Below are 60,948 nucleotides of genomic sequence, written 5' to 3' on the forward strand. Positions count from 1 at the left end.
TTGGAAATAATTCAGTCATCCTTATAATGTCAAAGCGAGAATTTCGTACGATTTTCTTTTACGAGTTTAAACTCGGCCGAAGCGGAGCCCAAACGGCTAGAAACATTAACCAAGTCTGGGGCGAGGGTTGTGTTAATGAGTGCACTGTGCAAAGGTGGTTTAAAAAATTTCGGGAGGGAGATTTCAGCCTTGAAGATGAAGAAGGTCGTGGAAGGCCTTCCTCTCTTAATGATGATGTTCTGCGATCAGTGGTGGAAGAAAACCCCAAAACAACTGTTCGAGAACTTGCAGAGCAACTCAAAGTCAGTAAAACGACCGTCGCTGACCACCTCAAGGCGATTGGAAAAGTGAAAAAACTCGAAAATTGGGTTCCACACTCATTAAACGATCGCCAAAAAAATCAGCGCTTTGATGTTTGTGCATCACTTCTTTGTCGAAACAAAAATGACCCATTTCTGGCCAGAATTGTTACATGTGACGAAAAGTGGATTCTCTACGATAACACTAGACGTTCTGGACAGTGGCTCGACAAAGGAGAAGCTCCAATACATTTTCCAAAGCCCCCAACTCATCAAAAAAAGGTAATGGTTACGGTATGGTGGGCTTCATTTGGTTTAATACACTACAGCTTCTTAAATCCTGGCGAAACCATCAATGCTGAATCATACTGTAACCAAATTAATACCATGCATCAGAAATTGGCAGTAATGAAGCCCTCTTTGGTCAATCGGAAAGGGCCCATTTTGTTGCATGACAACGCTCGACCACATGTGTCACGTGTAACGTCACAAAAATTATTGGAGCTTGGCTATGAAACTTTGCCTCACCCACCCTACTCTCCGGACCTCTCGCCTACTGACTACCATTTTTTTAGACACCTGGACCACTACTTACAACACATAATATTCAAAAATCAAACGGAACTGGAAAATGCATTTATTGACTTTATCAATTCTAAAAATTCTGAATTCTACTCAGACGGAATTAATAAGTTACCAACACGTTGGGAGAAATGTATTGAGAGTATGGGAAATTATTTTGATTAAAGAACATTGCTTTAAAGTAACTAGTTTCTTTTTTTTTGTTTAATACCAAAATCCTGCATTATTTTCCGGACAACCCAATAGAAAGAAACATAGTTAAGACCGCCACAGTATAGATGGCCACTTTCCAGACCTACCCCTTCCACAAAAATACCACCTGTTACAAAATTTTTATTCTAAAATCTATTTTTAAAGTACTATAATTACCGAATTTTATATTTAATAAAACAAAGATTCACTCTCTCTCTTTCACTCACTCTCTCTCTCTCTCTCTCTCTTGCGCGCTATCTATGTCTCCTATTTCTAGAGTACACATCCACTCTCTCACACAAAATATGTTCATTATAAATTTAAATTTAGAAATTTAATTCGATGCTTATTTTAATAATTAATTTTAACTTTAAACGGTGACGCTCCTGTTAATCAATTAATTTATGAAATCAAAATTTTATTATCTATCTATATGATTTAATTGTTGTTATTATTATATATTACATCAATATAAACCTATTTTACAAATGCTGTAAATAATGTTTTGTGCTCGAGCTTCGAATGTTTCTGCCATTACATTTTTTTTCTATTCGGATGTTAGAACGATTCATTTCTTGGGAGAGCTTTTATTAACAGAAATGAGAATGTGCATTTAGAAAATATTATATTTAAACAAACTCATATTTCAAATTTATTTGAACCATTTTTTTAATTTGAACTTAAAAATTTGATTAATCTAATAGAAATAAGTAGGGAAATATAGCCAAGCTCAATTTCAACAGGTTTTGCATAATAATTTATGAGATTATTTAGAATGGTTCTTGCATGATATTTTATATTATCTCAACCGATACTTTACGTTAAGAATAATTAAATGAAAAAAGTAATTCGGTCAATCAGACTACGAACTCTAATGGATTGTATATTATATTAGGACGTTTAGAACAACGATTCCATTGCTTTTAATTTCTTGTGAGAGCCTTCAATAATAAAAATGTGTATGTGCATTTAGAAAATAATATCTTTTAACAAACATTTTAAATTGATTTGAACCTTTTTTATTTTAACGTAAAAGCTTGATGAATATAAGGAAACAAAGTAGGAAAAATATCCCGACTCAATTTCCAGCATCTTTCATATTTTATGATATGCTATTGAATGTTTCGTGGGACGTTTAGATCAAGGATTACAATACTCATTATTTCTTGTGAGAGCTTTTACTAATAAAAATGTGTATATACATTTAAAAAATCTTTTAACAAAGTTGTCTTAAATTGATTTGAACCGTTAAAAAAAAACTTAAAAACCTGATCAATAAAAAAAGCAAGGAAAAATATCAAAACTCAACTTTTACATGCCCAAAACACCATGTTGTTTAATTTCCTATTAAGGTTTTAAAGCCCTGAAGATGACAGTATAAAACTGTCGAAAGCTCGGCGAAAACCGTAAGGAAGTTTTCTCTGTTTTGACCTCTTCCGAAGATCCTCTGAAAAGACTTCTTGTATCCAGCAGGTCGATAATCTAGTTCATCGTTATAAAATACTGTGAAAAAATGTAAAAGTTGAGTTTGGCTATGTTTTCCTAATTGATTTTTTATTGATCAAGTTTTTAAGTTCCAAATATTTTTAAAAGGTTCAAATTAATTTAAGACTTAAGACTTAAAATTTGATCAATAAAAAAATCAACTAGGAAAAAATATCCTAACTCAATTTTAACATTTTTTCATAGTATTTTATGATATTTTTTGACCATTTCTTCCATGGCATTTTATATTATATTGGGACGTATAGAACAACGATTCCATTACTCATCATTTCTTGTGAGATCTTTCACTAATAAAAATGAGTATGTGCATTGAAAAAATATTTCCTTTTAACAAACTTAAGTCTTAAATTGATTTGAATCTTTTTAAAAAGACATTAATAAAAGAAGCAATCAGGAAAAAATATCCAAACTCAACTTCTACATTTTTTCATAGTATTTTATGATATTTTTTGAAAATTTCTTGCATGACGTTTTATATTATATTGGGACGTATAGATCAAAGATTCCATTACTCATCATTTCTTGTGAGATCTTTCACTAATACAAATGTGTATATACATTTAAAAAATCTTTTAACAAAGTTAAGTCTTAAATTGATTTGAACCGTTAAAAAAAACTTAAAAACCTGATCAATAAAAAAAGCAAGGAAAAATATCAAAACTCAACTTTTACATTTTTTCATAGTATTTTCTGATATTTTTTTGAATATCTATTCCATGGCATTTTATATTATATTGGGACCTATAGATGGATTCCTTTCGTTTTACATTTTTGTGAGGGTTTAAACCAGTTTTATGTTTCTCATGCTTTCAGCTCGCGATTCTTCCCCAGCGGATGGAATGCAGAATGGCTTTACCGTTGACACCATATAGGAGTTTGAATCGAAGAGAACGAGACAAGGAGGAAAACCCGTTAAAACCCGATTCGAAAGAGTCAACTCCGCTACAACCGCAATAGAAAGCCTCGGAACGAATCCATTCGGAATTTCTTTTCATAGACGGCGGCCGACACCCAGTCGAAATATTTAGACCAAGGGGCAATTGACGATACCAAAAGGATTGGACGGCCTTGGGCAGAAAAACAAGTTATTATTATATTTAATGTATGCATCATAGCCCGGCGCCATGGGAGCCGGTTATTCTAAAAAAAGCTTTCCACCCCCAATTATCTCTATATTGATGGACTAATACGACCAGTATGAGAACTTAAGTAATCTCAAGAGGTTGATACTCTCATCGCATAATAAAACCCACTGTTTACAACAATATGAAATTGTGCCGTTTTATTGGTTGTTTATCACTGGCTCGTTCAACTTTTCGTCTTTTCTGTTCATACTGGTGCGCCTTTTTGCTTCGCTAGTCGTTTACGTATCTGCGGCATATATTTTTACTGTAAAACTGATTAGACGCATCAAAACAGTTAAATCAAAATTAAGAGAACCGTTGTCTTGTAAATTTAATAAATGCTAATTAGCATGTTTTATTATGCTAATTTTAATATCTTAGCTAACTTTGTACTTCCTCTATTATTCCACATTTATACCATTTATATGTATACTATTTTTACATTTTTATATTTATTGCCTAATTTTTTAACAAATAATTTTATTTGTTTATTAACACTGTTTATGCTGTTTCCATTAACATATTTGTTAAAGAACGATTCACAAATATAAGCATATTAATAAACAAATACATACATGCATGCTAAGTTATCTAACTGTTTTAACATTTATTTCAGTATATATATTTGATATATTTTCATTTACTGTAAGTTTTTTTACAATGTGATAGCTTGCAGGAGGTGTTAAACTTGTAATATTTTAGCATCGGACTTCCAATCTCTCGTTTAAACTTATGTTACCATAACAAAGTAATATCATACATACAAATTATATAATATAATAACATAATAAAATGTAATATACTATATACAATTTTTAGTGATGAATGGAACAAAAAAAAGCCAACAGCACGCGGTATTCCCAGGCGGTCACACAATTTTTTTTAAATAGAGCTACGTATTTTTCAATAATCATTTTACACAAGTAGAAATAGAATTAAAATAATTTTCATGCTATAGGAAAAGTAAAGGTTGACATATCGAAATAATTATTCGGAAATCGTGAGATATTGCTGTTTTATGTTTATATGTTTTCCACACCCTACATGTATTTGTTAAATTTAAACAATGTTTGTAAATCCCAGGCCCTGAAGATGATTTCAATAAAGATCGAAACGTTGGCCCGATAAAGAAAATGTTTTTCTGAAACCTACATCACACCAGACCGCATCTCACGATTTCTAAATAAATATCGATTAACGGTCACTAATCACCACACATTAATTATTATGTCTCATAACCATATCAGACATATTTACAGAAACACCTTTTACATTCCCAGAGTAAATTTGGAGTTATTAATGAGGAATTTCTATCATAAAGCATTTTATTCCCACTTCAATAATAATGTAAGCAAGCATCCTTTATTATCATAAATTACACATGTATAAAGAGCTAACAATACCAATCATAAAAAATTAAATTTTTACTGATAATAATAATAATAATAATTAATACTTAGTATTACGTATTTTAAATTACAAATAGATATTGTGCGAGCCAGAATCTCGGTGGATCTTCACGTTGTCCTTTTATTCAAAATATACGCTGAATTGGAGCTTTTTGGAAAATCGGTAGTAGTTATCTGGGTACCTGGACACGCAGGCTGGAAGCAAAAGAAACTACGCAGACGGTGCGGCGATATGTTTTTGTTGGCGTGAATGTGTGGTGTTAGTGGGCTGATGGGACTATCGAGTACTCCACCACCTAATTAAGTGCAATTTATGTAAATAGGAAAGGATGTTTTTAAGAATGAGTGAGGGAGTGAATGGGTCTCGATCTAGGAACTTTATGCGTCGGGTGCTGAAATGGCCTAGCTGTTGATAGCACCCGGAGTCCAAACTCGTTGGCTGGATGGCGAAGTCTGACCTCGGACTGCCATCACTCGAGGTTGGTGATCCTCGAGACTTCCCGTTAATTTACTGTTTTTAGTTTCGTTTATTAGTTTTAATTTTATTGTTTTCTGTACTGAACATTTTACACAATTAACAAATATGAAATGGCAATGTGGAAAATGTGAAAGATCTGGCAGGAACCTGTCAGACCATGGGGATTGTATTGGGAGAGAGGAGCCATTGCCCCAATTCTCAGTGTACAGGATTGCTAGTTAAAATTCAGGGTTGGATTAGGAGGCTACGGTCTTTTTTGGCGGCGTGGAGGTTTTTAGGATGGGTCGGTGAAGGGAGAGCTTGAGCTTATGGATTGGTGTGGGAGGAGAGCTTAGAGTGGACGTTGCGGAATCGTGTTTGAATCATGTGCGACACGAATGGTTGTTCAGGTCTTCGTGGATAGTTTGGATAGTGACACGGAAGGGAGCGACTTTTGATTGAAAGGACTGGATTCATTGGATGTTGCATGACTTGGCTTAGGCCCACATCTTGACTTCGTAACTTTAAAAAGTGTCTTGTATACGGTTAGGTTGTTGGATATACTCATTGTGGATTTAGGTCCAAGAAGTCGCTTGAGATGTCCGTATCTTAGGTTCAGTTTTATCTTTTTTTCTTTTTCTTTCTTGTTCCGTGTAAGTCTCCAGTCCAAGGAGAAACATATATAGCGGATTTAGTTAGATGGGGGATTGCGTGCACTGTCCGGCCCTTCTATGAGTGAATGTCACGTGCGGGCTTTTTTGTTCATTTACCTTGATGCGCCATTTCCGAATAATCATCGACTAACGGTCACTAATCACCACATATTATTCATAGAAATAATTATTTTTTAGTTTTTGAAAAAAAAAAAAAAAAAGCAAATTTGTAAGTATTTCGGAGGGTACCCGGGATCCTTACCTTTTACACCCTAAGAGGGAGTGTAAAAGAAAAAAAAATGTCGTTGATCGTAATATTTTATTTTCGTATTTAAAAAAATTATAAACACGCGCGCGCGTATGTATACATAAAGTATGTAAGCTCTTTACGAAGTACAAAGGCAATAGAAAACAGACACTGTGTGAGTACAAATACTTTGATTAAACCTAAAACTTCTACATTTTGTCCATCATTGTATAAACTCATTTTCACATCTTACAGTTATTTCCATAATTTAAAAATGTTTATAAATCCCAGGCCCTGAAGATTATCTCGATAAAGATCGAAACGTTGGCACGATAAAGGAAATGTTTAAAGAAATAAAGAAAAACCTACATCATACAGACTGCATCTCACGATTTCCGAATAATCATCGACGAACGGTCACTAATCACCACACATCGAAATAATGTTGTATGTATATGCTATAAAAAAGCACAAGAAGAAGCTATGTATACGTGGATTAGAAGTAAACCAATCATTGGGTATGCTTGACACCTTGACTAAACGCTTCACTAAATAAATTATTGCAGGAATTACCGTAAAATGTCCGATAAACTGTAGATTTCTTCACTATAAAATGAAACTTCATTCAACCATGTCTTTTGTTATTTTATTTCGTTAATTTATTTTGGTATAATTATATCTTTTATTATTTGGAGATCGTGCGATGCGGCCTGGTGTGACGTAGGTTTACCTCACGATCTCTAAATAATCATAAATTAACGGTCACTAAACACCACACATTTCTATCTTATATTTAATAACCTTTTGAAATTGATTAATCACCTAATTCTTAATGTATTCACATACATACTAATATAAAGAATTTCAGGTTTTAGTAACGATAGTGTTTGGTAACTTAATTAATTTGCAATTGGAACGCATAAAAAATAAATAAATTACACACTAATAAATAATTGTGTGAGTGTGATTTTCATGCCATGGAGAGACAATAAAACATAATAATCCTAATGAGAAGAGATTATTACATAGAGTGCAAAAACTAGTTTCCATTTTCCCTTATATATAAGCGTTTTGTACTTAGATGTGTTTTTTCATATTTTCAACAAGTTTTCTACCTTCAAAAAGCCTGAAACTTGGTTAAACTTACACTACAACTACAACGGAAAATTTGGTTAAAATTAAATTTTTTTTGAGTATGTAACAAACTAAATCCATTATATTTCGTAGTCCGATTGACCAAATAACTTCTTTCAATTAATTAATCTTTACGTAAAGTATTGGTTGAGATGAAAAAGTACTACACTAGTTTTCATGGTCCGCTTGACCAATTAATATCTATCAATTAATTAAGGTTTTTAGTTGAGATAAAAAAGTCAGTGTCACGAGCGGATTCGAACCGCTAGATACGCCGCTGCTCTACCACTTGAGCTATCGTGACTTCAAACCACTCGTACAACAACTTCACATCTCAACCCCACCTTTTGAATTTTCCAAATTTTTCAAAGCCAACAAATTGTCCGAGTGGATCGAGGTCACGATAGCTCAAGTAGTAGAGCAGTGGTGTATCCGAAGATCGTGGGTTCGAATCACGGTAGTGACAATGACTTTTTTATCTCAGCTAAAAACCTTAAGTAATTTGTAGATTTTAAGCCAATTTATCCTCTAAGAGAGTTCTGGTTTTCCAAATATTCTGTCCAACTTTGGAAAATAATCGTTCAGAGGGAACAGATGTGCTACTAAGGCAACAAATTGAACAACTTCTAACAGGTTCTGATAGGTGACTTTCATATCAGAAGAATATGGATCAATTGCTATTCACAAAAGTTGAAATGAGGAAAAAACTGAAAAAGCTTATCAAACATTGACAGCCCATCATCGATGATCAAAAAACATCGAGACAGTAACATGGATGTTGAGAACATCGAAGCTCGTTCGCCTGCCACCATCGATGTTTTCTAAACATCGACCATCGATGCTCATTCCTAGATCAGTGCCATTTTATCACGGTCACAATATTTAAGTGGCTTACTGCGTTAAAACATTTTAGCTAGAGAATAGCAATAAAAATATTTGATTAAAGATTAAGATGGTTTTCAACTTTATAAATGTTTTACGAAACCTTACTTCCTAGATAATGAAACAATGAAAATGCACAGTGAAAAAGTCGAGTTTCATAATAGTGCTTTTTGTACTGTTTTCTCTTGATGCTGGGTCAGCCGCAACAGTAAAAAAAATCTGATAGGCATTTTTCTCAAAACAAAACGAACATGAAAGACAGTCTTGAGAATTTGTTTAGCCGAGTGTTGCGATAAGGACGTGATAAATTGGCGACTGAGAGTTCATTGAATCCTCCTCGGGCGGGGGGCAATGACGTAAAAAGTGTAAAGAACTTTTGAGTTCGACGTTCTTGAATCGGGTACAACAAAAAGGACCGGACGAAACAATCGGAGTCGAGAGTACGTTGCATGCTGTCCGTCCGAAAAAGCCTATCTCTCGCAAGCGGCCCGTATTGTTTGCAAAACGCAACTGTGAACTTACAGCGAGCGGCGAAATAGCATCGGGGTCGGACCGGCATGGAAATGAAATGCTTCCGAAAGGTACGAAAGGTGGCGAAGGATGGTTCTGCGGGAATGTGAGATCGCTGCCCCGGTTTCGTCATGTCCCGCTATGCCAAAGGTCAAGAACTGCGGCTACAAATTCCCACCAGGCTCGCACTTTTGCTATTTTCCCCTCAGGCACGACGCATTTCTCTCGGCATGATAAATTCAAATTGATTCATCATCAGGTCGTAAAATTCATTCATTATTACAGATATCAGTTTTTAAGTCGATATTATGATGGTATCATTATTACAATACAGGGGATCAGGCTACTCGCGTCAAAAACTTTGCCAGTGAATTTCACACCTCCAGAGTGAAAAAAAGTTCGTGTGATCCATGGTCCGATTCTCATCTATCATTTATCTATCTACCCATTGCCTCATAGTAGCTCTTGAACTATTCAGTTTTGGGTAGTTAAAAAAAATGTACTGAAAACAGCATTAAATTACCTTTAGGAAGACAATCTTCTAACACTTCTTCCATTTAACTTTTGGTAAAACCAAACACTAAATCTTTCAAAAACTACTAAATCTAAAATTTGTAAAGAAACTAAATTTGTAATCTCGTTGTAAATTCACGATAGAGCCTCGCAAATTTCTTAACAGTTGTGGTTAGTAAGCTTTAGCGTATAGATACTATATTTTTTAATTACATTGAACCGAAATGGAAAAATTTTATGCTAAATGGGAAGACAGTGGTGACGATCTAGAAAGGGAAATGGGGTTAATCTTTTTGTCCTGGGCGACATTTATTTTCCAACTTTAACTTTATAAAAAAAAGACAAAATGAAAGAAAAAATTACACAAAACACATAAAACAGAGACAATAAATATAGCAAACAGCCAAAGCAGAAAAATTGAACAAAATATTACACTAAACACAGACAAAAAAGAATCTCTACCTTAATAATAAAGCCCAAAAAGAAAGAAAAATTAAACAAATCATATAAAAAAGGGACAATAAAATAACAACAAACAAAACAGAAAAATAGGACAAACTATCTACACTAAACCCAGACAAAAGAGAAAAAGAACAATACAGAACTTTTAAAACCCAACTCAAACTTAATACAAAAGCCAAAAAAATTCAACGTAATATGGTTGTTTACTATGTTTATTGTCACTATTTTTTTTGTTTTGTTTGATTTTTACGAATTTTCTTTTTTGTATGCTTTTTTATTAAATTAATTTTAGGAAATAGATTTTGTCTAAGCCAAATGAATAACTGGAGTAACCCATTTCCCATGTTCACACCGTCCCCACTTTTTCACATTTAGCACAAAATTTCTGCATTTTGCTCAATATAATTAAAAAAACGAATATACCGCTGGAAAGTTTATTAAACGAAGAAGTTTTTATGAAATTTACCAAATTCTACTGTGAATTTTTCGAACGAGATTGCACATTTAGTTTTCATTTATTTTAAATTTTGTTTTTGAAAAATGTAATGTTTGTTTTTTTGACAAAAAATTAAATTAAAGACGAAGTTCTAAAAGAGTGTCTTCTTAAGAGGAATTTTATACTGTTTACAGTGATTTTTTTTTTGTATTTACCCACAAATGAATAGAATAATAACAAAGTAATCTTAATATAAAATTATTTTGTAATAAAGATTTTTTCTTATTTTCAATTTTTAAATCAGAAAATTTAATTTTTATTTATTGAACGAAGAAAAAGTTATGATATTTTACAAATCTTTAAATTGTTTTAAGTTTAGGCAACAAACAGTAAATTATTTTCATAAATGGAAAGAACAAAAGGTATTTTAATGGTAAACTGCTAAGAAATGAATTTTGTAGAATTTGCTTTCCCTAGTTTTCGTTTTATTTTGAATTCCGTTAATATTTATTAGAAATTATTTTTGTTTTTTACTGAAGGAAAATTTAATAATGGATTTTCAAAAACAACAAAATAAAAGGATTTAATTCATAATTTTGTTTATTATTTTTTAAATTAAATAATTTTATAAATAATTTTTTTAAACAATTTAGTTCAATATAATTAAAAAACGCGTATACAGCTAGAAAGTTTATTAAACAAAAAAGTTGTTATGAAATTTTCCAAGTTCTACTGTGAAGTTTTTGAACGAGATTGCAAATTTAGTTTTCACAAATTTTAAATTTGGTAGTTTTTGGAAGATGTATCTGTTTTTTGACCAAAAATTGATTTAAAGAAGAAGTTCTAAAAGAGTGTCTTCTTAAGGGAAATTTTATGCTGCTTTCAATGATTATTTTTGGATTTACCCAAAAATGAATAATTCAAGAGCAACGTATAATTTATGTCGAAAACGGTAGATAGTTGAAAAACATAAAATGCTGAATATCTGCGAAAGGGTTGAGAATCGGACTATGGTTCCTATGAACTTTTTTGCCGCTCTGGAGTTGTGAAATTCACTCGCAAAGTTGGTAACGCGAGTAGCCTGTCGCCCTGTTACAAAAATATCTTAATTAGAGGCTAGACCAGGATATTGTAAATGGAGTTTTCCAATTGCCCACATTTTTCACTAAAAGGAAGTGACATACCCTTGGCTAAGGTCATCAACTCTTCCGACCCTGGTCCTTTTATACAGACTCAGCAGGACTCCCACGAATTTGACCGGACTGGTAAATCCGGCAACAAGATAGCGTGGGTGCAACAGCTCCACCCGTTTTCAGACTACTCCGGAACGATAAATCGGCCCGATTACGACTTACACCTCTATGCAAATCGTGGCGATAAGTCTGTCTCCTGTTGTCAGACCTGTTAGTTTTTGAATTCTCAATTTTAAGGGCGCCTGGTTTTTTTATGGCAGCCGAGATCGTTTTGGATTATTGTTACGGGGCGTTATAAGAAGTGATGAATCATAAATTGAAATCTGTTGTGGTAGCGGAATGTTTCTAGAACACGATCTTGTAAATCGCCTTTCTAAAATTCTCCAAGGATGATGTGATGATACATAAAGCAATTATTTTTCTTGTTACATCTTTTCTTCTTCATCTTGATTTGTTCATTCAATTTTTCAGCTTTTCGCCTAATTCACTACCACTGCTATTTTTTCAAATATTATATATATATATATATATATATATGTACATATATGTTATTATTATTTCAAATATCAATTTATTCCTAAAATTCATGTACTATAGTTATGCATGCACAGAGTGGTTTAATTGAAGATGTATAACCAATTGGCGATTTTATACCACAAAAGGAGTACACTGCCGTAAAAACAGGTTTTCTAACTCACCCAGGGTGAAGAAATTTTACTTTTTTTTTTAAGAAGAATTTTTCAATTTTTTCTTAAGATAAAACGGTAGGTCAGACAAAAACTCTCCTCTTTATTATATCCATTTTTATCATAACTGAACTGTCAAATCACACGGCAAAAAAAAAGTTTAAATCCATTTATATTTGGTGGTCTAATTGACCAAATTACTTATTTCAATTAATTTATTTATTTATTTTATTGAATTAACTTATTAACTTATTGAAAATTAACTAAATTAACTAATTAACTAAACTAAAAAAAAACTAAATTAACTAATTATTAACTTATTGAAAATTATTTCAATTAATTTTTTTATGTAAGGTCTTGGTTAAGATGAAAAAGTCAGTGTCACAAGCGGGATTCGAACCCTCGACCTTCGGCTTTAGCAGACTTTAGAAAGAAGTACCACTAAAACGTAAATGAATTAATAGTTAAAGTTTAAGTTTTCACTTTAGCCTGTTTTATTCAGTTTTTACGATAAAATAATTATAACATGAATTATTGCCTGCGTTTTTTATTTATATGTTCTAAGAAGGATGTTCTACTTGTGCAACATAAACAAAAAATTACAATAAGTAATATATATCATAAGTTTATTACTACTGGTTGCCAGAAGCCGTACATAAAAGGAATAATTAGTTTAAAATCTACGTTAAATTGTCTAAAGAATGAGTCATCTTCTGAACCATTTCAGTCCAATTGATAGCAATTTCACTGGCACAAACCTGTAAAATTTAAACTTTGAAAGATCTTTGAAGAATTTTAATAATTTAAGTGTTCTGACGAAACCATCTAGAGTCACAAAAACTGTTTCATTTAATAATCTTCTAAACGATATGCTTAGTAGGTTCAGTACATTGTTTTAAAGAAGTCCTTTGAGGTAGATCAAAACAAAGAAGAATTGAATCATGGAAAAACCAAGGTTTTAGGAATGGGGAAAATTAATTTTTTTATCACACGAAATACGGAACACTACAGATTAAAATTCAAAATAAAGATTGAATTAAAAAAAAAATCCACTAAAGTTGATATGCTGACCTTATGAATCTCGGCACTATTGTAGGAAGTGCTTGAAGTGCATTTTCTATTTCATTCTCACATCGAAGTTTAATAATTCTCACAGTTTTGGGGGTAGCATACATATTGAACATTATACTTTTTTGTTTTATTATGTTGCAAAAAAATTCAACTTTTTCCAATAGAAAAGCAGGTTATTTTCAAAAACCTTACGCTTTTTTCATCTGTTTAAGTCTTAACCTTAAAGTTTAACTTTTCATTTTATTCAGTATTCACGCTAACAAAATTAGTAATAACACGAATTATTGCCCTTTTTTTTATATGTTCTAGGAACAACGTTCCAATAGAACACCATAAATAAAAAAATTACAATAAGTAATACACGTCATACAAGTTCATTACTACTGCATAAGTGGACTGGACTCAACAAGTAAGATAGGACAAATTTAAAGCAAAAGTAGAGAGTTTTAAGTTTTGCATTTTCTCAAGAAATAAAACTTGGTGAAAGCTTTAGAGAAGTTAAACATAACAGGAACAATAAGGTTAGTCTTATCTCTGTTTTTTCTTGAGTGCTTATTGAGTTCCAAGAGAGGGTACTGAAACTATTCCAAAATCCTGATTTGCGGAGGTGTTAGACGATTATTTTGATTTAAAAAGTTAATCATTTCGTCATGCACCATCCTTTCAAGGGGTTTTGACAAAAACAGAGCTTAGAAATTGGCCTTGAAATTTTGAGGAGTGTTAAAATTAAATCTTCCCTCTCCCTTAAAATTTTTCTTATGATACAGGATTTGTGGTTATGATAATTCACCAAATTATCAGATTATTTATATTATTTATAACGGAAGTCCTTTAAAAGGCTTTCAAAGGGCAGGTTCGTTGAAACCGATATTAACAAACTTCGAATTGGAAAAACTTAAAAATGCTTTCATATTCGTCGCCGAACAATCGACATAGCAAAGTTACTAACTAGCTCTAGTTTTTATAATGTACAAACGCCGTTCGAAAAAATAAAAAAAGAATGAGCGCACTAGGCCGACCAAGGACGATAAAACGGCTTACAACTGATTAACAAATCGCAAATTCTCTAAAACAACTTTTACAAAATGATGTTTAAAAAATCTTACGTTCATATTATTCAGTATAATATGAATATGCGTATATATATTTTTTTTATGCACGTAGTAAAGTGATTTCATTTGCAAACAGTAGGTACTGATGTGCATTTTATACAAATTCTTTGGATCCATTTGTATCATGGATTTGATAAGGTCCTCGATGGACTGTCCAATCGACGGCAATGAAATAGATCAGGCCGCCAAACAGACTGTTTCGGCTGGTTTCTCGGTTACCACGGTGCTACCTGATGATGTGGCAACCATCATAAGTAGGACAATATGGGTATCTTGGCAGAAAAAATGAGAAAACACAATAAAAACGAACCAAAAAAGGTAAAAGTAGTGTTACACCCTAGCGATCATCAATTAGAAAATCCGTATTAGAGGAAAATGTGTTATCAAGGTTAAGAATAGGTCATTCACGTGTCGCCCATGGTTTTCTCATGGCAAGAGACCCACCACCACTGTGCCAACAGTGTGAAGAATTATTGATCATCAAATACATTTTAAATGACTTTCCCATCTACGATGCAGTCAGAAGAGAATGTCCCACACTCAGTCGACCAGCTTTTAAGCAATCGTACAGAGAAAATAAGTAGACTTTTTGAATTTTTACGATCTGATCACCTAATCAATTAAATGTAAAACAGTTGTTGGACCATGGGAGGAGTTGCGAGCGTTGGAGGACGGACGGGATTGCTGGTGGTTTGAGGGTTTGAGGCTGGGGGCAGCCGGGTACTCACGAAACCCCGGGTGATCCTGGGTGTGTGGACGAAGCAGATGTGCTGGTGCCCTGGCTGCTGGCCTGTCAGGCGGACGCGTCCTGGCGTGTTTTGCTGATCCCCGACGGCCCTAAAGCTTTCGAGACGTATATGACCCGAATGGTTGATCGTCAAAAAAAAAAAAAAAAAGATAAAAATAAGAATAAATAAATAATAATATCGATGAATATGATGACCGTACAATTATAATAATTATTATAAATAGCGATTATTATAATTATAAATGATAATAATAAAAACTGACGTGCTCCCAATATTAGACGTCAAATGTAACAGCAACACCGACCACATACCTGAACTCCCATAACTAATATATATAATATATTTCCTGGACCTAAAAATCACTACAGATGACATAAAACTACAGAAATAGATACTGATAGTAATAAAATATTAATCTCCGACTAACAATTTGCATAAACTAATATGTGCATCACACTTATATGTTTTTGTTTAAATTTCTTTTTCGTTATTTATTTATTATTGTTCGCGCCAAAAATCGCGAATTATAATTGTTTATTTGTTTCCGAAATGCCGCTAATCTAGAATTTATCCTAGCTCTGTTCCCTCCCCATAATCCGTTCCTGTTGCTGCCTAGTCCTGCTCTAGTCCTGTTCGCTTCCGTCTCGCTTCCATACAGTCCACTGTTAATTAGCCTCCAAGAGTGATTTTCTTTTAGTTTTCTTTCAGTTTTTCTCTTATTTTCAAGAAGCATTTTTTTTCTTTCGTTTTGTTAATTATCGCGTTCAAAATAACGCGAGTGTCTCCTCCCGCATCCTTAATGCGACACATCATACAGGGTTCGGACGGAGCCCCGAAGGTAATTAATAGACTAGGATTCTGTTTTATCTTTGGCCAGAGTTATTGCAGGTTCTAGCTATTAAACGGCTCTCCTCCCTGGTTGTCGAGAAAATCCAGCCACAGTTAACAAGTTAGTATTTTAATTTATTTTGTATTTTATTTATTTTGTATTTCTATTTTATTTAACCAAATTTTATTGCGACCGACCAGCGCGTGCACAATTAAACAAACTAGGAATGCCAAAAAAGCAATTAACTTTGTTACTTTCAACGATTCATGGCAACGTTTAAAACAAATGGAAGTTTTATTAGTTTTGATATAAAAAATGGTGAATTTCTATTTTGGATTTTCGTTTTGGAAATCCTGTATTCATTTCGAACAGCTCTCATACCACTGTCCCATGGGAAAATTTAATTTATTTTTTGCTGACTAATTGTGTACATAACTAATGAAAAATAATCTTCTAATTATAAAAATGGTGACGATGTAAAATAACTCATGCGGTACAGTTTTTAAAAAAATTTAGTTCCGATTACTACGCATTGCTTGACGACGAAATCAAACGGCCCATTCACTTTTTTGAACCTTGGGAGAAAATTGCCCATTTATTTGTCATTTAAAATCAGATCGGGAAAAAACGATAAAGAATAAAACGGAATCAACTCGAGTTAAGTGGAATGTGGATTTCTCGTCGAACACATCTGCGAACTGTGCAAATCGTTGACGTATAAACGTCGATTACCTTTTCCTTATTTGTAGAAATTAAGAAGACGGTGGTTTTATTTTTATAACTGTAAAGTGTGTGGTTTCTTGTAAAATTCGTGTTAAAATATAACTGTATACGACGGTACAATACTAATTCTGGTACTTCATAACTCTTCCTGTGTTTGGAAAAAAACATTTTCATACTTATACTTTCCAAAGTTGACATAATTCAAACATAAATGGATTAAATAAACTTCTAGCCAATCATCATTTATCATAAATAACAGTATGCTCGAGGTTATTTCTGTTGCAAATCCATTGTCACTTTCACCCCGAAGAGTTGTCACTCCCCGATGTGCTCTCCCTATGGTCTATACATCAAGCAGTTCACCTACATCGTTATGTGGTTACGTCGCAAGTTCCAACCTAAGCCAAATGCCCAGGATATCGTCGCTTCCCAACCCATACGAGGCTGTCGACAGCTAGGTCATTTCAGCCCCCAACGCATGCAAACTATAATTTGGCCTAACACTAACTAAATTCGATAAGTTAGTCGCATAAATTATTCACGCATTGCATTCAATCTGATTAATCGATAGAGTACTCGATATTTCTCTATCGACTAACACACAGTATTAATAATCTAATTTAAATTAGGGCTGATATGGTACTTTTATAAATATTCCGCCATCGACCAACTCTAAACGGCTGGAGGCGCGATGATAACGCTTCACCATCGCTCTTCACCACTCACACAAATGAACACTCGTACTCCAACAAAAGCACATAAGTACAAAAAACATTGAACTTTTTTTAAGTGTCCATCCTAATTTTGTGGAACTCCATAATAAGTTGATGGGTAAGAAATAAATTCGCCACAATAGGCTATTGAAGAAAAGACAATTTATTTCCTATCCATCAACTTTTAAGTATATATTTGTGTGTATATGTATAAGTACATGCTTTCCCGTATACTCGGTCGTCCTAAAAAAGGATAATGAGGATCTTTAGCGTCCGCAACTAGCCTATTCGGCCTTATCGGACTATTTGATTCTGAAGATGAGAGCTGACGCACCTCAACATACGACAGAATGGTGTTACTGCCGCAGCATTGGTGGAGAGGCAGCTCAGCCCCGAAGGGCCAAGACAATCTCGCTCCCCGCCCATTCCGAGTGGTAGGGCCTGCATTAAGCATCAGACCGTATGCCAAGTGCATAGGGCTACCTAAGCCGAAATACATCAGCCTCGTCTCCAGCGCACTCCCTAGATAAAGAAGGCCACTCTATATGTATAAGTACAGTAGAAATCGTCGACCTCTTAAAAAAACCGTAATAGGACCCAGAAATTCGCTACCGTGGCCGATAATCAGTCAATTCGGCGGCATGCCTACACGCACTCTGCATAAGAAGCACCTGCGCGAACTTTGGCCAAAAAATGACAATCCCGTATGACCTATTCTCAGTCGGTTAAAGACGATTCCTCGACTCCGACTCAGACTCTCGGGGGGCCAACTACAGGTCATGCTCTTGATACGCAAGAGCCTCTCGTGCTAAATTAATTAACTGCTTATTTTGTAACCGTTTCAATTTCCTGTTTACTTGGCTGATGGTGGCTCAATTATCAGCTCATTGCGGTTAGTTCTGTTCGTGACAGGTTATTCGTCGAACGTCTCCTCTCTTGTTGGAGAAATAACGGAAAACGGTGGTTGTTCCGTTACCCTAGGTACAAAGGTTGAAGTGTAATGAAAAGACCGACTACATGATTAAGAGAAATAGCGAAGCAGTGAGGTCTCGAGCCCTGTTGATAGGTGCCCCTAGGTGGATCTGGCTCCAGAAGAGCTACATACTTTTGGGCCAAAAGTCGCGTATGGGTCCGTCCTGCGGTGAACCTATGATCAATGATTCCCACTTATTTCAAGGATGACTTTTCTTGGCCCCATATAGAGAGCACTAGAAAAGCCATCTGATACGAGAATTGCACTTGAGCACGGCAGTGTAAATCTGGATCCTCGGCTTAGATTTTTAGAAGAATCAAGTTGTTTTATTGAATATAGTATTGATATTTTTGTGTCATCTAGTAATTGAGAGTGAATGCATTTATTAGCGTGAATGTGTACCGTGTAAGGGCTTATGGCGGAATATTAGGTGTCTAACCAGTGAGTCTTATGTGGCCCAAAGCCTTTGTTAATTAAGCGATGACACTCGTCTCGTTACATTTCTTCCAAACGCTATTACAACATTTCTTACAGTTCGAAGTAGTTCTCCATTTATGGTGTTCATTATGTTGATTGGTTCCAGTTTTAAAAATAGGAGAAAACATGTTTAAAAAATATGACCAAACATGGCGTCAGATAAACGAACATATTACTGTTTTTATATGACTTTGATGGATTTTATGTGCTTGAGTTTACACACAAATAATATTTTTAACTCATATTTGTCCTCTGTGAATATATTTCTCAAGGGGTACGTTTAAAGATTCAATTTACGAATCTAAAATGTTTGACGGTTCATTTATTTCAAACATGTTGGTTTCTTTCAAGTTGCGATGAAAATATCACAGCCGTAATGACTTTAAAAAGCAGAAAATCTCATCTTTGAACGAAGATAAAATATACCATATAGAGGAATCCAAGCGGGTCTACACGCAAAAGGCAGTGTATAACGAAGTTTATACATCATCCGAGTGGTAAACATCTATTCCCGTGTATTATCCAGGGTCAAGAGTGTCGGAATCCTGCTCCCTACAATCTTATAGGTTTCATTTATTTTTCTCAACTACTTGATGTTTTATTTATACGCGGTTCTCTCTACATTAACAGGTGGGAAACATATTATTGAACATTTATTAACAACCTCGCCTGCAAACGATTATTTTTTCAACCGCAGTATTGTTTTGTAGTCAAGCTTACATTCTATGACATTTGTTTTTTTTAAATAAACGAACAAGGGCTTATTAACAATAATTTAAAAGCCTGTGCCTTACAAACTCTTCACTCAATTACAATAATCGCATGTAACGTACAAATTTCAAATGGATGTTCAAAAATTCAACAGGAAATTGAATCTGTTAGAAAATAAATATTTAATTTAGTATCTATTTATTAATTAATAAATTATATACGTATATACTGTATTAATATAACACATACTAAAATCAATATTCTGTATTAGTTAAGTCCTCATTGTATACGTGGAGATACGCTATGTATTTGTTGCCCTTGGGGCAAATTATTCTGTATTATATAGAAAAACGATTACAAAACAATAATTTTTGCTAAACCACGACACTTTAAACAGTAATACAAAGTACCTTTTCTGTTGAATAAGGATCAAAATAGAAAAGAAAGGATATACATATGTGAAATGTCATTATTTATCACGAATATCGATTATCTCTTTATAGACGTAATAATCGGCCAATTTTATAATAATAATTGGAAATAAACTGGAAATAAAAGATGGTATAACAGGAGTAACACACTTTATTATTTAAAAGTACGTGATATATTCCAAAACGATGTTTGGCAAATTAAACAGGCCTCTAGAATCATCTACCCCGAGTGTCGGTAGTCCGGGTTCAGACATCGGTTTTATCCGTCCAGTCGCCGAGGTTGGGCTCCAGGAGCCACAGCTAAGTCATTTCAGCCCAAAGAATTTTTTTAAATTGTACTAAAAAGTAAACTTTATAAATTTAAATAAGTAACTTTATAAAATAGAAGGCTCCGCGAGGCAATTGCCATGGTTTTCTTACTAATTATATATAATAATAAACAAGGTTGTCAGTAGTTGTAGATGTTGCAACGATGCACGCAGTTGTTGCTGGTCAACTGGCTGCGGATGGTGATCGAAAAGCCGTCTTTGCAACACATCCCCACAAGTGCTCAATGGGGTTGAGGTCTGGAGACAATGGGAGAAGGGGCAGATGGGAAATATTATGGTTTTCTAAACATTGATGAACTACTCTGCCTCTATCAGGTATCGTCATCCAGAAATCGAAAATCCCTACCAATGAGATGCCTGGTTTGAAGGTGTATTTCTCGATAATCTGTTAGTCTGAACGTACTGCGGTGAAGTTGCCTTCAACAATATGGAGGCCAGTTCGTCCTACAGTGTAAATCCAGCCCAGACCATTACACCGCCTATTCCATACTGAAGGGAGCACGAACTGGGGCATTGTACGCATCCACTCTTCTCGGTAGAAACAGAAACAGAGCTCATGAATCAGCATAAACAGAATTCCTATTGGTGTTCTCTTCTAGGCGCTCGTTACACCATATTCTCCTGTTGCTGGTGGATTTAACGGACTGCGGTGACGTTGACTTCAACAATATGGAGTCCAATTCGTCCTCCAGGGTAAATCCCAGGACGGGCCTCCGCCAAACTGCACTGAAGGGTGCACGAACTAGGGCATTGTACGCATCCCCTGTTCTCTTCTAGGCGCTCGCTGCACCATATACTCCTGATTTTCTGGTGGCGAGGTCTGCAGGTCGTCTCAAAGGAGCATGGAATGTGAGGCCAATTTCCCACAAATGATTACGAATCTGTTGTGTTGATAAAGGCCTTCCAAAACATTTTGTACTTCATGCCTAGCAGGCACCATGAAAAGTGCCCCGTCTTGCAGCAATGACAATATTTCTATCCTCCTTTAGCGTCGTAATGCGCTGAGATCCACTACCAGGCCTTTTATTGGAACTTCCAGTCTCCGGAATCGGGCTAAAGCCCTGAGAAACGCCAACTGCCTCTGCTGTATTCACTCGAAGACTCATGCTCACAATAATATTGCGAATTCCTGATTCAAGTTGATGATTTTCCATTGTTAAAGAGAATACAACTGGATTAAAATTGATAAAAGACGAGAAAAGGTGTTTGTTTACAAAATTATTAAACTTTATGTTTACTATTCTTAGGTTATTGACAATGAGTATTAGCATTTGTTTGTTTTTGCTTTGTATTTTCTGTTTTGTTTTATCCAATTAACAAGAATATATCGATTAATTTAATTAAAATTAATAGAATAAGAATAAATTACAAATATCCCTATTCTTTTTTGAGCAGTTTATTCCTACCAGACTTCACTTTTTCTCTTTTAAATTGTTTCGAAGCGCCAGTCGCGGCTTGACGATAAAGGGCGCTAGGGCGTGGGCAGCGTCCCACCTAGTCCTCACCCTGTTGACTCGCCATCACCTCTGCGGATAACAGGATGTTGAAGACTATTTATTGCAATTGGAGGAGGGCCAGTAAGAGGAAAAGCTGGAATTTGCACGTTTCGCCCCCGCATGAATTGTCAACCTGAGAAAGGTACCTGGCATATGGTCAGAGACGGTGAACGAGGGGGGTTCGATAAATTTCAAAATGCTTAACCCCAGACACATTCTAGATGGTACTCTAGTAGTAAAATATTTGGAATGTTGACAGTTAATACATCGAGTTTAGAACTTGACACACAATGAACTACATCAGTTATGATATACAACTCTCAGCCATTTGTCACCTTAAATTTGATGACAGGATATTGTATTTAAAGTTATTATTCTACTTAGGCTAAAAAAAGTTTTTATTCTTTTTTATCCGTTTTGCCATCTCGCCCTCTCAAAATGAACAGCTTGAAATTAATGTTGTTGTTGTAGTTAACAAAATATGGAATGAGTGTTAAACGAGTATTGATGAAATGGTTTTATTTTGCTATTAAGGATTGAAAAATGGACTGTCTCCCGGTGATTTATTATTTTTCAAGTGGGTTGCCAGTTCCTTATTTGGGCGTTGGCTTATCCACATTGGGACAAAGGGGACTCTTATATGTGCTCGTTTATATCAGAATATTATGATATATTCCATGCCGATAAATCTTCACGAAGAAATAGTACGGATACTGAACTTGATTCAGGCACCCAGGTTTAACCAAGGCGTGGCGGTTCAAGGGGATAAAGTTTTCAAGTTCAAAAAGGTTTATCTCAGCAGTAACAAAGTCAGAATATAACAGAAGGGGTTTGGCAAGAAAAATCCTGCTAACATGAATTTTACCGGTAAAGAAAAGTAACTTGGTTGTCTTCGTGAGGTCGAGATGTGTACAAATTTTAATGAAGAATTAATTGAATAAGTGAAAAAGCACCAACTATCAGATAACAAATGATTCGTGAATAATGGCAAATAATTTAAGTTTTCATGATTAATTTTCATAAAGACGAATTGAGGATTACAGATTAATTGGAAAATCACAAACAAGAACGCATACGCACGCACGCACAGTGATACAAACAAATGTATAAATAAAAGAAGAAATAGATAGTAATATATTTATTTAGAAATCGTGAGATGCGGTCTGGTGTGACGTAGGTTTCAGAAAAACATATTCTTTATCGTGCCAACGTTTCGATCTTTATTGAGATCATCTTCAGACCGCATCTCAAGATTTCTAAATAAATATCGATTAACGGTCACTAATCACCACACGATAGTAATATATTTGAATAATACGAAAATTGAATTGAAAATTAAGACAAGAAATTTGGAAACTCGTAAACGTTTCTTCTAATGATATTGGGTTTTATTAGGGCTTAGGGTTACAATAAAAAAAATTAATCTCATAGGGTTTTCAGAGCTGATTTAATCAAATTTAAAGAATAATTATCACTTGTACCTTAACCTTTTAAAGTTGTGAAAGGTCGACCTAGTCTGAAAATTGAACTATCTCATCCCATTTAGAATCAGATTTAGTACATTGGGGATATTTTAGTCCAATTTGACATGTAGGATAACCTCATGAGGTACGACGTCTATACACACCCGGTATATACTTTATAACAAAAATGTATAAAAATAAACACTTAAAAATATATACGTGTATAATAGAAAAATGGGCAACTAAATTGACAGAATGAGTGAGGTGAAAATGTTTAATAATATATAGTATTTATATAAGAAATTTTATTACAAATTGTATATAAATTTATTATTACTACAAGCAATTATACATAAAAAGAACTCATCATACCAAAAATATTCATTCTAATAATCATTACAATATTTCACATAATATGGTGTTCTTTACAATAATATTCATACGGATAAAAGATTTATTAAAAAAAATTTATTATGTAAACACAAAATTGTCAAGATTTGTTTAGAAAAATATTAATAGAGTGATCGTATAAGTGTAAGTGAGGGATGTCATTTGCGGAGCACATTATTCTGTCTAGCGGTGAGTTTTTGCCATATTGTGGCGTGGAATGTAGAAAGTCATGCGTTGTCTAAGTTCCTAAGCCGTAGTGGAGAAGTAAATAGTGCTTAGAACTTGAGGACAGTCAACGCATGAATTGATAATTTTAAAAAGAATTCGTAAGCCGAAGTGTAATCTACGTTTTTATTGGGAATAAGTTTGACTAAGTTATTGAAACTGATTATAATCGGGACCACAGGTGCATGGCATTCTATTTTTACTACTTGGGGACGATGTGACAAATAGTTTGAAAACGAAGGTAAGAAAATTCCATCTATGCCTACCAATTTAAGCTTTGAAATTTACATTTTATGGTCAACTCTGTCGAATGCTTTTGAGAAATCTGTGCAGATGATATCAAATTTTTTCCCTTTTTCAATTTCCTTGGACATTATTTCTGTCATTATTATTTACATTTACAAAAAAAAATCTAATCGTTAAAAAAATTTTGTTAATAAAGTTATGTTTATTTCATGTAGTTATACTTTTTTCCCTATGGATCTGTCTCTTTCTTTTCAGCCACATAATACCATTAAAAACGACTGTAGCTTTTTGCATAACGGTCCCATTTTAATTATCCAAAAAATTGTCAGCCATTTTTTTAATGACATCAAATTGATGTTCCTGAAACGAAAACGTTTATTACATTATTATTGTATTAAATTGTATGTTAAAAATAAATAAAAAGTTATTTTATGGAATTTTTATAGTTTTTTTTAGTTACAATGAAAATGTATAAATGTACTGTTTTTAATTGTCTCCTCTTTTTTATATTACTCTACATAATTACGATTCCATATATGTACTCAAAAACAGAAAAAACGGATCTTCTATATATAAAAATATTTTTCATTATAACTAGATAATAATTCAATAATTTAGTTGTGTATATAAATATTTTCCATTACAACCAGATAATATGTTATTCAATAGTAATTGTTAAACAAAAACTCGGAAAGGGGAAAACGTGAAAATAATAAAGCTCCGCGAGCTCCTATGAGTTTGTGGGATCCTGGTAGATCGATGAAACCGGTTGGTATAACCTGGGTACGGGAAATAACGAGAAAGGATCCCACTTCTATCGAGGGCCCGGCTAGCTCAGTCGGTAGAGCATGAGACTCTTAATCTCAGGGTCGTGGGTTCGAGCCCCACGTTGGGCGTATATATTTTTCCATATATGAAATACTAGTTTTGATTTTTTTCGGCCTAATTTTTTTTCTCACACGTGCAACGTTAAAATTAATTTACAATATAATTCCACCAGCAATTACTTCGTTAGTTTTTTGGGAATTAAAATCAAATTATTTATTAATTTATTCATTTTCACTTTATGATGAGATGGAAGGTTTAGATGATTTTCCCGTCTGATGATCGATCATAATCTAAGGTTTTTTTTTTATCGACGATTTTGTTAAAATCAAATAATGCATGTTGAAGGAAGACGAAAATAAACCAAAGTCTCATTTGTTAACTATTTTAAGGATTTAAAAAAATATATAATTATTGCAATGGCTAAAAGTATTCCTTATACTAAAACAAGAGCCTGTTTACATCTTTTTCTCTAAGTTCAGCAGTTTTTGAGAAAAGAAGGGGAGATTCTCGTTTGAAACCCCTGTATTGACTCTCCTGAGGGTATCTTTTTTAGTTGTCCCTTCTGAATTTCTCTTAAACAGATAACGCTATCCAAAAACCGAAAAAATATGTATTTAATAATATGAGGTCTAGTTTGAATTTTTTTACCCAAAATATTTGTTGTCAGGGTACTTCAGAGCTACCAACTTTGAAATTTTAAACTTACACTTTTTTACCCACTATGAAAACAATGGCGCAATCGGATTTTAAATCTGTCAAAGAATACCAAAGTTATGGCGCAGAATGTGAACAAAATTTATTAATATAATTAATAAATAATTATTTTAATTTAATGTCTTGGTGTCGAGTTGCACTCCCAGAAATTTCTCAATCGCCCCAATACGAACCACAAAAGAAAAAATATACATAGATCATCCGAAGATCTGAGCAGAACTTATTATATCCTATCATCAATTTAAAACTTAAAATCACAATCGTTTAAATCTGACTGGCACCGTTCAAACTTAGTATTACTAAATTGGTGAAATAATTCTACGAAATTGGTGACATTAAAACACATCCAAGGAAAGAAGAAAAGTGTACAGAAATTGATAAGCTTGATTTCCCACAGAAAACTGACTGGAACAGAATGCTTATTAAGCCCTTTTCTTTTCGTTATTCATAAATGATTTGTTAGATGATTTTCCAAATGGTTAACAGAATACACCACTTCTTGCCTCTAAGGGATTTTTTTGCCACCTGTGATATTGTTTTTATCGATTGATAAACACGGTCTCTTAGTAATTATCAAATATTTATTTATGTATCAAATATATCTAAGTTTAGAATATTGTATGGCATGGTAATAAGGACACTAGGAAGCAGGGTTTGTGCTCCCCAGGCACTGCAGTTTTCTGGCTTCCTAGTTCCTTAGTTCAGGGCAATAGATTCCATCCTTCTACTTAGAAGTATCCGGTCATTGACTCTCGCTGGTACAATTTGATTCCCGAAGTTTTTTCCTATGTTACGTTAAATCTACATTGAGCTGTTGCTTCGCATTCGAAGATGATATGGGTGGATGTTTCCTCCTCCTCATTAGATAATCTGCAGATGGGATCATCGTTGTATATTCCTATGTTGGGTAGATGTAGTAGATGCCAGAGATCGGTTAGTCGTCCTACCACTCCTCTAAATTTAGCCCTTTCCAAATAACAGTAGTGATTTTGCCCGTCTTGGTGAGGGTTGTTTCATTATAACTTTACTGTGTATAGCGCTGCTAGAGTTTGTCCACTTCTCCTTTTGCTTTGTTTGAATCCATTCTGCGATGGAAGATTCTATATTTCTTTTTGTTATCTCAAGAATGTGTTCGGGGCCTATGTATGGTCTTGCAGATCCTCCCCTGGCCAGTCCGTCTGCTTTCTCGTTGTCAGCGTAACCTCTTTTAAAATTTTCCAGGGCACAAGCATTGACGGCATGTATTTCTGCTTGAAAGACCGAAGTGTACTTCCCTAATGAGTTTGATTGCTCATGTTTTGGGCTTGTACAGAAAACGCCCGATCCGGTCCTTTGTTTGTTTTTGAGCCATCTGTATCGTGGTATCTGATTCTCTCCTGAGTTCTTCCTCCTTTATAGCCGTTGAGACTATATACGATGTTGTAAAGAATTTTCGGGATCATATAGTCAGTCCCCATTTCTAAGATTGGCTATCTGATTTTGTTAATTATTGTTGTATGCCCGAATTTTATAGTTTCTATCCAATTTGATTGTTTCTGGAGTCTAAATGAGCTTTCCCTAGCCTTTCCTTGTATAAATATTTCTAGAGGAGGTAGCTTTAGCAGAGTTTCTAATGCATTTTTAGGGGTTGTTCTCATTGCCCCTGTGATACATAGGTTTGGTAGTCTTTGTATGCAGCCAAAAATTTGGCTATCTACTTTTTTTAAAACTTTGTTCCACCAGATTAATGATCCATAGATTATTTTGGGTCTTATTACTGCCGTGTATAGCCAATAGGCTATTTCCGATTTTAATCCCCAAGATTTACCTAGGGTTCTTCTTGTGGTCATTAGCGATATTTTACATTTTGCTATAGCATGTTGCAAGTGAGGTTTCCATCTTAATTTCTTATCAAAGATTATTCCTAGGTATTTAACCTCATTTTTTAATTGCACCATTTCAAATATATCTAAGATTAGAGTAACATCCACAGCTTTTTCATCTGCTTTCTTCAACTGGACCTGTTTGGAGAATTGACTGCAAATTTCTGTTACACACGAGAGATCATCACCAATATCACCGGCTTTAACGTCGCCAACATTTTTTAACTGTGACCGTCAATTACTGTGGCATTTCATAAATTTAAAACAAATTATTTTAAACGATTACCATAACTGTGCTGTAATTGTGTTAAATCACCGTGTAATTATTTTGTCGTGGTACTGGAGAATTTTGATACGTCTATATAATTCTGAAATGTTATAAATAACTTAATTGAATTAAATATGTAATTGACTTAATGTAGATTGATCAATAATTTCCTTCAACCCAAAATTAAATCTGCCCACAAACCACATATAAACATAGTGATTAAACAATCCGATGGGGTAGTTGTTTTCATTCAAAACAAATTTTTTAACGTATTTAAATTCTTATTCTGTATTAACTTTGAAAACTATTTTTTAAAGGAACAATCCTGTGACTTTAGTGGTGGAAGGATATTGCCATTTGTCTCGGTCTCGAAGCGATTATGAATGGGTCAACCGTACAAGGGTAGACCGAGATAGCCGAGGAATGCGATTGAAACTAGATAGTATCGTGGCTCATGTCCTCCCTGTAAAGAAAGCTAGACGAGAAATTGAGGATAACCCTTGTCCGTTTCAAAATAGGTCAGAAGCAGCTGACTTTTCGACAAGAACTAGGTAACGTAGGTCGGTCGACATGTCCCGCTTGACATAGGAGGTCATGACTTGACGGCGAACGGAGAACGTGAGTGCATGTCACCCGATATGACCACACCTGGTTGCAGGTTTAAACAAAGTATTACTACTGCACATTCTTACAAATTTCAAACAACACAAACATCACGAAAAAATAAGTAATAAACATTAAAAACAATTAAAAATAGATCATTCTTGTAAGTTCATTTTTATTTAAGCCGACATAAAAATCCTAAAAATTTATTTTATATAGGTGTCTACTAGACTAGTTTTCAATAATTTCATGTGTATGTGTATGTATGTATCAACCACCATTTAGGCTCACATATTGGTATTTAATATGTCGAACGAAGAGTAAATGGTGAAACTTCCCGACCTGGGAGAAATAAGGAAATAATTTAAATTCGAGCGACTATTGCTAATTTTTAAAATTATTAATTTACATTTTATCTATATTTTATGGGAAAAGTATTTCTAAGGAGTACGCAAATGAATATTTAATGTTATATGTTTGTATTATGTTAATGATTTAAATATATGTAAATCGATGCCTCGAATTAAAACAGCCGCCGGAAAGCCTTTTCGTACATGTATAGGAAATTTATACAGAAAACGGTTAAAAATTAGACAATTAGGGCATTTTGGATATCGGAATGAAAATATCGACTCATTCCACCTTTACACACCCTTATAAGCGGCACTTGTCGCTCTGTAAGAATAGGTCTCATGTTGAGTGGTGCAATGGTAGCTGTTTTTATTTTGATGCCGTTAGAATGCGTTATAGGAGGCTTTAATGTGAATGGATTTCTTAAAACTGGAAGACGGTGACAAGTCGTCGCCGTAGGCGACCATCTTGGGTCACAATATTTAGGCAATGATACATGCCGTAAATTGTCAATACCAACTGACTCTAGGCAGGTCCAATTTAACTATCTCTATGTGAATGTGTTTTTACCTTAACCACAATAGAACCTTTTGTTAGGGAATTTATTAATTATTATTAATTTACCTAAAAAGATCTATTATGCTCTTCTCCTTTTGTTAGAGTAACTAGTCAGCTTTGGTTGTTAAACAGGTTCTATAGCTAGGCAAATGAATCTTTTATGTAGGAGATTGCTTTCGGGTTTTCCTTCCCTAACAGCATGAACAACTAGTAGACCACAGGGCACAGTAGCAAATAAGGTATACCGCGGTCTGTTCCTCTTCTTGTCACGAACCAGAATCTCAGTTTTATTTGTGTTACCCCAGTAATTCTGTGAGTTTAGCTACCAATTTCTTTGTTTTGCTTATCTGCGGGGTAATCCACCAGGATTTTGGTTTATTAAAAATCCATTTTGAGCGTTTTTGTGGAAAATGTATCTGTATTTCTTGCTCTCTCCTGCACTTACACATACACACATACTCCCTCTCTCACATTTTCTTTCTTTTAATTTCTTTCTCTTTCTTCCTCATTCTTTCTTTCTTCCCTATAACTATCTATTTATTTGTGAGGTGTTTAGTGACCATTATTAAAAAAAAAAAAAATGGGATGCGGTCTGGTGTGACGTTGGTTTTAGAAAAGCATTTTCTTTATCGTGCCTACGTTTCGATGTTTATTGAGATCATCTTCAGGCCTGGGAGTTGTAAACATTGTTTAGATTTTACAAATAAATGTAGGATGTGAAAAAAATGAATCTGTATAATGCTAGAAGATTTTAGATAAATAAATAAATGTATACAATATTAGAAAATTTTAGTTTTAAAAAAGAATGAATTTATACATTGCTAGAAAATTTTAGATTCGATCAAAGTATTTGTACTCACACGAAGTGTTTGTTTATTGCTATAAGATTTTTTAATTAAAAAAATCAATTTATACATTGCTAGAAAATTTTTGATTCAATCAAAGTAAATTTTCCAGCATTTTTTCCTGGTTCGTCTCCAGATTGGACATAATATAAATTCATTTTTTTTAATCTAAAATTTTCTATCATATATAAATTCATTTTTTAATCTAAAATTTTCTAGCACTGTATAAATTCATTCTTTTTTAAATCTAAAATTTTCTATCATACATAAATTCATTTTTTAATCTAAAGTTGTATAAATTCATTTTTTAAATCTAAAATCTTCTAGCATTTTATAATTTCATTTTTTCCCATTCTACATGTATTTGTAAAAGTTAAACAATGTTTATAAATCCCATGCACTGAAGATGATTTTAATAAAGATCGAAACGTTGGCACGATAAAGAAAATGTTTTTCTGAAACCTACATCACACCAGACCGCATCTCACAATTTTTGAATAATTATCTATTTATTATACTTTTCTATTTACCCAACAACTTACCTACGTACATATCTTAGTATCAGTCCTACCTATCTACACCTTCCTACTCAACTACCTACTTACGTTTCACTTACCAATTTACCCTCTTACTTTCCTGCAAACCTGCCTTACTACATATCCTACAAACTTACCAACATTTCTATTTAACCTCTGACCACCCACTTACCTTCATACAGGCCTATTTAAGTATTTATACGACTTACTACCTTCCTACACAACTCCTTTCTTGCTTTACTATCAACTATTCCTAATTTTCTATTCTACATACCTACCAATTTCTTACATAGGTACTACTTACCTACTAATCTACATAACTTCTTAATTTACTATCTTACTTACCAACTACCTTCCTGGTTAATTTCCTACTTACTACCAACTGCTTGTCTATCTATCTAGAACTTAACCATTCTGCATACATACCTATTTGATTTTCTACATTATTTATCTACCACTTTCCACACACAACTACCTACTTACCTGCTTCTTTACTACATATCCTATCTACTCTACTTAACCTCCTTCTTCTCCACATACCTTCATACGTTATTACAATATATCCTACTTACCTTTCACACAAGTACACTAGCAATACAATTACATTCCTACTTTTCTATCCTACATATCTACCTCTTTCTTACTTAATAACCTATTTGCTTACCTATCTACATCCATGCCTTCCTTATTTTGTAAGTTATTTACACTTCATTGTAACACTACGTGATATTATGGATATCCAGAATACATTCTTTCTTTCTGGAGGACTGGGCCACCTTGGGTCATAAAATGCCTTGAATTTAATTTACAAAAAAATAAAAAAAATAAGGGTGGCAACAGCCAAAAAAGGCGTCCTCCCTATAGAACTTTCAAAGCATTCTTGCCGTTTTCTCATTAACCTTCCGGCATTATAAAAAAAACGTAATTGAGATTAATTACTAATTCAAAATTGAATGCTTTTTCGATGTTTTTGGTTCTATTATAATGCAGCGAGTGTTTTTAATCTTGTAAGAAATTTCAAAAAAACTGTCATCACAACCGACGGACAGACAGCTAGTAATAAAATTGCCACAAACGGTGGACAAACTACGTCAATTGGGCAATAATTTACAAAACGAAACGTGTGTCTTGACATTTTACTCAATTTAAAAATGATTAGACTTAATAAATAGTGTATAAACAAACACCAATTAGAACTAATTGTCTGTTCGGTAGACATGCAATTCGGAAAATCAGATTTATTGTTTAACTATGGACATAACTGTTGTTAGTTTAAATTTTTTTTAATACTGAAATGTATAAAAATTAAATTAATTTTACAAGACAATTATTAATCAAAATAAATTAGTTTTCAAAATCGATGTGGGTTATATGGTTTTTTTAACATTAATTGTATTTGCCCTGCTAAGTAAGTTCTTTATCTCCCCAAAAGGTCAATGATGTTGTAAAAATTTATGTTTTTTCGAAAAAAAATGCGGTCAAACTTAAGATAAACGATAATAAATGTTAATTTTTCAAAAGTTAGAGCAAAATTACGAAATTTGTACCAACAGCAACCCATGGTCCTAAATTGGAGCCTTCGAAAGAAATACCGGAAGGTAGATATGTACGCCATCTCCCTGAAGAAGTATCATACGACTTGGTTCGAACCACAGCTAAGAGATGGTGCTGGTAGTTGTAGCTGTAACAGCCGGAGGATTGACCATAAATTTTAATGACATGGATGATCCAAAAAATGACCAACCGAAGGATTTAAAGACGATTTAAACATTTAAACAATTATTAAGCAATATCATCTCCGGTTCTTGTTGACAACGTTTGAAGGTCGAAGCATCATTATAACACTACGTGATATTATGCCCATCCAGAATACATTCTTTCTATTTCTGAAGGACTGGACCACCCTGGGTCATAAACTGGATTGAATTTAATTTAAAAAAAAGATAAAGGGGCAGTAACCAAAAGAGGCGTCCTTCATATAAAACTTTCAAAGCATTCTTGCCATTTTCTCATTCACCCTGAATTTAACAATTGTGTACGTCTGTATGTGAATCAATATAGGGAATTAAATAATTCTTAAATTTTTTTATCTATCCATTTATCTAATTCATCCGCTAATCCATCCATGTATGGTGTGTACATGAAATTAAAAGTTACATGCAATTAAAAGTTTTATTCAAAATGTTTACAATAAATTTCAATTAATTATTATTTTTGAGTAAGGTCTTGGTTGAGATAAAAAAGTCAGTGTCACAAGCGGGATTCGAACCCACGACCTTCGGCTAAATACGCCGCTGCTCTACCACTTGGCTATCGGGACTTCCTTACATAAAAATAATAATTAATTGAAAGATGTAACTTGGTCGATTGACCACTAAAACATAAATAGATCACTATTTACAATAAAGTTAAATTTAGGTGGAACCTCGATGGCAGACGAGTAGATGAACACATGTACACAAGGGGGTTACAGGGAGAATCTTTATCTCCTCTTCTGTTCATTATATTCTTATGGCTTTCGTTCATTTCTTGAAAGATTCCAACATTGATGGGTAATACTTGACGATAATATGTATCCTCTTCATCTAATGTTTGCCGACGATATTATTGTCTTGTTTGAAGACTCAATTACTGATGCTCAATATTGCATGCTAAATCTTCCCAATGTAAATGTGGAGAAAAGAAAGGTTTTTTTTCAGCAGTCGGTTTGTTGCCTAGTTTATTGGCTAACGATTTCTTACTTAGGTTTTCTTTTTTCGGTGAATAGTTGGTTTGACTCTGCTGCAAGTCACTTCTTAAGCAAGGGAAACAAAGCTTTTGATCGGTTAAAGGTAGAAGAACATCTGTGGAAACAAAGTTTTAACTATTTGAAGCAATGAAGCCACTACAGGTCTATATGTATCGGAATTTTGAGGAATTGGCCACCTTGATGACTTTGAAATGCAACATGTGCGTTGTATAAAAAAAACCTCTTTATCTACCGCCTAATGCATCGCGCATCAGGATGGAAACGAGATGGAAATCAGCCAACGTTCTGGCAAGGCTGTTGAAATGGTGGTCGTCTGTTCTTAATAAACCTTCTGAAAACATCATTATGAGGTCTTAAGCAACAGATCCACAATAATACAAGAAATTAGTTTTGTCAATTGCATATATTGTAGTTTGCACTTGGGATGGAATTCAAATCCCTCAATAATAGATCTTGAAAGATGCTATCCACAAAATTTCGGAAAGATGGGAGAGCCGGCTGCTTCCAGAGGACGTTGCTTCCAACTGGATTGAAAACCAAAAAATTCGCAAACACAGAGTCCTCAGGCAATTCGGTTATCAAATAGAAATTCATAAAAATATTTCGCCAAGGAATAAAATATTTAATATAAAATATTTAGTATGCGAAATGTATGAACCGAAGAATATATATCTTTCAGCACTACTCTCTCTATATTTATCTTAGAGAAAACTTAATTAATATTATCTATTTTAACCAACCAAATGATATTTTTTCATTTTTCATTAATGTCTTAAGAGTAAGATCTATTATACTGAGGGAATGATCTATTTCGTTTTCTAATAATTTGTCTAAGCTTGTTAAAATTATATAACATAATACGATAAATATGTAATACCTTTGTACGTAAAATTTTAATGTCGCATTAACTAAAAATAGTTGCTAATCTACCTGTACATTACATAAAATTATTATATAAAAACTTTATTAAATTAACAAATCATAATTAAAATATATTATATTATATAAAAAGACCCCCGTATAAATGAAATCGCATAAAATACTATAAAATATTTACTTTTGATATCAAACTATTTATTTGTGCATTTATTCATTTTCTTATTTACTACTTGCTTATGCATTTATGTACTACTTATCTCATATTTACCTTGCTTACTTTTTTTGTACTTACATGTCTCTATGTCTACATCTATTTACCTTCAGCCATCTATGTACTTATTTATTAATTAAAATATCTTTTTATTGGTATTCATCTATTTACTTATCGATATGGACATAAGACATCAACATTTCGGTTATGAAAAGGTAGTATCATTTTATTTCGAGGTATCTATAAAACACATAAATTGTCCATTTGTGTGTGTTTAATATTAATATCATTGCTGTCTTGTAGAATTATAAGAAAAGGTTTACGGTCAACCAAATCCGGATGGTGTCGTATTGTATCGCTGTCTTTCTTATTGGGCCATTTTACACATATATAGAATTATTTTGAAAGGAAACAATTACAAAATGGTACAGGAAGTATCTCTTGAAATTACGACTTGTTAGTTCGTTTCTATGTTGAAATTTTACATTTTTATTGGGGAAAGCTGATTTGCAAACAAACCAATTATTTAAGGCTTATTTAATTGTTTTCCAGACGTCATGCTGAGATTTGCGTGCCAAAACAGCCGCTTTTACTCTGCTTTAAACATATGTGTGTTTGTTTAATTTACTGCTTCGTTTTTCTTCGAATCAATTCTTCTGGCAGAAATTTCATCTAGTTCAAACTACAGTCCAGAATTTTGTCAGTCAGGTCATCACCTCACGCTGACATTTGTCCAACAATTGTTGTGACAGAGCCACCTTTTCACCTTCAAGTTCATGTCGTGGCCATAACTAAATATTCCTTTCTATGGTGTTGCACTTTGCTTTTGTAGGAACGTTGCTTCACATTCTTTAGTGCTGGGATTATTAGTACGTAGGCATTTTTCAAACAGAAAACTCTTAAAAACTCTAAAGCCTAAAAGCACTTGAATAATATTTTTTCTCGATAGATAGTTATATTTTAACAAAGTATGTTCAGATTTAAAAAACTGCAAATGATGACGGTTTCTTCCAAAACGCTAGTGTCTGTAGAACAACATGTACTTGGAAAAAATACACACTCAATTAAATTTTTTTGTAATTATGAATGAAAAGGAAGCACAGACGTTTGAATTCGAATTGTGGAAAAAGCGTTATTTTAACACTGCTATTATTTCGCACGAAGCAGCACGCTTTTGGGTTTTACAGCACAAAAACGAATTTTTTAATGTTTAGATCTAGATTAGTAGTTCTCTAGTTTAGCTTTAGATAAGTAAAAAAAAAGTTGAATAGAGTTTTTACCTTATTTAACTTTTTGCATATTCCTATGTTTTATTGCACATTTCGAAATTTTCTAAGAAAATCTGATCTTTAGTAATTATATTTTTGGATTTCTCAAATTCTGCTATAACCTAGGACGAGAATAATGGTTTGTCAAGTAGTTTTACAAATGTTAAAAATAACAATTATATATGTCCAAAAATGGCGAAATAAATCTCAATTTTTTCTAGTTGAGCAAGGTTATTCCAATATATCGGGTAAATTTTGCGCCACAATGTATCCATGCTAAAAGGATTTGTGAAAGAAAACTGTTAAAATTAAATGATTAAACAAAATTAAATTTTGCATTTCATGCTTTGACGCCGACAGGATGTTGCGCCAAGCAGGATAAAAGGGTCAAGATTTGTGAAGAAGTAGGCAGATAAACGTACTTCCTATTCACTAATTATACACTGGCACTTCCTTAATTTTTGAACTACGTATCAATTGGGCATTGATTGGCGAAAATTAGACCAGAACTGTTTCTTAGATTCGAGGTCGAAATTTGCCGATTTTGTCAAAGTCAATTGCTAAATTTTTTAGAACCGGACTGGGCAGTTACAAGTTGTTCGATAATTGATAAAATGGACCAATAATTTATTTAACACAAACTTTTTAATTTATTTTATCAGGTTATTCTTAATTATGTAGGAATAACATGAATTTATTCATCTAAAATATAGTTTTTATGTATGCTCATGGGAAACGTAAAAATGTTTAGCATGATCGCCCATTATTATTTATGGTTTTATTTACGTAGTACTAAATGGAGAGACAGTATTAAAACATTATTCTTGAAGTATGTATTCGATAAAGAATAGGCTAATTATTCGTATTGCCAACAATCGATACAACAAATATAAACTGCTGAAAAATGAATAGGGATATTAGTAATTTATTTTTATTCTATTAACTTTAATTAAATTAATTAAGGTTTTTAGTTGAGATGAAAAAAAGTTAATGGCACGTGAGGGATTCGAACCCACGACCTTCGGCTAGATACGCCGCTGCTCTGCCACCTGAGCTATCGTGACCTCGATCGACTCGGACATCAACTCCCCATCTCAACCCCACCTTATGAGTTTTCCCTCCTTTTGCCATTTTTCAAATATCGTGTAATCGGTTTGGATTCTCGACGACAATTGAAATGGCGACGGAGAGCTTTAGTGAAGTGTACTTGGTCAAGCGGACCACGAAAATAGTGAATTAATGATTTAAAAATGAAGTACACTTCACTAAAGAACACATTTTTATCCAGTTGAATTCTCTTTCACCATGGACAGGCATTATCTGGTATTAGAAATTGGCAATATTATTGTGAGAATGAGTCATCGAGGTCACCGGCAAGTGAATATCGCAGGGGCAGTTGGCTTTTCTCAGACTGGAAGTGCCAATAGGAGGCCTGGCATATAGTGCCTGCTAGGCATGAAGTACAAGATGTTGTGGTAAGGCCTTTATCAACACAAACGAATCGTAATCGTTTGTGGGCAGTTGGCCTCACATCGTATTACCCTTTGAGAAGACCTGCATCAACACCCCTTCATAGTGCCTGCTAGGCATGGAGTACAAGATGTTGTGGTACGGCCTTTATCAACCCAAACGATTCGTAACCGTTTATGGGAAATTAGCCTCGCATTCGATGCCCCTTTGAGACGATCTGCAGACCTCGCCACCAGAAAATCAGGAGAATATGGTGCAGCAAGAGCCTAGAAGAGAACACCACCTGGATTGCTGTTATGTTTACTGATGAGTCGCGTTTCTGTCTGTTTAGTGTCAGCAGGCGCCGATGCGTTTACCGAGAACAAGGGATGCGTACATGTTCCAGTTCGCAGGTCGACGGAGGCCCGTCCTGGTATTTACCCTGGAGGACGAATTGGACTCCATATTGTTGAAGGCAACGTCACCACAGTCCGTTAAATCTAAGAAATGATGGAAGAATACATCCCTTAAACCAGGAATCTCATTGGCAGGTATTTTCAATTTCTGATTGACAATGGCATATCTCATAGAGGCAGAGTTGTTCATCAGTGTTTAGAAAACCTAAAAATTTCTCATCTGTCCCTTTCCCCATTGTCGCCAGACCTCAATCCAATCCATGTGGGATGCGACGCAGAGAACGATTTTCGATTACCATTCGCAGGCAGTTGACCTGCAACAACTGAGTGCAGCGTTGCAACATCTGTGAAGTGAAATTCCTTATGAAATTAGAGACATCTTTATTAACAGTAGGCTTGTTTAAAACAATATTCTGCCCAATAAACAAATTTATGGAATTAAAACCTTTTATTTTGCTAATTTTCAAAATCCCTTAATTAAATTTTTCTTCAGCAAAAAACCTCAGTAAAATTTCTAATAAATATAAATGCGATTTATAATAAAAATAAAATCAAAATTCTAGGGAAAGTAAATACTATAAAATGAGTAATATGCCTATTCATTTTTGACCAGTTTACTTTAGAAAAAGTTTTCTATTCTATAATGAAGCAATTGGGATTTGTAAGCCTTAATTAATACAAATAATACAATATTAATATTCGTGTATACTAAATATGAATATAGTTTCAAATGTATGATTATATCGCTACTGGAGATGTTAACATATCGGATTTTTATCTTAAGAACATCCATATATCATTACACTGGTGAAACGAAATTTAAAATTATATTGCGCCATGTCGTGACCACCAGAAAATCTTGGTTGAAAGCGGTCTTCCGCATAAATAAGGACAAACGTCCAATCGCGGTCCTTGCCAACTCCTTTCTTCCTACGTCATTATGAACTAGTGGATCTGCACGCCGCCGGCCTTAGGCCTACCTTCATATTATACCACGACCGTGATTCGATAAATTCCTGAACGTTCCGCCTGATTTTTATGTTCAGTCAAACGAAAAAGTGAAGAAATGTTATAACATAATACGATGTATTACTAAATGATTTTTAGTTGTTAGACGTATGAAAGATTCTATGTCCAATCCAAGAAAAACAAAAAATTAGAAAAATGAAGTTAACAACGATGAATGTAATGTCAAAACCTACCCGTTGATGATGGAATGAAAGTGTCCTATTCGCCTAATAGCGAATCTTATCGAGGCACGATCGGAATGTGAGGCCAAATCAATGCCATTGACGGCCTTCTAATAATGGACCCACTTCTCAACCATCTTGCGAGTATACTTTGGAAATCACTTGTCACTTAAGCGTAAATGAAAATTCAAAAAGATTAATTTTTATTTTCAGAGAATGTCTGACATTCGGCCTCCATGACATTTTACTTTCGTTATCACAGTTTTATCTCTTTGACTGTCTACGTTTCGTACTCGAACTTTATTTAGACAAGTTTCGAATCCGTATGATGTTTTTCTGTCCGCACTTGAATAATTTTAAAATCCACCCAGTTCTCGTTTCACATGGTCACTCTCACGCCTAGAAAAACTCCATCTCTCCCGCTCGTTCTTTCTTAATCAACCTCTCTATGATTATGTCCCCTCGTATTTATGGTAGTCTTAGTCTCAATCCCACTTCCGCCCTTCATGTCATTATGTATTACTCACTTTCTTTTTCTCTCCTCCCAATCCCTCTCCCTCATCTCTCTCAGTACGTATATATTAATAAAATTTAGGTAAAACATAATTAAGTTTCCAACTATTAGTATTTGAGAGATCTAATTTTTTTCATCTATGTACTGATCGCTATTATTCCTATATTTTTCATGATATACACTTTACCCGTCTCACTCACTCTCTCTCTCTCTCTCCCCACTCTCTCTCTCTCTCTCTCTCTCTCTCTCTCTATACATATCCACCTACCTTTCTCTCTTCTCTCTTTTATCTTTGACTCTCTCTTCCTCAATTTATCTTTTACTTTTGACTCTATTTTTATCTCTCCTTCTCTCTCTCTCTCTCTCTCTCTCTCTCTCTCTCTTATTTCTTTTACCTTTTACTCTCCCTTTCTTTCTCTCTTAATCCCTCTCTCAATCTCGCCAATGTTCTTACCTTTTCTCCCTAAGTCTGTTTCCGGTTTACACTTTTTTTTCATAGTTTTTTTCTACTGTCCCTGTCTAGTCTCGTCGTCCTCTTCTTCCATCTTTCCTCTTTCTGTCTCTTTCTCTTGATTTCTTTCTTTCAACTTCCTCTATCTTCTCTATCTCTCTTTGTGACATAAATTTACGATATTTTAAAGAAAACGATATTAATCCATTCATTCTATCTCCCTTTCAGTTACTATTTTTTACTATTTAATCTTTTTCTCCTTCTTACTTTTTGCTCTTTCCTTCACTTTCTCTCTATCCCTTTTTCTTTGTCTTTCCCTTATTCTCTTTTACTTGTGACTCCCCTTTCTCTATACCTTCCAATTTTTCTTTCTTACCTTTTACTATCTATCTCACTTTTTCTCTTTTGTCTTTTACTCTTACTCTCTCTAGTTTCTCTTCCACTCTTTTATCATTTCTTTCGTATACGTTCTCTTGCTATCTCTTTTTTTATATTTTCCTCCTTTCCTTTTCTTTCTCACTTCTCCCTATTTCTCACTCCCCTTATCTGTCTCTTATTCTTCTCTCTCTCTCTCTCCCTCTCCCTCTCTCTCTCTCTCTCTTTCTTACTCTTTCTCGTTCCTTCTCTACCTCTCCTTCTCACTCTCTCTCTCTCTCTCTCTCTCTCTCTCTTCAATAATAATTAATAATTCAATAATCTATCAATAAATTAATACAACATAATAAATTAATGGAAAAAGTAAATGTACGAAACATCTGAAATATAAAAATAGAGAACGGTGAATTGGATTATGAAGAAATTGTAAAAAGGTCTTTATTTGAAAAAAAATTTAAACTGGAACGAACACATTTTGAATGTAACTAAGACAATTTACTCTACAATTTATAGGTTAAAAAATTAGTTGGTTTTGCGAATGTTACTACCAAAAAACGTTTAGTACAGTGTCTCGTATTCCCGTATATTAAATGTGGAATAGCTGCAATGCGCGACTTCCATTGTATGCAAATCAGTTAATTACAAGTTGCTGTAGATATGTGTGTAAGATGTATACATAACTTAAAATATAACAATAGAATATATGATAAATATTCTCAACTCCAGTTTTTAAAAATTAATGATTTAATTGATTATAATTTAGCATGTATCAATATGTTAAAAATGAAAAACCTGAATAGACATAAACAACAATAATATAGAGATCTGATGTACATAATATAAACACTAGATATACAACTAAGCCATTACAAATGATAAAACATAGAACCACAATATTTAATAATTCATTTGCAATTTAAAGAGCAAAAATGTTTTCAAAATTACCAGTTGAAATTCAGCATTGTAACAAAATAAGTTAGAAAAAACTAAAAAATTAATTTTTATCAAAATATGTATAAAAATGTTAAACTGTAATATTATTATTTTTTCAATTAATTAATCTTTATGTAAGGTATTGGTTGAAATGAAAAACCTAGTATCACGAGCGGGATTCGAACCCAAGACCTTGGGCTAAATACGCCGCTGCTCTACCACTTGAGCTATCGTGACGTTCTTGTGATCCTTACACACTTTTCATAAAGATTAATTAGTTGAAAGAAGTTATTTGGTCAATCGGACCACGAAATATAATGGATTCATTAAGTTAAACGAAGTATCTCTTATCCCTTATATCTCGCTTCTTTTCTCCTACCGCTCTCTTACTTTCCATTTCACCCATCATTTTTTCATTATAACAGTCTTTCTTCCCTCCCTCTCTCTCTTTTTCTCTCTCTCCTTTTGAAAATAGAAGACAATAAAAAGCTCAAGTGATAGAGCTGCGGCGTATGTAGGCGAAGGTCGTGGGTTCGAATCCCGCTCGTGACATTGACTTTTTTTATCCCAATCAATCTCTATATAAAGATTAATTAATTGAAATAAGTTATTCTTTCAATCGGACCACGAACTCTCATAGATTTAATAAAATGAAGTATATCTTCATTAATGCTCTCCGTGGTCATTTTATTTGTCGCCCAGAATCGAACCTGATTACACGACATTTGAAAAATGGCAGAAAGGAGGGAAAATTCGAAAGGTGGATTGAGATGGGAAGTTGGTGTCCGAGTGGATCGAAGTCACGATAGCTCAAGTGGTAGAGCAGCAGCGTATTTAGACGAAGGTCGTGGGTTCGAACCCCGCTCATGACACTTGCTTTTTCATTTCCACCAATACCTTACATAAAAAGATTAATGAATTGAAAGAAGTTATTTTGTCAATCGGACCACGAAATATAATGGATTATTATTTTTTATTTTTCCCCAATTAAATACAAAGATTGTCATGTTAAGATGCTGATAATGTATCTTTACAACTGTTATGTTTATAATATTAAATCCTTAATATTGTTGGTTACAACTACTATCTATTGTTAGTTTTTTCTCTTGATAGAAGTTATGCTTGCTCCTATTTAAAGATTACTTTTTATTTTGAATGTGTTAAGCCACTGTAAACAAGTAAGTTTGTAAGAGATAATTATTTTGTTCAACTTTTTGTGTATAGTAGATTGAGTAGAGATTAAAAAATAATTTTGTTGTAATTTCACTTTAGGTGTAAGAGTGGTCCTAGAGACGAAACCTTGAGTGATTGTTAAATAAAGCGATAATCAATCAATCTTCCTCCTCCCCTCTGACGTTTTATATATCTTTTGTTAAATTTTTTGTCAGTATGATTTATGAACGAATATGCATCGGTGCGTGTGTGTGCCTCTAGTGTTATTATTTCGCAGAACTTAGCCGTTCGTTATTATTACGCCGATTTGTTTTGCTTAGCTTTTGCTCCTAGGAATGAAATCAATTTCCCGCGGCCGGAACGCCACTTGTCTTCTTACAAGGCACTTCGGATGTGAAATTTATCGCGACCGCGACCGAAATGGACTGAAGAGAGTTGTTGCTCCTCTCAACGTTCCAAACTCTGTGCCCAGTTCCTTTGATTCACCTGCTCCTTTTGTAAACGCGGGGACGATCAAGGATTTTGTCTAAGCATAACTGATTAAAGACAAAACTTTAAAGAGTGGATCATGGCGAATAAATAAACTATAAAAATGTAAGTTAGAATATTCGGGGTGTGAAGATTCCTTTTCATTGTTATTAGAAACTCACAATTTTTCGTGGTCCGCTTGACCAATTAATATCATCCAATTAATTAGGGTTTTAAGTTGAGATAAAAAAGGAAAAATGGCAAAAAGGAGGGAAAATTCAAAAGGTGGAGTTGAGATGGGAAGTTAGTGCTCGAGGGGATGGAGGTCACGATAGCTCAAGTGGTAGAGCAGCGGCGTATCAAGCCGAAGGTCGTGGGTTCGAATCCCGCTCGTGACACTGACTTTTTTATCTCAACTTAAAACCTCAATTAATTGGATGTTATTAGAAACGTTTGGCGAATTCTAATTTGTGTTGTCTATCTTAAAATATCGTTTCACCTTAAAACAAATACGCAGTTTTTGTATTCTGAAATATATCGGATTTGATTTATCCGTAATATTTTATAGAAAGTTTATGTCGTTTACGCCTAAACGCGCAACGACGGTGGTTTGTGAAATACAGTGAGAGAGATTACATTGCAAAATTTCTTTGTGTGGTCCGCGTGAACATGAACTGTTGATAGCGGTTTGATCGAAGTTGGTCAATATGAAAACCACGCTCAATAGAGTTATTGTTTCCCAAAGCTTCCAGTTGAAGATTAGGAAAATTTAGCGTATTAATTTAGAAATAACCCTCTAGAATGCATTATTCAAATTTTTCTCTGAGTCAATACATTTGAAGAAAGATCTAATTTGGTTGAGCCATTTTGTCCAGAAATATTTTTCCACCGCCATTAATTCGTTATTACCACGAAAACATTACGGGCTAGATGAGTAGGAAAAAATTAGTATTAGTATAAGTTTTGTGAAATATAATTGTTTTTAATCTACCACCTTTAAATTTCCCACAATAGATAATAACTAGCAAAAACATTAATCTAAGTGAAAGAAGTTTATTGCCAAACTTTCAGTGATTAATTCAACTCATCAAGATTGAAAGGATTTTTGAGAATATTAAAAAACGAAATTACGTAATAGTCACACTTAAAATGTTAATACAGGCAAGAAAGTTTTGATGACGATGTTACAATACCGAAAGCTCAGCTAACAAAAAGCATTTTTCCATACTCTCTTTTTATCTGTGGTATTTTTCAAATAAATGAATGTTAAAATAAATGATTGGTGATTTTTAGAAGAGACAAGGATATCAAATATATTTAAAAAGTTCTTTCCTTTCAGTTTAACAAAATGCGCAGAGAGCCTGCGATGACCTCAACTGCTTCGACCCATAGACTTCCCACATTATATTATGATCATCAGAAGATTTTTTGAATTGATCGACAATAGGTCACTATACTGGGTTTGTCTTACCGCATTCAAACGCATTTCGACTTCACGGCATCTTCAGTGAGGAAGTTAGTTACGTTCTTGTTCTATCTCTCACTCAAACGCACTACTGACTTCCTAACCCATATATTTTCTGCTAACCAAAATATGCATTATTTATCTACGTAACAGCCTATTTTTTCATCTATCTTCTAATATTTCACCATTTCATCCTTCTCTTTTTTTATCTTCTTCTCTCCATCTCTCGTCGTTTTTCCTCTCTCTCTTTTTCTCTTTGCCTTCTTTTCCTGTTTCTCTCTATCTCTCGCCCTCCCTCCTTTTATTTATCTCTTCCTCATTCTCTCTCTTTCTCTATCTCTCTTCCTCATTCTCCCTCCCTCCTTTTTTCTTTATCTGTCTGTCCCTCTATCTTTTTATCTTTCCTTTCTTCCTCTTTAATTTGTCACTCTGTCTTACTCTCTCACTCTCTCACTTATTTAGGTAATTTTACAGTTTTGTAATCAAATAATTGTCCCAAAGAGCAGTTGCATAAGGATATCAGTTCGGAATCTACCGTTGCCGCACGTCGGTCTGCTGAAAACGACACTTGAAAGGTTTTTGAATGACGGCCCGTGAGAAATGGTTTGCTTCCTTGTCCATTGAGATGTCGGGACGTATGAATTATTCAAGCTATTTGGCAAATAAGCTTATTCAATTTTTAAAAATTACTCTAATCGGACGGTTTGTTTATAGACAAAGACGATTTCAGTTCCGTACAGGAACACGGTCATCTTCTTTCTTTGAACTCGTCCTTCCAAGTGTTTTGACGTAATGTTTCTAATTTAGGGTGCTATTAGTAAATGATCGTCGAATTTTTGGCCTGGTTTAAGTAGTCAGTATTCAAAGAACCTGTAATTTGTAGGGGTAATGTAGGTGAATTTATAATGGTAAGAACTCTCATGAAAACAATGTTTAATATCGTGGTCATTCCAAAGAACCGTTCGTTAACCCGCCCTTCATCGTAACAATACCATGACTTAAATAGAAGACATACATATACAGTCATTCTGACTGACCATACCAGGTCATTGACCACTATCCGTCAATAGACAATTTTTTTCCAGTAAATACAATAAAATAGTTTCAAACCTGTAACGTTCATTCAACGAGGAACATAGATTCTCAAACTTTTAACGGCAATTTCTAACCATGAACAATTACCATTTATCTACATAAATAGTATTCAGCCATCTCGAATTCCACCATTTCACTGAAAAACAAATATTGGTGACAAAGATATAACAAATCAATGGCTACCAATATCGGTCAATAAAACTTTCTGCCCGTAACGTTTTTAGAATCGTCAAACAACTAAAACGTTTATAAGAAATGAATAGGCCAGATATAAAAGTAGTATATAAATTTGGTAACAAGACTGTATGGAAAATATTTCATAATGTAAAATTTTTTGATTTTTAAGATTTTTTTTTTTTTTTTTTCGTATTGGCTTTATAGCCATAAACCATGCGTAGCCATGCCACAGAAGATAATATTTATCTATGTCAAAAAACAATAATAACAATCAAAAGAAAAGAAATGGTAAATAATGAACATTTTAACAAGAATTTTTGATAGTTAGACATAACTTTAAATTAATTAACCAATTAGATATTAATTTTCATTATTATTACTGTTATTTAGAGAATGCAAACACATAATATAATGTATAACATTAATATATTTATGTATACATGTTTTTATAATGTTTTAAATTAATTTTCGTCAGATGTTTTAGATATTTTCTTTTGAAAGGTTCAGAGAGAGGGGAAGTGAGAAGGAAAGAGAGAGAGAAAATAGTAAAAAAACGTAAGGATGAATGACTAGTGAGAAAAAAGAAAAAAAGTCAATAAATGAATATAGTTTTATTTAATACTCTTGCAAATTTAGGTCGCAAACGACCTCTCTTACAATTAACTAGTAGAGAGAGAGAGAGAGAGAGAGAGAGAGAGAGAGAGAGAGAGAGAGAGAGAGAGAGAGAGAGAGAGAGAGAGAGAAAGAGATGTGATACTAAAAACGAGAAATATAATTATAAAAGGACCCCATCGAACCCATAGTTTGTTATTGTTCTTGTTATGCAGGTCGATGGAGGAGTGCTGAGAACTCCATCTACTAAATAGAACATAGGTTTTCTTGACCTACCTGGATTCTCCTGATAATTTTTATATCCGTATATGTTGGTATCTTATTTTGATGTATGTAGATGCTAAAACTTTGATGATAGATGTAGATAAGTTAAAATGAAATTTAAAAAACATTTGCCGAGTTTCAATAAGAAGTGGTAAAGGCTGACCGAGAAAAAACAATAGAAACGATGACAGATACATACAAATACACAGAGATAAGGTAATACATCCCCATTGATTTATGGCCATTGATACAACAGGTTAGATCATAGTCAACAAAAGTGTAAGGAGGTAGATATAGATGTAGATGTAATTTCAGGGTATAGTATACTGCGCCCTTTAAGAGCTTTTGTATCCCCCGTGCTCTGTGTAAAGTACATCGGTGAGTCCTATTTCATCAAGAAACTTGATTAATAATCCGGGTTTCACTGGTTGAAACTCTTCTATGGTCACATTTTACATCCCAAAACATTTCCTCCTGCGGGTTAGTGTAGCTCCGCAGTTTGTTTGTAGATGTGTTGGTGTCTCTTCTGCCTCTTTGCAGAATCTGCATGTGCCCTTTTGGATTATTCCAATCTTCTTTCAGTGTCCATTTAACTTACAGTGTCCTGATAGAAATCCTATTAGGATTTGCGGTTTATATCTGCTCCCCTTGACACATGCTGTAATTTCTTTCCTTCCAAAATTGGTTAGAAGATACTTGGATTGTCTGGGTCCAATGAGTGAATTCCATAGTTCCCTCATTTTCTTTTTGTCCTTCTGTCCGAGATACTCATTAATAGTGTGGGTTCCTATGCCACAGAAGGGTTCAGGTCCTGTCAGCGGTGTAGCAGCTCCTTGCCTTGCAAGGGTGTCACCTTTCTCATTGCCTTCTACTCCCATGTGTCCTGGGACCCAGGAGAGGCTAACTTTGTTCTGCGTATCTAATATGTTTAGTAGGTTCTGCAGTTCAGCACCATCCTTGAACTAATGATATTTAGTTGAATGATAGTGCTTTGATGGCTGCTTGGCGATCTGACATGATAGCTATATTCTTGCTTTTGTACCCTTTACTTAGGTTGAGTTGGGTACATCTTTCGATTGCATGAATCTCAGCTTGGAAGATACTGATGTATTTTCCCATGGGTTCTGAGTATTTGGTTCCAGGTCCAAATACTCCTGCCCCTGTACCTTCTGTGTTCTACATCCATCTGTGTACCAAAGGATGGTGCGATTCTTAAAAGAGGTGCTTCCCTCTCGTTCCTATTCTTTTTTGTACCTAGGTTTATTCGGAAGTTTTGATTAGGAGGTAGCTCAAAAATCAAAATATATCTTATATTTTACATCGATGTATAATATACATAGGTACACATTGATAGAGAGTGACTTATATTATGTGCAATAACAATAAGTACGTAGCTAGTTTACCCAGGATGGTCAAAAACATGTATCATAACAGGAGATGGGGAGAATCGTCTGTTATGAAAATTATGTTGTATGATGCAATACTCACAACTATTAAAGAATAATCGTAATAACAGAGATATTAGTGCACAAAATAATAGAAAACTGAAGATAATAATTTTTCTTTATCGACCGTGAAAAAAATCTGTAGTGAAACAGATCTGGGATTTATTTACATATTCGTTCTTCTCGTTGTATAATCATATGGCATTTATAACGGATTCGGTGATGTCATATTATTATGATTAGAGGCGTCATATTCCAAGTGTGACCAGAAAATTTAATAGGTGAAGTGAAAGTCTTGACCATCAATTCGACATAAAGAAACAAAGCTTAAAAATTAGACACATTTTTATATGATGCAACGTGAGAAAAATGTAAAAATACAGTGTCTAACCAGACAGTACGAAAGCCATTGAATATATTGGATATTTTTAGTATGTAGTATGAATAGATTTTTTTTTAAAGAAAGCATTTCACTTAGTATGACGTTAGAGTTGTGTAATTTCCCGAATAGCAAGTAACACTTTCCACCTGTGATTTCACTAGATCGGCTATCCGACAATCCGTAGCACCAATGGCGTTTTAATCTGGGAAAAGATAATTCTTTACGGATTAAAACAATCCATGAATACATCTGTTATAAAACATTTTTACAAAATTCTTCTCTATCCTGATTGGGACAATCGTTAAGTAAATAACAGTCCGTAAATGAAAAATAAAAGTAGTTTTCTCTGGTAAAATGCTAAAGAAAGATAACATTAGCCGAATTCCTATATTATGACTTATAGTTTCATGAGATTTATCGGCTAACGTTGATCCCGGAACCGATTTTAACAAGCATATTTCAGTTAATGAGTACAGCCACGTGACTTTCATTCCGAGGTGAATGTGATAGCCCGGTAGCATAAATGCTGTGATGTAATTGATATTTGATCGTTTTATTTTAATCTTCATAACTGCAAAAAAGTTAGGGGTTATTTTAATTTTTTTACCTTTAAGAAAATATGTTTTTGTTAAACATTAAAACTAAGTATTTGAAACTTAATATACTTGCGGTTAACCGAGGAACTTAACCGAAGGACGTCTATAAAGAAATTATTTCATAAATTTGTCTATTTAAATTAATTTAAATTTTTCCTTTTGGTATTTTAACTACGTTATAACTAAGCCGATTAGTTCCAAAACTGGCTTTCAACATTTTCAAAATTTTTACGGGAGGCACAAAAACCATGATGGCTAAATTTTTTAATTAATTTTTATTGGAAGGAAAAGAAGGTCTATAAACATTTAAGGCATTGTTTTCAATGTTGTATTTTATTCAGATTGTTAAAGGGAAGTTTAAATTTTGGATTGAGCCGGTTTTTTAAGCAATCTGTGTTGCTATCCCACCATTTTGGAAGAATAAGTTGAAATTACTAAGTCCGATCTATTTTCGTACACCTAGTTTCAATAAAGGCAAAATAATATTATGATTTCTTAGGTAGGAAAAAAGTCGTGGAAATAAAAATTTTATTGGAGAAAAATGACAGTCAAAATTGGATTGTGCCGGCTTAGATCTAAACCAATGAGTTTGGACACTTTTTTTCAGTCGCTTTTTGTCAGAAAGTTTTGCTAATTGAAATGTATTGAAAACTGGTGGAAAGTAAAAAAAAATGTTTAAACAAATGTGGATTGAATCTGTTTTGAAATTTTTCTCCCGAATTAATCTATAAAGGGTGTTCTTTTTTAGACGACCCGGCTGATTGAACCAACGGCGCTATCAAAAAAACAAAAAATACTTCTTTAATATTTTTTAGTCTAGTTTCCAATTTTTTCCTTTTTTTGGATAAAAAATATACAGCATATTTTGTCAATGTTTGTATACTATAAATAAATCAGTCGTACATAAACTCGCCATAGATCGGAAAAAAATGCTCTTCGGTTCAGTTTGAATGGAATACTGAATGTAAAATACTATCGTAAAATGCATTTACTTCCAGGAATTAAGATATGCTCTCATAATACGGGTTTCACCAACAATGACAGAATGTAAACATTAATGGCAATTAACGTTTACTTTAGTGAAGAAGCAAATTATTGGAATTAACACGGAAACAAATAAAATGCGTTTTTTCAAACTTTTGGCCATAACTTTCAGCGTAAAGAATCGTTTAAAATGATCTCTAAGGATGTATAGGGAATTTGAAATTTTGAAGTTGAACGGGGACTGATGGTGCCTTGCATAATTTTTCTCCAAAAAAGCTAAAAATTTGAAACTAGACTAAGTAATATTAAATACGTATTTTTTGTTTTTTGATAGCGTCATTAGTTTAAGAGAAATTCAGCCGGGCCATCAAAAAAAGGACATCCGGTATATTGTTTTTTCTTTTCAACAGTATTTAGCAATTATTTTGAATCTAACCTAATCAGGGCCGGCAAAATCAAAATCGAAGCTAAATTCCATAGTGAAACTTAACTTAATTTGATGAAGAAGCAAATTATTGGAATTAACACGGAAACAAATAAAATGCGTTTTTTCAAACTTTTGGCCATAACTTTCAGCGTAAAGAATCCTTTTAAATGATCTCTAAGGATGTATAGGGAGTTTGAAATTTTGAAGTTGAACGGGGCCTGATGGTGCCTTGCATAATTTTTCTCCAAAAAAGCTAAAAATTTGAAACTAGACTAAGTAATATTAAATACGTATTTTTTGTTTTTTGATAGCGTCATTAGTTTAAGAGAAATTCAGCCGGGCCATCAAAAAAAGGACATCCGGTATATTGTTTTTGTTTTTTTCAACAGTATTTAGCAATTATTTTGAATCTAACCTAATCAGGGCCGGCGAAATCAAAATAGAAGCTAAATTCCATAGTGAAACTTAACTTAATTTGATAGTTTACACGAAAGGCCAACGAGCGACCCTGGTTCCAATTCTTCATTCTCCTGTCACCCCCAAATAAAGAATTTACGATCCGAATTCACCCTCGCACTCTTCCCCGACTTTTCCACCCCGTCCCAGGCTGTTCGTGGGCATCACAAAGGTGCACAAGTGCTGTCAAAAGGTGTGCAGGTTGAATTGCGATCCCCCCTTCGGATCTAGAGAGGGGAACTACTCTATATATAAGACTGGGCGGGTCCTTTTCGAGTCATACCTAACTGAAAGAAAGGCGACTATGACAACGTTTTACACAGTAAGTATTTGTTTACTAAAAAAAAATTCAATAAAGATAACAATAATGACAAACGATAGCCTTGAATTAGTTTGTCTATACAAATTATTTTGGCCTACCAACATTTTTTTACTAAACGGTAACAGTTAAATAGAGCGATTAACATAAAAGAGGACATAATAATAAAACCAGATTTTTCGAACATTTATTGATATCAATATCTACTTCTAATTACTTGTCTAAATATTTGGGGGACTTAAACTAAACATTACAATTAGATAAATGCATATTAATATAAAATAGTAGGACAACAAGAATTAATGCGGTCTTTTACCTTTAAAATTGTAAATTTTTCAATTTTTATTTAAACCAATTTTATGAACTTTATAACTTAAACATAAGCTGAAAATAAAAAAATTAATTTTAATCTCACTCACAATTAAGATAAACAATAATTAGGCATTTAAAAGAATGTGTAACAATTTTTAAATTAATTTGTATTAAAAAGTTTAAACAAGTTAATTAATTTTATTTACAGCCCAAAAGTTTCTACGTATAATTTAGATTTTCATAGAATTTAAGTTGAAATGCTACTTATTTTTGTTTTAAACTTAGAATTAACTAGTTTATAGCCCAATTGAATAAATAATATTTAACTAATAAACGATCATCCGAATACATTTTATAAAGTATGAATAATATTTAAGCCCGTGACTTAATATTTGTTCAGTCTAAACTTGGCATAATTTGTTGGCTTTTTTATGGTTATATTATACAATCTAATTAGTTTTGTAAAATGAAACCATTGATATGTATAAATTTACACAACATAAATTATTTACATAATCGTTCCTGAACAAATTTAAGTCTTACAAAATTCTCTTTGAAGTTTAAAAAACTGAGACAACTCAAAAATATTTCACGGACATGCAACATTCCTTTTCAAATCATAAATAAATTATTCAAAATAAAATTAAGTTTAATTTTATTTTAAGCTTAGACTTATTGTCACTTTAACACTTTAAGTATAAATTTAATTAAATATTTATGACAAGATTGATTTTATAAACAAATTATTTTTATAATAAAAAACTGACAAATCACGGACAAAATAATATATTTAATTAATTAATTAATCGAAAACTATCAAAACACGTGATAAGTTGAATTTTCGTTGTCCATTTTTCATTATTGTTTTGAATTTTCGTTGTCATTCAGTTTTAAATTATTATTTGTAATCTTGTAACAGTCCCCAAATATATAGTTGTATAAATTTATACTGCCAGATAATTATTTTTCGAGTTAAAAGTCATATATGAAGTTGAAAGTCTTAATCTTTAAGTCGAAGTAAGTTAAGAATTGTACGAAAAACATAGGGACTTTGAATTGTCCTTCTTAATCCTTGGCAGACAGCAGACAGCATATTCATGCAATATGCTTATATATAAATAATTTATTTATATAATAACGGATTATTTATATAATCAATCATGAACTAATTCTAATCAGATTTTCGTTCAAGTTTAAACAACTGAGACAACTTCAAAAAAATATATCACGGTCATCCGAACTTCTTGTTAAAATTGGAGGACAGCAATGAATAAAAGAATAATACTATTTTCCGTTTTAAAAGACAAAATTGAATATAATAACGCGTTATTATTACATTAATAATAATGTAGAAGGTAATATTCTGGCAGAAAGTATATAATATAATTAAACGCTATGGTATGTACCGTAAAACGTTAAATAATTGTTCTTTCATTCTAAAATAATGGGAATATTTTTCAATTTTTTCAAACAAGTTTTTATTACGATTGAAAAGCTATCAACTTCAACGACGAAATCCTTAAGATATATGTTTATTTCGTTTGATTCTTTTACTTGGTCTTGATTCTTCTGACTAATTCGAGTAGTGAGGACAGTGAAGTTCGGCCGAAAACAACTCAGATTCAGCTTAAATCCGAGCCGAAAATGAAAATTCTCTTGTACTACAATCATCCCATAATGTAGACGTAATGGGTTTCGCAACGTCATAAAAATCCTATAAGGCGAGCGGTGCAAGGACGTTTACCGTCCGTCGAATTCCTCCGTTCCGCGACCACCAGCCACGTTCGACAAAAGAATTCCACAACGGTTGTTAAACCAATTACGATTGAGTTATTAACCTTATACAGTGTTTTAAAATAAAGGTTATTTCAAGGGAAATCGCCCTACATTTCTATTGGGCAAACTAATGATACGGGACAAAAATCTCTTTTCGAAATGTTGCGCATTTATTCATATTAGGCGTGCGCGTAATGCAATTAAAACGGATATTTTTCATTTACAACCATAATACACCTAAAACAAGAATTTTTCCCTGATTTAATAAGTTTCTTAATTGAAAATAATAAACAACTGGCATCAAAATTCGATCAGAACAACAAGTTCAACAAATAATTAAAGAAAACAGTTGACCATCCTAAAATATAGTTAGCCTTTGCAATATTTAAATAACCTTAAAAACAAACCTTTATTAACCTATTTTAATATGGTATATGCGTATAACAGCGCTAGATTAATAAAATAAATAATATTTGGTTTTATATTGAAAACCTACCTATTTTACACAAACATATCTGAAATATATATATATTTTTTAAATTCTATTTCTGTACCTAAAATCCTACTAATAAGTCTGAGTAACAAAGCAAATGATAATCAAAAAGTTCCTTTTGGAAAATTTTAAAATTTCGTCCTTTATGGCTAATTTTCTAAAAATTGACTCTTTGAAAACAATTCAGTAACTGAATATTTTTCGGTGGCCGCAACGGTTAGAGAGTTCATACGGAGACTCAACACTGGGTCCCAGGTTCGAATCCCAGCGGCCCTGAATTCAAACCCAACCTATTTACACATAGGCTTTTACAAAAGTACCATCTTCCTGGAGGTTCATATGACCTTCCGGTTGCGATCCTTCATTAAAAAATCGCGTTGAATAAGCATGACGTGAAAAGCTCTTTTGTAGTATGAAATACCACGTGTACAACTTTACAAAATTAAAAAATCTCGGTTTTGTCAAACCTTTTACTTCAGACTACGGTAACCCCTTCGCTATTAAAATGTTTTATCTGTCATTGGTCAGAAATCATCTTGAGTATTGTCCGGGATCCATTTACTAACAGTGACATTTATCTGTTCAGCGTAGGGCTACGCTTTTGTCTTTCAAATTGGGTGCATCTGATTACTTTACCTATAGTGTTAGGCTTCTTTTTACTGAGCTTCACTCTTTGTTATGTTGCCTGTCTCACCTTCATATGGTAAGTTCTCAATTCTCGGAGCTCTTTTCTGGAGATTCGCTCATGCCTTGGCCTACAAGTTCCTCAACGTGTTTGATGAGGTCATTGTTTTTGGAACACCATCGCATGGTTACATGAGGTAGCATTCTTGGGAAACTCAATTCCTACAGACTGTGATTTTTCTAAGACTCTTTATATACTTTTAAAAAAATCTGTAATCCTTAATGTTCTTATCAATTGTTTCTGTTTTGAAGAATTTTTAACGTGATAGTCTTTAATTTTTATCATATTATTTTAATATACATCTTGTTACCTTTGTGACATTTAATTTGGTTTATTCTTATGATTATGCTTTGTATATTTATGACTGCTCATTTTTGGACCTTGCAGCTAGATAGAGCTTATATTATAAATAAAAACTTAAAAAAAAAGGACGCAACTTGTCTGACCAAAATTGGAAAAATGGAGACTGCAGTGTCAGTCGTCCGACTCACGTAGTTGCCACGCTAGTGTTCCGGGGTTCGCACTCAGCATAGCTCTTGATGATGATGATTATGACGGGAGAGTAAGAAGCGGATGTTTTGTATTCCCAAGCTCTGCAGACTTCTGGTTTATTGTACTTTGCCTTGTTCTTTCGTTCATATGAAACAAGCCGCCATAAAAAAAAATCACATTTCAATTTATTTTTCTTTTAAAATCACACAAATTAATTCTAATTAAATCATTGGTTGTCCACACGATTATAATATGCATATAATATTAACTATCATTTCGGACCGAATGTGTGTTTAAAAAAATTCTGCCTTACATATATTTTTGTCTAAAATAGCTCAAAAAACGTAAATAAACATTTTTCCATAATAGATTGCCTTGAATTTTTTTAAATCTAAGATTACATGACCACGGTACTGACTCATTTTCAGACCAAATGTTTTTAAATAAAAAATAACGGCATGATAGTTATTATGAATAAATAATAATAAACAGTACAGTTACTCACTGAAGATGGCGCAAGCCCGAAACGCGTTAAGGTAATTAAACGCTCGAGTGAGGACCGGTAAATGGACCTATGACGATTTCATATGTTTATTTGAACTAAAACTAATAGTAGAAAGTTTTGGTATTTGAAACTAAAGATGTTTTTTATGATTCTTGTAAAAACAGAAGAACATGTGACTTATTCAAAACATGCATACTAATATACTAGTCAAATTCCGCCTCTTTAGATCTGATTTATTAATGACCCTCTAAATCTCTCCTACCCAATCATCGATTTGGAATTTCCGCAGTTTAAATATTGAATAATTCCCTATTGATATGATTAATTTCCTCATTCCTGCTTCGGTCCCGGCAACAGTTTAGTCACAAGGATAAATGCTAATAGATCATAGTGGGTAGGAAGAAATACACGAAAAAACCTTGTAACACGTGCTAAACTAGTCTGATTGTCATCAATGATTCACAAACAACAGCGTCTTCTTTAATTTGACAAACTAAGTAGATACATTTTATAAATAAGTGAGCATGTATTGTAACAATACTGATGCTTCTGTTTAAAATTGAATTTGACAAATAGAAAAGGTGAAAGTTTACTACGTTAATTTATGTTTAATTAGAAGCCAAAAATTCGCCTCTTGAATAATAATAATAATATAACACTTAAGGTCCGTTACGTAATCACTGAATTTCGAAATATAGCACAACAATAAATGTGAACCGAATAAAACATTGCGTGGGAAATTAGATGATTATTTAAAACGATTTGTTTTCAGTTGTTCGCAGCTTGCCTGCTGATAGGAGCAGCATGGGCGCAGCAGTACACGACCCCAGTGCCGATCCTTAAGCAGATCAACAGGCACAACGACGACGGTTCCTACTCCTACGGTTACGAAGCGGCCGACGGCAGCTTCAAAATCGAGACTAAGTACCCGACCGGCGAAGTCTACGGGAAGTACGGTTACGTCGACGATTCTGGAAAGGTGATCATTTATAATTAGGCGTTTATAATTGTAGCAAAGCGGTTTTAATGCTAGATCCTCGCGGTCTTACACGTTTGACGATAAAATCAGTCATGGAAATATTTAAGAAAATATCTGTGGATGTGTATTGAGTATGTTTTTTATTCAACAACTTGGAGTATTACATGAAATTGTACATAACAAAAGGTAGATAAATTTAAATGCATAATTCCAAATAGTAAACCGCAGGTTAGTTGAAGCCTACAAAATCATAATACATAAAGCTATTCATAATTAATTTCCCAGTATTTTGTACACTATGACGTTTGTTAATAAATTAAGCATGGATGCAACGTGACAATTATATTACATGTTTGTTTGTTAGCCCTAAAGTATAATATCCATTTGCGTCAAATTAGGTGCTTTCCACAGGACTCTCTGGGCTTTTAAAAAAATCCATTTATGTTAATTCGAATTTAACATAAAAACATTAATGAAATAAAACGAAGTATTAATTAATAATAAATAAATCACCTAAACTCTAAAGTTTGTCTAGAATTTTTCTTGGTAAATCTTGAAACTATGATAACTTATGATAAACCAATTGCTGATGGATTTCAGACAAATCTTCATGTGGATTAAAAAAACTACAGTTTTAGAATTTGTAAAAAAAATCTTAACATTGCGAGTGAGCACGCTACACCCTGTATAATTTTCAAAATTTTTAAGTGATAAGTTCTTATCAGTACATACATATATACAAACATATACATGACTTTGGAGTGCTGGACATTTTCAGTCGTTCCGATCATTTGGTTGATCTATTTTCGCATACATTCGTAAAATGTAACAAACAAAAATGGCGAAATACAGAGGCAAGGCAGACCAAAATGATAGGTAACGACCAAATTTCAGGCTCATGACATAGAAATCTCGCAATATTTACGTAACTTATACTAGAATACAAAAATAATACTTTTATTGGCAAGAAATCGATCTTTTGAATCGTGTAATAAATTGCCTAAGTTGGAAAGTTTACAAGCTTCTATTTAAACGGAGTTTTGATAGCGTTTCCTTTATTATTTTACGGTGTGTGATTTTGGATTTTTAATTTATGCGTTCCGATAAAAGGAAAACCACTTGGTTATATAACGCAAAGTTTATAGTAAAACTCTTGCAACATATGCTGTTGCAAAAATAAATGTATATAAAAAATACAAGAAAAATACACAGTTCAACTGGTTAATTAATGGTCTTTTGAAACATAACGAAAAGATAGGAAGCGTGCGTATCACCTTTCATAAATGGGACATGAGAATCCCGTGGGTCAATTAAGTTTGCTCCTGTTTACAAAAGCGTTTCTACATATTCCGAAGATTTTGAAAAAAATAATACGGTAAAAGTCTTTCGACACGGTTTTTTGGGGGGCGATGTTACATAAAACTGTCTCGAGGTCTGAGTCTGTTATGGACTGGAATGTGAAGCTCGTTCATGCTGAAATAAAGTTTGTAACTTAATAAATAAAAATTGAAACACTCCTTTACCATTATCTTACAATGATAAACGAATAAAATATTTTTTAATTGACGAAAGAAGGATGAATCGACTGTCAGGATATCACCAGTAAGTTAGAGATCAGCGATGCGGTCATCAAAACAAGTAACTTTTGTTACTTATGCCAAGCTTTCGACCTTTATTAAGGTCGTCTTCACGGCTCTACAACTAATTACAACGTTTATAATTAATAATAAATAACACAATAATTACCAGATAACAATGGATACTAGTCACAATATTAAAAGTAAAAAATTATAACGATATCGGTAAAAAACAATAATACATATATATGTAACCAAATGAGAGGAAACCAATTGTGGTTATAGATATGCCACAATAAAGGTTGAAAGCTTGGCATAAGTTACAAAACTTACTTGTTTTGATGACCGCATCCCTGATCTTTAACTTACTGGTATTTTTTAATTGGTAAAATTGATTTGTTTATTTGATTGATATTGTTAAATAACTGAAGGAAACTAAGTACATAAATGATATTCATGATTGTATGTATTATTAAAATAAGTTAGTTTTTATACAGTAATGGCATTTCAAGCTTTAAATTATTTTGCAGACTTTTTTCTTATATAATATATTTTTTAAATAGAAATGTACATTTCACTGCGTAAATCAGTTTTTACCACCTAGGATCGAAGCAGGAGAGTATGATTAGGAGAATAATTTATTATTCAAGGATAAACGACAATATGATTAATTTCATTGATTTAAACCCGCTAATCTTTCGTCGCCCACTTTGTGTATTAATGTATACTTTGTCTCAATACGATTCTCAATGAATAGAAAATAATTTTTAGCAGTTCGTCAAATAGGCGTTGGTTTAAGGCAACAACGGGATTAGATGGAAAGCACAAGTTTAAAACAAAACTTAAAAGTGTTCACTGCTTAACGAAAATGAAAGATTTTCTTCTTGAACTCTTGAGAGACAACATCGATGAACTTAAAGTTTTCAATGTTTATTTTATTTAAATTGGTAAAATAGTTATCCTGGAAGAAGCTTTTAAAATAATCCCGGTGTTGTAATATTTTAAGTAAACTGAAAGTAGTTCAACTTGTGCAATCATTATTATAAAATATAATTTTTATTTCTAGGTAAGAGAAGTTGAATATGGAGCGAGCAAACGCGGTTTCGAACCTGCCGGAAGTGACATAAACGTGCCACCGCCGACGCTCACACAGAATCAGGCTTCCGCGCTTCCCGAAGGCCAGGAGGACGACGGCCAGTACCGCGAGGACCCCAGCGTATACTACAAAGACGAAAAGTACAACAGGCCGGCACCCCAGTCTGTCTCCAGGCCCCAGCAGTACCACCAGACCAGCTACAAGTCCCAGCAGTACCAGCCTCAACCTCAGTACTACCAGCCGCAACAGCAATCCCGGTATTACCAGCCCCAACCACAGTACCAACAGCCCCAATACCAACAGCCCCAGTACCAACAGCCCCAGTACCAACAGCCGCAGTACCAGCAGCACAGGTTCAACCCCCAGGCTTATCTGAACCCTGCTCAATTCGCCACCCACCCTTCTGTTAAAACCTTCGATATTTTCTCGGGATCATACTCCCTAGACTATTCGGGAAAGAAATAAATTAGTATAAATCTATTTTTTTTCAAGGCACTGCTGTCGTGTACATATATGTGTAAAATATTCTAGATGTAAGTTTTTTAAAATAAAGTCGTTGTGTTTTACCCATATTTTTTATTTTTTCCTTTGTCATTGAACTTATAGTCTTAATGTAACAACACCTAAAAATATCTTAATGTAAAAAGGCACAAAACTGAAGAAAAATACTGTAGAACAATTCTTCTGGTTTATAAATATGTGTGTTCATAGCAACCTTATTTCCGAGATTTTTTAAATATTTGACACTATACGTATCAATTTTTTTACTACTTTTACTTCCATCACTCAAACACTTATTATTTTATTTAGTATAGCTATTTGCGTTGGAGCACTTCTGTACAAAAAATAAATTCTAAAGTGTTATATAATAGCAATGTCCGAATTTTATTATTATTTTTTCACCAACGTATTAAATTACTTAGAACGAATTACAAAGCGGAAATACAAAAAGACGTCCGAAGAAATAAAATTCATATAATAAAATATTCTATTATATACATTCCGATTCGTATTATTGAAATATTTTAATGTGAAGATAATATCTTAAAACACCTTGAAATATGTTTTCCAATGTACTGGTTTAATGAAATCCAAAATATATCTTTCATTCTGAGAGCCACCCTTGGCCAAAGATGATTCATAATTTGAAGGACACGTAAATATTAAGAGAATGATTAATAACATAATTAAAAACGGGTTTCATCTATTGGTTAACCTTGCTTCGCATGATGTAATTAGCCTGTTCTTAAACCGTATTAAACTGGATTGGACGTAATACATAAGCATGTTACACCTTCGTCTCACAATTATGTAAAGAATTTTCAAACCGTTGAACTCTGAATTAAGCTGGAATAAAATGAAATTGAACTTTCTACAGATCTATATGGTATACTGTGGTATGCTTTGTTAAAGTGAGGTGATGAACCTGTTTGATCGCCTTAGCTCATATTGATCAGCAGAGGTCAGTTACTGGCAAAATAGTCAATGAAGTATATCCAGAAGAAAAAATGCGCAAGATAGAATAAGCAGATCGGAAAGATCAGATAGGATTTATGAATAATGAATGTACACGACAAAGATTTTGTAACTTTGGATCCGCATTACCTTGCTAGTTCATCGTTTCGCTTCTGTGCAATCAGAAGGCAGTATATACATAATATAAATTAATTTCCATCGTTACATAAAATCAGGTGTGATTTTGTACAGTACTAAGTGTTTGATTAAAATTAGTAAAGGATCCTTCATCCTTAGGAAGGATTCTTCTTCACGCTGACGGTGCTTTTCCCTTTCAATGTTTTTCAAGCTTACAGCACAGTTTGACTTCAGGCGATTTCTTGCCGCCAGACATTTCTCCGTCCGTTGGTACTAGCAGTCGGAATGTTAAGGACGACCGCGCCCCGTCCTTGGTGCAACGGGAGACATCTGACTTCCCTGCCGTCATAAGAG

The 60,948-nt window shown here is 33.5% G+C and overlaps 1 protein-coding gene and 1 non-coding gene across 2 annotated transcripts; both read left to right on the forward strand.

Moving 5' to 3' along the window:
* Window positions 1-25,046: 25,046 nt before the first annotated feature.
* Trnak-cuu lies at window positions 25,047-25,119 on the forward strand. Its single transcript has one exon. It is a non-coding gene; the product is annotated as a tRNA-Lys (tRNA).
* A 25,867-nt stretch (window positions 25,120-50,986) lies between these two features.
* On the forward strand, window positions 50,987-59,573 carry LOC106673703 (gamma-gliadin). The gene is made up of 3 exons (XM_014405887.2): window positions 50,987-51,089; window positions 56,122-56,328; window positions 58,972-59,573. Exons 1-3 carry the CDS (start codon window positions 51,072-51,074, stop codon window positions 59,464-59,466), a joined length of 720 nt encoding a protein of 239 aa, XP_014261373.1. The 5' UTR covers window positions 50,987-51,071; the 3' UTR covers window positions 59,467-59,573.
* Window positions 59,574-60,948: the final 1,375 nt, after the last annotated feature.

The sequence above is a fragment of the Cimex lectularius genome, unplaced genomic scaffold (assembly GCF_000648675.2).
Source record: "Cimex lectularius strain Harlan isolate CLEC.00 unplaced genomic scaffold, Clec_2.1 scaffold32, whole genome shotgun sequence".
Taxonomy (NCBI): domain Eukaryota; kingdom Metazoa; phylum Arthropoda; class Insecta; order Hemiptera; family Cimicidae; genus Cimex; species Cimex lectularius.

Excerpts from the sequence above, each read along its gene's own strand:
- LOC106673703 (XM_014405887.2), top strand. Across the intron at positions 56,329-58,971 it reads ACGTCGACGATTCTGGAAAG|GTAAGAGAAGTTGAATATGG; the intron begins GTGATCATTTAT and ends TTTTATTTCTAG.